Source organism: Diadema setosum, chromosome 4, assembly GCF_964275005.1.
Source record: "Diadema setosum chromosome 4, eeDiaSeto1, whole genome shotgun sequence".
Lineage (NCBI taxonomy): Eukaryota > Metazoa > Echinodermata > Echinoidea > Diadematoida > Diadematidae > Diadema > Diadema setosum.
In genome coordinates, this window is record NC_092688.1 from 11715945 (window position 1) to 11781659 (window position 65715).

The 65715-nt window shown below is 37.5% G+C and overlaps 3 protein-coding genes across 3 annotated transcripts; 2 read left to right on the forward strand and 1 right to left on the reverse strand.

Annotated features, from left to right (window-relative positions):
* The first annotated feature begins 7219 nt into the window (after nucleotides 1-7219).
* Nucleotides 7220-27044, forward strand: LOC140227612 (uncharacterized). Its single transcript, XM_072308029.1, has 9 exons — nucleotides 7220-7571; nucleotides 10965-11012; nucleotides 15044-15255; nucleotides 16410-16499; nucleotides 17908-18058; nucleotides 19039-19221; nucleotides 24380-24694; nucleotides 25344-25546; nucleotides 26743-27044. Exons 1-9 carry the CDS (start codon nucleotides 7220-7222, stop codon nucleotides 27004-27006), a joined length of 1818 nt encoding a protein of 605 aa, XP_072164130.1. The 3' UTR covers nucleotides 27007-27044.
* Nucleotides 27045-31499: 4455 nt separating this feature from the next.
* LOC140226868 (uncharacterized) lies at nucleotides 31500-41834 on the forward strand. Its single transcript, XM_072307298.1, has 11 exons — nucleotides 31500-31615; nucleotides 32388-32586; nucleotides 33478-33659; nucleotides 34564-34677; nucleotides 35280-35426; nucleotides 36337-36530; nucleotides 36921-37050; nucleotides 37885-37985; nucleotides 38738-38952; nucleotides 39683-39924; nucleotides 40572-41834. Exons 2-11 carry the CDS (start codon nucleotides 32394-32396, stop codon nucleotides 41064-41066), a joined length of 2013 nt encoding a protein of 670 aa, XP_072163399.1. The 5' UTR covers nucleotides 31500-31615; nucleotides 32388-32393; the 3' UTR covers nucleotides 41067-41834.
* Nucleotides 41835-47097: 5263 nt separating this feature from the next.
* LOC140227557 (serine/threonine-protein phosphatase 4 catalytic subunit) lies at nucleotides 47098-60746 on the reverse strand. Its single transcript, XM_072307969.1, has 9 exons — nucleotides 60667-60746; nucleotides 58554-58625; nucleotides 57950-58052; nucleotides 57136-57237; nucleotides 52336-52509; nucleotides 51610-51736; nucleotides 50809-50998; nucleotides 49818-49896; nucleotides 47098-47899 (listed from the first exon to the last, which is right to left on the reverse strand). Exons 1-9 carry the CDS (start codon nucleotides 60690-60692, stop codon nucleotides 47849-47851), a joined length of 924 nt encoding a protein of 307 aa, XP_072164070.1. The 5' UTR covers nucleotides 60693-60746; the 3' UTR covers nucleotides 47098-47848.
* Between the last annotated feature and the right edge of the window lie 4969 nt (nucleotides 60747-65715).

A 65715-nucleotide genomic window follows, 5' to 3' on the forward strand; every position in this document is an offset into this window, starting at 1 on the left:
AACACAAAAACGAACAAACAAACAAACGTGGTCTTTTGGTCTGGTGCGGCAATACAATAGAGAACAGACCGATTTACTAACATAATTATTCAAATTTATGGATTTTTTCCGTCCTGGCGTTTATAGCCACAGGCTTTTTTTTTATTAACCTGTACATCATAAACACTTTTCGGTGCTTATAATCCAGTTTACATGCATAAGTTGTTGCTACGTCGGGCAAACATAGGGCAAGCTTTCAGATTGGCAAGAAGAATCAATGCCAGCAAGACATGCATAGAATGTAAATATGTTAGCATTTGGTTAGTAAACCGGTCTATTGTTTGTATATTTATCCAACAGTGTCTAAGGGAACTCAAAAAGGGGACAAGACATATCATCAGGTTGTCCTTCTGTACGTCCGATGACCTTAGTCTTAGTTGCCTAGAAGGTCATGTGAAAGTATTTGTAACTTTCAATCGTATTTTCTAAGTAATAATTTGATTATCTTGTATTCGGGTTCAAGTTTGGAATTGCTAGTATAATCTTTGTGAATTTCGTGAGAATTAGGCGGGCAAATCTCGTTGCAGAGTTTCCTGGGTTGAGGTAATAACCGCGTTCCTGCCATTCAACTTGTCAAGACATCACATTGTCGCTGCTTCGAAAACAGTGCATGTTTCTTTGTAAAGTGGGTATTTCATTGGCTTGGAGACGAAGCGGCGACCTGGTGGCGACTCGAGTTTCGCTGGTCGCAGAGTAGTCGCGGAGACGCCCCGCCCCCGCGACGTGTGCCAGACCCAGAGACTATAGCCTGTTGGCCTCAGGTGAGTCGCGAGAATGTCGAACATTTTCTATCTTTCGGAAATTTTTCCAGTCTCCAGTTGGTAGAAGTTTCAGCGACGTCTCCTTAGTCGTGGCTAAGTCGCCGAGGTCTCCGAGACATTCCCGCGACTTTACAAGGAGACCAATTGGAGATCTTGCGTAAAGCCGTCCTCGCGACTGAGAAGACGTCTTGGAGACGTCTTGGAGACGTCGAGGCGACGTCTCCGCGAATAAGTTGTACTTTGTTTGGAGATGACTCTGAAGTAGCCAAGCAGTCGCCTTCTTGGTGAGAGCACATATTAGTCTTCAGAGTCGCATGAGTCGCTGCAGTCGCGACGAAGTCTCCTTTAGTGAGATATATGGGCCCATAAGAGAATTTTCACTATTTTACCTTCAACATCAACATCCTCTTTTCTTACAGCATAAATGGCGTGATAACTATAATATAGGGATGATAATAGAACATCCCTCCTCCCACCCCCACTCTGGTGTCGGAAGGACCACACGCGTGATTCCTGCGGTATAAAGTGGTATTTTCGCGAGAAGGAAATCTGGCCCGAGTATTGATTAAAAATGAATGAATAATTAAAAAGAGGGGTAATTGACTTTTCACTCCATGGCAACCATTTATCAAAGTCTATATCACTTGTTTACATGTGCTGGCGCCCCTTTCTAAGTACACCCTAAGCAAAACACTGTTGGACAATCTTGAAGCGTGAGTTGTAAGCACTTGTTCTACTTCGAACCGTTCTGTATATAATCCCAGCATGCACCGCCAGGCACACTCATTAACATACCGTACTTTTATTTTTATTTTTTTTTTAAATGGACGTCGGCCTACTGGCGGATACGTAAGCACTGAGTAGGATTTGAACCTGTGTATGGAATTTCTCATTTTAAGAGTTCCTATAACCACAGTGTTCCAAATTTAAAGGACTTATTATGCAATGCAGATGCATATCAACTTGTATTGATTTATGATATGCCCTGATCATCCTTTATAATGGTACAAGAATATATCGATCTATCCCTAGGCCTGTATATCTCACAATTTGTTTGATAATTTTCTTAGATTACTTGGATCCACCCCCAGAATAAACAAGCAACAACACCAAATCAAGATTCTGTAGATGACCTCATCTGCCAATCACTGTTACTTGAATTTTTTTTTTTTTTGATTAACAGAAGACATTGAAATGCACCTTGAGATGGCACCTGTCAATTGAGATTATAAATCTGTAGACTAAACTCCGCGTGATAAAAACATGTCCTCAAAAACAATGGCACAATGCCGTTTTAGCGGGACTTACTAGTCATGCGTTCATGCATTTCATCTCGGCATGTCGCACAAAAGAAAATTGAATAATTGTGTAAATATTGCCACCATTGTAGGAGAGGTCGCGGGGAGTTATACGCAAACACGTGTTATACGTGCTGTGGCAATGTCTGAATGCATGTGTCTAACAATGTCTGGAAAATTACAGAAATAATCAAAAGACAGCGATTTAGCAAGACATGAACACCCATCAACTATCAAGGTTTGCCTCCAAAGTAGCTATTCTGACAAGGCGTCGTTTCCGAAAACAAACATTGAAACGAACCCTGCTCAGTCTAGCGGAAGGTGATTTGTTCATCATTTTTCTTGAACAGTGATTGGCAGATTATGTCATTAATACGAAATCTCGATTTGGAAGGTTCTTTGCAGACGCGTGTAAAGTAATCTGAAGAACAAAAAGTAAAAGAAAATATTACAAAATATCATATGATACATATCTACAAAGTCGATATTCATTCGGCCAAAAATGTTGAGGGTATCATTATTTAACACAAAATACGTCAATTATGCATCGCTTTTATTGTACAGGTCCTTTAAAGGGAAATGAAACCCAAAGATACTAGTATGTTGAGTGAATGCAGCAATATTAGTAGAACACATCAATGAAAGTTTGAGGAAAATCGGACATCAGAAATCAAGAGTAATCAATTTTTAAAAATTCTGATAGCGTTACCGCTGGATCAGAAGCCTATCACAGACTGAGAGGATCATGACATCACAGTGATCCTGTGCACTACGATATAAAGAAAATATCATGAAGAAAATTCCTCAAAATATCATTTCATATGAAAAGTACACATTTCCTGGACTTGTTACTGACACTAATGTCAAGGGTATTAATATTCTCACTGCTTTCTGAAAGAGGTAAGTCTATAGTGCTCTTTCATTATGCTAGAAAAGTGAAAGTACGTTGAATTTTCTCTATTATTTCATTCAATACGTAGTGTACATGTAGTGATGTCATGAGAATATAGTAGTCTTCAAATCTAGCGGGCTCGTCACCAAAATTTCAAGGATTCATACTTCTGAAAGGATTGTCCGATTTTCCTCAAGCTTTCAGTGATGTTCTCTACTTATATTCCTGTATTCACTCAACATTTATTTTGGGGTTTCATTCTCTTTTAATGATAAATCTTGATGCACTCATTGCCAACATTTCATTTATGACAGCCAAATCAATGTCGCAGCGACTTTTGACTGCTGTTTTTCAACATTTCTGAAAGGTTTATGTGCCCATTTTCTTCTACCACATGGGTGGAAAATGAACGAAACCGACTTCAGACACAAGAAAATGGATCTACAATAACTGTCAGCAGCACTGAACTTCTTTAATGTTGTATGCTTCCAACAGTCCAAGATTGGAATTTATACAGCAAAGAGGTCTGACAGAGAGCACTGAGAACCCAAAATAAGTTGAATTGACTCCCAAAATGCACACCTAATGTTCTTTGCGAATAAGCCAGTTTACAGTTAGCTCTTGAGTACATTGGTACCGAAATTAATGACATTTCTTTTTTTTTCTCAGTTGGTTGGGCGCTTCACTCGTTTTGAAAGTGGCATACCGCGAAAAGCTTGCCTAACGTAATGATTTTGTGGAAATCACGTTCAGAAAAAGAATGAACTTGCGTATTCATGTGGCCAGAATGATCTGTCAAGTGACACTTCAGCAGGCATCCATTTTATTTTGCCAAATACAGTCAAACCTGTCTATAGCGGCCACCCAAGGGAGACGAGAAAGGTGGCCGTTATAGACAGGTGGTCGCTATAGGCAGGTTCGTTAACATGCCTTTTTCTCTGGGAGGAAATGTCTTTAATGGCCTTATACGGCAGGTGGCCGTCTCCACACGGAACTGACCGCCACTTCATGTTCTATCAGACGGACAACGTTTTTGCCATCTACCAGATTGGACGGCTTGATTACACAACATTCAGAACTTATTGTGAGCCATAATTAAGATAGCAAAACAGTCACTCCCGTCTGAGCCATCTGTCAATCACGGTAAATGCTTCATTGTATCATTTGTCTCTTCCTTCTTGTCTCTTGAGTATTCTTTTTGCTTTTTTTTATAGTTTTCAGACGCGTGACGGTCTTACGTGAGATGATCGATCCTTTCGTTTCTTATTGGATGAAACCCTTGAGCATTCATGCAATCAGCCAAAGTGTCATTATTTTCAATGTTCATGATATGAGACAGGATAACAAAAGCAATGGTTTACAATTCATCAAGTTCTTTTGTCTTTCAAGGAAGAGAAGGAAGGTAGGTCTTTCAATATTCGAATCCTAATCGCGACCATGCCCCTATTGTTCACCACGCCCACATAAGTGGTAGTCTAAAATCTGGTGCTCGCATTTTATTCTATTTTCAGTCTTCCTTCTACCATGTCTACCTTGCAGTTTTCCGCTCTCTCCGATAAATTTACATTCATGAAAAACTAGATATCATTGAGACGTATAAGTTCAAGAATATTTACACTTCAATACTGACTGTCGTCGTGCGGTCTTTAATAACCTTGCTATCCATAACCCGTTGAAACGTAATATTATACGAATACATTTCAGCAGTTGGAAGATACGGTGAGTTCTTGTCGGGTCGAAACCTTGAAAAAAGACTAGATGTTTATCGGCGTAAAATGTTATAAAACGCGACAGCAGACGACCAACAGCTCACAGAGACGCGCTTCTCTTCAGGCTCGTAGGAGGTGGATGCCCAGTGTCCTCGCCTAGATCTTCCCTGCCGCTAAAGATTGGCTTCTCCATCCGATACTTCGTCTTCTCCGCTGATCAAACTTTCTGACGAAAGGCCAGCAACAAACCTACAATAGGTAATTCTAATTTCTAATTTCAAAACAATGGCAACATCTATATAAGTTCTTTCCTTTGTCACAATCGTCTGCGTCACAGTGTATCCGATTCATGTTGTGCGAAATTTTTTAGGTGATCCGAATACTAATATCCTCTCGAATCACACTCTGTATCTGTACTGATTCTTTCTTTATTTATTTAATCTTCTTTATTTCTTTCTCCTCAAGTCTTGTGCAGAGGTTAACTAATAAATTCCTCCGACTATCAATTTCAACTGACACCATATGTGTATCATGTCCCAAAGACGACAGATCTAATTCATTTTTGTTTTTGTTTTGTTTTATTCTGTTGTTGTTTTTTTGTTTTTGTTTACTCTGTAGGTATCATTTTATGTTTTTGTAATGGGGCTATGCACTCCTGGTCTTGAATAAATGCGAAGAGTTTGAATGCAATAACTGATAAACGTTGCTTTCACATTTTTTTTTTTAAGTAACATGAAGATCATCATCAAACAGAGAATAAGTGAAATCTTCTCAGTGATTCTGCACTTGTTCCATATCAAAAAAGTATATATTGTTTGAAGATATTTTTAAAAAATCACATATATCTTCATTTTCATTTTCTTTGTTTTCTCAGCAGCTTTATGTCAAATACTTCAAATTGATATAAAATGGATATTACCGATTTTCCATTTAACTCTTCTTAGAATGTGTTTTCGTGTTTGAGCATTCCATCCTTATCCTCAACCTAATGATGCATTTCGATTCTGTTGACTGCTTTACTAAAATATTGTTTCAAAGTGTAATATGATCTGTCATTTCGAAAGTCTGATTTTGTTATTTCGGAAATCTCCGAATGCAGGGACATTTTACATTTTGTTAGCTATATTTTATACTGTACTACCAGTAAGAATGCTGGCCACCAATTCACGGTTATGATAGAGTCGACTTGTGGAGCAGATATCATAAAGTTGGTAACCATGAGAGATTATAGGCAAACTTATTTCTTACATTTTTAAAAACTCTGAGAATTTTGGGGAAGTGAAATATGTTGCCAAAAACAATTGTTTTTGAAGCGTGAACATGTTCCTTCTGTCAATATTTTAGAATATAAACATAATAAAAATAATTTAGACGCGTTTCTCTTTGGAATCTGGCTCCATCTTGATTTGTCCAACCAAGAGTAGCTCCTTGGTCCAACTTCAATGTAATATTTTTGCGTTGCGTTGAAATGTAAGATTATAGTTGTCAGTAGCCCGATCTTGTCGACTTCTTCACCTTAACGTCACACTTCTTAAGGGTATGAAAAGAGTCACTTGGTAAATGTTCCAAATAAGTCGAAAATGTTCAAATGTTTCAAAATGTTTTCCGACGAAATTGACAGGCGATGGAAGCAAACGAACTTTGCTTTTTAAATCAGAACATAGTGTCTAAAATAACGTTCACCAAAGTCACTCTGTATTATTCTTAGCAAATATCTGCGACTTTTTTTCGGGGTCATAATGTGACGAGTCACTTCACACGATTACTCTCTAAAAACTGCAAATAGAGTTTTCAGCAATAAGCGTTAAATTATCAAAGAGAATATAGTTATTGATTTGAACATTCTTTTAATCTACACGTAAGATATCCTTCATAGACTGACAAATTAATTGTCATTTAATCATGTTCAAATGAACTAGTGTTTATGGAATGCGCGTTTTACCTTATGGATGATAATAATGAAAGCATTTCTGACGAACTGAAAAAAAATATAGATATATATACAGTATATGAAACAAAAAATATATGAGCAATACTATAGTGGAGTGGCAGATTTGCTTTATCCGTAGTTCATTTATTTCATTAAATCGTCTAAATTCGTCATATTTATTCACTTTATTTCAAATCCCTGTCTTCTCGTCTTGCTATGTTAACCCGGTACGATTACTTGCAATGCATTGCAATCTGAATCTCTCTTGTACTTCGCTCATTATCATAATGTTCAAGGTAATAGTCCATTCGGCAGCCAGTCACAATACTAGTGAAAATGTGATCAAAATCTGATGAATATGTGAAGGACAGTTCAGAAGTTGTGAATTTTCGGAAATCTTTTGTAAAACTTCTTGGGTTTATTTTATCATTTTGTTAAACATTTTTAATGATATGTGTTGATAAGACTTTACTGTTTCTTGATTATCAGCCTGACTTTTACAGGTCCAAAACTTCCCTTTAAGCACAACTCTTTTTATATAAATGCATAACGCAGTTCTGCAGCCATCAATAGGTGAACGAGCAACCAAGATGGTAAGACTCCTGCTAAAGTTATTGGCAGTCTTCGTGCTGACTGTCTCGGCCACGGCCCTCACCACTCCCCATGGGCTCAATTACCTGGGCGTGGGTTATGACATCCTAAAGGGCAATCCGGAGGGAGGAGACCTTGCCACGGGAGGTGTCGACCCGGGCCTTTACATTTCCCATCGCGTCTTCAAACTCACCTACGACAGCGGCAAGAAGTCGAGTGACGGACTCTACGACATCCCGGACGAAGCCATATTCATTCATCGAAGCAGCGCCGCCAGATCCACGTCGAAAAAGACGTTCAGCGGGACCGCCAGCTACGTGGATAAACTCTCCACGCAGGTATCACTCTCCGGTAAGTTTTCAGTTTGTTTTATATTTCCATCTGTACAAAAATCAGGGTACAAATGAAATCATTTCTAGAAAATCAATCATTTTCCCATCATAATGTGAACAAGAGCAGAAACGGACAGAAACTTTTAATGACTGGCAGTGTAATATTTGTTTATTTAAGCAGATGCCTTTTTATATTGATTGTGAAAGTGCTGCAGATGTTGATTTACATGAGGTCTAGAGGTCATATGACACAAAGAAATTTGCCTACTATAAACTCAAGATGTACGAGGTAACGGTCTAAGAATTGCACATTTAAATGCCAATAGTCTTTTAAAACGTATAGATGAAGTTAGAGCGTTTGTGACGTCAAACGATACACATTTACTCGCTCTAAATGAAACTAAAATTGATTTATTTATTTTTTATCATGAACTCAATATAGAAAATTATCACTGGTGCGAAAAGATAGAACTCGTCAAGGTGGAGGAGTTGCGATATGTTCATAAGTCGATTCATTTTGAGAACCTTATACATGAAAGTTTGAACGAGTTAGAGAAGTGATTGCAGTAAAGGTTTATTTGAAGCGTTCAAAGGCAATGGTGTTCACTACTTGGTACCGATCCCCCTCTCCCCCTCTTGTAATATCGGTGTCTTTGATCTATATGAAAATGTCCTTAGTTATGTAGACAGTTTAGGTTGTGATACAGTCCTGGTAGGAGATAAACTGTGATTTACTGTCCCAGCCTTTGTCTGGTATCACCAAAAGGTATATTGATCTTAATAATACGTACGCGTTGTCACAGATAAATTGCACTGAACCGACCCGGATAACTAATCTTTCCGCTACTTTGGTTGATCACATTGTAACTAATAATCCCCAAAAGGTGAAGAGCTTTGATGTAATTCAAAATGGAATGAGTGATCATTCGATTAGTACTATGATTTGGAAGTCTGATATTTTATTTTCTTCAAGAACTATAAATTTCAGAAGCCGGAAAAATTTAAACATTAATGACTTCAGAATTGATATTCACAACCAACCGTGGGGAAAGATTAGAGAATCTGAGTCTATCGACGAGGCTGTTGAATTATGGCACTACGGCAGAATTTGTTTTTAAATGTTATCGAAAAACATATGCCTGAACGGTGTAAAAAAGTAAAAGATACTTTTTCACCTTGGATGACTTCTGATATTTACAGACTTATGAAGAAGAGAGATAAAGCTAAAAAGAAAGCATATAAATGTAAAGATGAAAATATGATGAAAGAGTATCGAAAGTTACGAAATAAAGTTACAGCGGAAGTTCGGAAAGCAAAGAAAAAATATTATGTTGATAAATTCTCCCAAAATAGTAAAAATTCCAGATCTATTTGGAGTTTGTTGAAATCGATTATACCAAATAAGAAATCTGATAGCTCAGTCCACGTGAATTCTGATAATTTTATTGAAAAGTTGAAACTGCTGATCAATTTAATGAATTTTTCGCCACAGTGGAAAGTACTTGATGCACCTTTTATTCACAATGAAGCTAGCTCTGTTAATGATGTGGTTGAAATTACTTTAGTTAAGATAGTGAAGTTTGTAAAATTATTCGTAATTTGAAAGAGGTTAAATCCATTGGATTTGATAAGATATCTGTTTATATGCTGAAATTATGCGCTTTTGAAATAACACATAGCATTGCTGATTTGATTAATCTGTCTCTGCTAAGTGGTAAGTTTCCCAAGCCATGGAAAAGGGCAAACATCATTCCAATTCATAAAAATGGGCATTATCCCTCAAATTATCGACCTATTTCAATTTTGTCATGTGTTTCAAAAATTCTCGAACGAGTTGTTCAAAAACAGATGTTAGCTTACTTGCACAAAAACAATATTCTGACGTCCGTGCAATCTGGTTTTAGACCACAACACTCAACTATTACTACCCTTATGAAAGTCACGGATGACTGGCTCCATGCAATTGATGGAAATGAATATACTAGAGCTGTTTTTGTCGACCTCAGAAAAGCTTTCGACACAGTGAACTGTGATATACTAATGAAGAAGCTAAAGGAAATAGGCATTGATGGTACCCCCGGAGCTTGGCTGAGAAGTTATTTGACGGACAGAGTCTGCCAAACAGTGGTCAACTCCAAACTTTCCTCCGAATCTGATATAACGTGCGGGGTCCCTCAAGGGTCCTTTCTAGGACCACTGCTCTTTATAATCTATAAATCAACGATTTGGTACAATATGTCAAAGTATGTAAAGTGCAACTATATGCAGATGATACCGTTTTATATTTTTCTCATTCTTCAGTATCCCACATTGAACTTGCTCTTAATATGGACTTAGAAAATGTGTATAACTGGATGTGTCAAAATAAGTTAAGTGTGAACTGTCAGAAAACTGTATGCATGTTAATTGGAAGCAACCGCATGATATCCAAACCAAATGTTTTACGAGTCTCGTTACACAACCCCCCTCTGAATCAAGTACGTGTTTTTAAATACTTAGGTCTGTGGTGTGACGAAAATTTAAATTGGAAATATCATATTGAAAGTATGCTGATAAATATTGGAAAGATGGTAGGTTTTCTCGGGAGACTAAGACACTCTGTAAGTGAATCGATTATGAAATTAATTTATAAGTCATTGATTCTTCCTCACTTTGATTATGAAGACATTATATGGGTCATCGTTTAAGAAACACCTAGATAAGTTACAAAAATTACAGAATAGGGCCGGCCGGGCAAACGATCAGATGGACAAAAAGCACTCAGTTTACAATGTGCTTTTATTCTTTATTTTTACCTCATCAGTTTTCAAATGCTCTGACTGTACATAGATAGAGTTTGGATGTACAAAGCACATTCTATTGACATATTGTTTTTCGAATCATCCGCGTTTTTAATTTCCGCCTTTCAGTATCACAGATTGAATTTAATTGAATCTGTTATATTTGTTTATTTATATATTCTTAGAATGATCTCAGTGGTGGATTTGTATCATGTCAAATGATGAGTTTTACTGCAAAACGAGCCAGGCACCTTTTTTAGACGTTTCAAAGAAAGTCCATCATCAGATGGACCCTCCTGAAAAACAGTAAACCATGATGGCAATATTTACTGAGTGAGGCTTATCCAGCCGCTTTCAACATTGTATTATTTTTATATTTGTATATGTTTGATTGATTGTGACGGGAATAAATAAACAAACAACAAACAAGATGGAGCGAAATCAAACTTTTTCAGCAATATTCTAGAAATTATGATTAAGATATCCCATATTTTTTATCATTTTCTTTGTTTTTTTTTTTAAGCAGCTTTAATCACAAGAATGGGATTAACTAGTTTTGAGATAAACCTCTTCAAATGTAAGCAGGGTAAAGTTAGTGATTTCTATTGTCACTCGTTTCCATTCTTTTGCAGTCGAGAGTGAAATTTTCTTCGCCGATGTCAAGTTTGCTGCCAGTCATCGTAAGTATGCGATATTTAGCAACTGATAGATAGCAAATTATCTAACAATATCGATGACTGCGATACTTATAGCGCTGATGCAGCACCCTCCCACTGAAATATAACTAAATAAATATAAATATTCAGCAACTAATAGATAGCAAATTATCTAACAATATCGATGACTGCGATACTTATAGCGCTGATGCAGCACACTCCCACTGAAATATAACTATAAAACTAAAAAAAAAAAAAAAATATCTAACCTACAGTGTATCACAAAACCAAACAAAAAGCACTTAAAGACTCAAAATAGTTGAAACATAATTTGTCTTGGGTTTTTCATATTTTCTGAAAAAGTAATTCTTCTTCAATATTCTAAGGTTTGGGATCATAAAACGAATGTGAAATTGTGTTTCTAGCAGTATTCTTGGAAAACTTGTTTTGCATAAGAGTGTAATCATGAATTGCATAAGAGTGAGTACTCGTTTTATGTTCTGTTTCCCAAGGATTATATCAAATTGTCTCGTTGCATTATTACTATAATTATCACGACTCACGAGGGGACTGCATTCTACAAGCTTGGCTTTTTAGCAGTCCCCTCCATTTCCGACCTTTCTTTGTTATGATCAGTCACATTTTGTCCATGTATTTCTTCAACTAGTATGTTTATTGATTCATGTAAACAAATGACGTGTATCTGAATTTCACTTGGAAATGTGAAAGTTACATTGTACTTAATTTGTTTATATGAAATTATCATGCTTTGGCCGAAAATGAAATAAAAATGAAATGAAATGAAATCATGGTAATGAGGTATGTTTTACAGACCTCTTTTCATTTCTTATCAATCCTTTCACAATCTTCACTGTCAACTCTAACAATTTTTGAAAGGATGATGCTTCGAAATTTGGTTAGTTTACTATTAGTTTATGATTAGTTCTTTATCAAAAAAAAAAAAAAAATCACACACCCGTCACATGGACGGCCGGCCTGAAGATGCCTATGAGTGATAGTAACACAATATATATATATATATATATATATATATATATATATATATCATGCAATACATACAGACAATAAGAAATAATTTAACACAACAAAAGAGAGAATATGATGGGCTAAATTATACATGAAAAGTCATTCAGTTACGGGAATATAATAAATTATTACGGCACGTTAAACTAAAGTTGGCAAAAGTGGCTACTTGACAGCACAGTGAATCTGATGACATTAAATAAAGGAATTTTTGGTCAATAGGCAACTGAGGAAAAGTAGGATCTCTTTCTGATATAATACTGAATTTATTGTGATCTGAAATCATCATATGAAGAACAAATCATAAAGTAATGAAACTCATCTTCTACATCACCGGAATTACAAATAATTCAAAATCTTTCATCGTATATATGGGACATTTTTGTAACGTCCGGTTTTAAGGGCAATAGGGGCACAACCACTTCTGAACAGAGCTAATGCTCACCTATTAGATCTATTCTGACACTGAATAATATATTTAGAGGTGTTCAAAGAGTGTTTGAAATTACGATAAGTTCTGAGTTTGTTTCTGGATGGGGGAACCCTTCTTCTATCATCAAACGTGAGCATTTCCACTTATTTTCAACAAATGATTTACATGCTATGGATACGAAGCTCACAGAATTTTGTGTACTAACAAGCTCAGCTGACGTTTCAACATGCATACATAACAATTTTGCAAATTGGAGTTATTGTTTGACCTTATAACACAAATTTTTAACACCATTATTTGTCAGGGATTTAGACCACAAGAAAATTTTCCAGGGTAATGGTCAGGTCACACCAAAGCCTCTTGCATAATACTGATAGAAGATGGGGGATCCCAACCCATATCACCCATAACTGCATCATTAGAGGTATATTTCCCCATTCCAAGAAAGAAACGACATGATCTATTAAAAAAAAAAAAAAAAAAAAAAAGCCTATTAATGGCTGAATATTCATCTAAGCCCCAAATACCGCTTGCATATTGCAATTTTTTTTTTTGGTAGGTCATAAACAGAGAACCACCAATCAATTCAAATTTACTAATAACCACTCCGAGGGCTGTAGTAACGGATTGAGCCAATATTTTGGTGCCTTTTTGTAAAAACCACAATCCAAGATACTTATACAAGTCAACAGTATCAAGCTTTTGACCATTACAATAAAATATAGATGTGGTTTTTGCTTTGACTTTCATCCTGAAGTGCACAATTTGGTTTTTAAAAGTAATAGATTCGATCCTCCACTTTTGATATAACTAATTGATATTCAAGTGATGTTCATAAAAATGCAATAGTTGTCTTAGCCCTATATAGCAAAGCCACCGTACACGGCATGTCAATGGAAAGGAGATCTCAGTTCTTAAGGTGATTTGGCAGCCACTGTGGTTTTCTTACACTCCTGGACGTATGATATATTTTTTTTTTTTAAGAGACAGATAGCGAAATTTGTGGCCCCAACAGTTTGCTGAAATTTTTATTGAACGAGTAATGAAATTTATACTAAGTGTTTCAAAAAACATTTCCCACTTTTGATCATTGATAGTTCAACAACTATTTATCCGATAAAACTGTCATTGATATGAGTAATAGCTGAATAGTGTACAATTTTGTTGGAGGTAATTTGAATGTGAAAGCATAAATCAGTTTCATTAAATCTAGATTGATTTTGAAGTAAGGTTCCAGATTCGGGTCAAATATTAACCCTCTGTACAAAAACTGAACTTTGCACAGGAACCAATGATGTGTATGTGAGTGTGTGCTGACAGTGGCCCTTAACAATGGACATGCCTGAACCACCTGTTGACTAGGCGTCAGTCTCGCGCTCCCAGGCACATGAATGCTTAATCAATGATTCATGTGGATTTCCCTGGGCACTGCTAGTCTGAATTCATGCACGGCAAAGGGTAAAATATATGCACATGGAAAAGGTAAGCACATGTTTCCATGTGCTTGCAAACACCTCATTTCATTCCAGCTGGCAATCATTTTGAAATTTTGCTTCACATTTCACTAAATTTGGGAGATAAATAAGCATAGATTATCTAAAGTTCCTCACTTCAATACAACTATCTACTAATTAAATAGTCTGACAATTTTTTCGCTTTTTCGATAAAAAGAGATCATTTTTGGTAAAGAGTTCAGCAGCATTTTATCATTGGGGCGATTTGTTTCACAGTAGATTAATTTAAGGCTCCATATACACAAGTGTATACTCTAATTGATTTTCTTTGCTTCCTGTCACCATGTTTACGAAAGAACAGAAGGTAATCATTGTAATTTCGTTTTTCAGAAGTAATAGGGAGAGCACTGTCACGACTCAACGACAGTATCGGCAGGCTTGACTTTGACTTTACACAGACACTGCCAGAGGCTGAATAAAGACCAGTTGTGATAGTGGAATTTCTCATGAATAAATAATGAAGCATTCAAACCCTGGCCATTGTTCAGGACCATTGTCAAGGTGTTAACCACACATGACCCCTGTGCAAAGTGAAATTTTGTACAGAGGGTTGAAAATAGAGCAGAATCTGGAACCTAACTGTGAAATTAATCATTGATTTCATGAAACTGATTTATGCTTTCATATTTAAACCACCTTCAACCAAATTGTACACTATTCAGCTATCACTCTTATCAATGACAATGTTATCTGATAGATAGTTTTTGAATTCTTAAGAATTAAAAGTGGGAAATGTTTTTTTTTTTTGGAAACACCTAGTACATATATATATATATATATATATATATATATATATATATATATATAATGATACCGTGTACCGGGATAGATATACGGATATAAAAGACGAGAAAGTAAACAATACATTCGAAGCAACAAAGACTGTGATTGTAATTGTTGTCATGTTCACTTCAATCAGTATTAACAACAACCAAAAAAAAAAAACTGTAACCAAAACAAAAGTTCCCAAACTTGATATTTCGTACAATCAAAACGATGCCCTTTTACTATATAAGTACACTTTGTACTACACACCTCCCCCTATACACTCAAATTACCTTCAGAGTACGAGCAAGTGAAGGAAAGCACGACGGAATCAGGGTATGTCTACTCTTCTGAGGAGACCGTGGAAAACCTCGGCCGCGCCCGCCTAGTCACCGAGCTCGCTGAAAACCAGAACTACCCTTTGACGCAAGAGTTTGTCATTACCGTTTGCAACCTCCCAGCTGAGTACGAGGAAAGAGTCTACATGAACTTTCTCAGCGACTGGGGAACGGTGGGACAACTTTGTCCAGTCATAATTATACTAGTTCACATTCAAACAAATCAAATCGTGCAAAGTATTTCAGACGTGTAACTTCGTATGTACAATAATTCACCTGGTGTACGTGCTCAAGTTGAAATCATTTGTATTAAAATTTTTCGCGTGTGTTTGAGCTATTCCCTGATGTGCTTCTTTAAGTTGGTTGGAGAGGCCCAAGGGCCATGGTGACTTTGATTGCTTTTTTCCAACCTGGCAACTTAGGGAAGCGCACCAAGGAAAGCCTAGCATCTTGTACCCTCGTATGTCGCTAGTTTTGTTTGTTTGTCTGCTAACCCTGGTAGTCTTGCAAATACCAAATGAATAATGAAAAAGTATAGTAATAGTAATAATAATCAAATGCTATTAATGCTAACATCACTATTATTATTGTTGTTGTTATTATTATTATTTATATTATTATCATTATTACTTGAATTTGTAGTAACTGATTACAATTGAGTGGGAGTATACTGAACTCCAATTTTGTTTTCTTTTGTTTGATTTGTCTGCATGGTTCTTTTTTTGCCTTTCACTCTGGTAAACCATTAACACAAACAATTCAATTAAATCAAAACAGCCAGATACAGTATGTGTACATGCATGTAAATAAAGAAATTGTACAAAATAATGAATTACGATAGACAAAAATACACGCAAGCGAGTATAATGACGATTGAATAAAGGAAATTAGCATGCTAATTTTCAATGCGAAGTAATAAATTTATATGAATACGAAAAATGAATGAATTGATACCAGTAAGTAGGTGAGAGAAATCCTTTTACAAGGAGAAAATATAGGTACATGCATGACATGTGTACTTGGTAGATAATGTCCAGTTCGCACTTAATTGGTATATAGAGTTATAGACCAAGTATTGAATGTTTGATTCAGAAACAGTAAAATTTTCTTGATGTTGGAAATTTGGTTGGAAGTAAAAACAGTGCAACCTCATAGAGCCTCTAAAAAAAAAAAAAAAAAAAAAAAAAAAAGTAACTATGTGCTGATATGAATAGATGCTTCCTCAACTCAGATTTGTTTTCGATTTTTTTTTTTTTTTTTTGGGGGGGGGGGAATAAAATATAGAGATTTCCGCTAATTTCCTAATTACTGACACCAATCTTTCCAGCACATTGTCGAGCAGGTCGACCTGGGCACGCGCGATGTGAAAACCTACCGTGAGACTCGGTCGAAGTTTGTATCGGACATAGCAACCAGTGTAAGTTGTCAATATTAAATAAATGGATGAATCAGTCAGTTTGGAGTTAACGCATTAATGTGCTTATTGGTACAAACGACCTTTTTTTTTCTCAGTTGTTTTGCTCGTTTCCAAAGCGAAATAATGCAAAATTTGTGGAATTCATAAATCCCGTTCGAACAAAGAATGAACGTGAGTGACCTGGGGCCTGTTTCCATAAAATTTGTCATCAGTGACAAGTTGTCATAGATGTGACAAGCTACTGAAATCCTTGCAGCTGATTGGCTGAGAGCAAATTTGTCATAGAAATGTGGCAGTTGTCACTGATGACAAGTTTTATGAAACGGGCCCCTGGTGACCAGAAGGGTCAGTCATACCCTGGGAAGCATCCATTTTTTTTTCGCATTGACTGTATTAAGAATTCATTGGTATTCTGTTGTTAGTTTGACCCAAATACCAGGCTTTATGTCAGGTTGATGTACGCATATATAGCAAGCAAAATGGAATTTCGATATATGGCTTGTTCTTTGTTACATTTCTTAATGATATAAATTTCGCCAAATTGTTTAAATGATTACAAAGATATTTTATCATTACGAAATCGAAAAGGGAAAAAAATAAGGTGTATAGCGTTTGAGGGCTGAAACAGTATTGTAGGTTCCAAATGTCATTTGAATTAGATTCAATTTGTCTGTCATTAACAATAATTATTTCCATCCAACGTAAGACTGAAACAAAATAAAATGCATACCTTTCACATATCATATTGTTTTATCAATTTGTATGGAATACATAGACCCTGCAGACTTCATCGCTAAAGTCCTGAACAACGATTAACTTTTTTTAATCATCCATTGAACTTTTACATTGCCGTCTTTCTTTGTCTGTATTAGCTATCTTCTCGAATCTGCAACTTTTAACTTTTGCCACAAATGCCACAACGTTCTGTCACAAGCATGACAAGTGCAGAAGTTATATCCTAGCATGTCGATTTTATGGCCCTCCATTTTGAACAAATGCATTCAGTCGAACCAGTTGTAATGATGCAAAAAGTACTTCCGAAACGTCTTTCCATGACCTAGACATCAGTTTCATTGGGGGAAAAATGTGAGTGTGAAATGACACAGTTATCTATTTTCCGTCATTTCCAGGGATGTATATCCTGATGGATGTCACGTATATTCAAAAGGGTCGAACTTCCCATTTCTTCTGAAAGCATTATATTTCTTAATTTCTACGATATAGGGGAATATTTTCTTTCTTTCATCATATCCGATCGACTTCTCTCCCCCCTCCCGTTCTCTCTTTGATTGCTGTCACATCTCTGCATGTCTGACTCTCTTTTTAACAGCGTTGTTCACCTCTACCCCCGTAATCTGTAATAGTTTAATGTTTCTCGTTTTCATTATATACTTTGGAAAATCTACAGCACGCCGCCGAAATGCAGGTAGATGCAACTTATAAGGTGACGAGTGTATCCCTTTCAGGGAGCGTGGACTCGTATCTGCAGGAGGCTGCATCAGACGAGCATTTGGGCGAAGAGTTTTCCAGCTTCACGATTGGCAGTGCAGACCTCAAAGGTAAAAACGACAACAACATTACTTGTTATCATATAGTGATTAGCATGTTTCCTTTCAAAGTTCGCCTCTTTTAGCTGCCAGTAATTAACTTTCATTTTTCCCTCCTTTTTACAGCTCACCTCATGTCTTTGTTCTATTAATTCGTGCACTATGTAGCATATAATATAATGATATTCCTCTGCAAAGTCCCTGGTTCAAAATTCCTATGTTAAGCGCTAGTTTCTTGTTTATTTCAAGCCACGTTTATGTGTCAGACACATCAGGGGGCATTTCATGAAGCATTTTGTCTGACAAAGTTGTCGGACAACTTTGCTCTCAGCCAATCGGATGCAAGGATTTCAGTAGCTCGTGACAGTTGGTCAGAAAAATATCCGACCAAAACGCCACATGAAATGCCCCTAGGTTTCGAATAATTGTCTGTCTGTCCGTCGGTGCACAATGTCCTTAATATATGTAGTATTAAAAAGACACAAACACGCACTCTCACTCGATCACCTTTGTACCTGCCTTATAATTCTCAGTGATCTAAGAATAGCTCCTTTTAAACTAAGTTATGGCCAAAAACAAAATGCCAAGTGTTATCATAATTTGATAGGAAAAGGTCTGGTTTAAAAAAAAAAAAAGAGGAAATGGTCAAGCAAACAATAAGTTGGATGGAATCGACAGGTCAAATGTCACCTGAAAGGAATAGTGTACTACCCTTCAAAATGTCGACGCTAGTTATAACTTCTAAGAACAAAAATGACATCATAAAACATCGCGATGATTTTCGGTACAATTTCAAGGAAAACAAACAATCAAATATATTACAATAATATATAAACCTACATGAATGAAAATAATTGTACTATTTCTTCCCCCCCCCCCCCCCGTTACGTGGCATCGCCGTCTCCACACTGCAATGTGTCATTATTTTGTAAATACTTTGGTCTGAATGAGATAATGGAACTTGAACTTGAACATTGTTACGTCACCTACAGAACCCATCGGCTATAGTTTGATGGGAATGAACGAGATAATGGAGGACTTCTATTGGTCACTGGACTCGGATTATGTGGCCCAAGGACTCTGTGTTGAAGGCTGGCCCAGAGCCGCCATTCGAGCCAATGTAATTACAGCTATGACCAACTACCCCGCATATAACGATGTGATAGCAAGCAGGGGTGAGTTATTCTCCCGGACATCTTGCTCTCAAAAGTATAATTCGTCATTCTTCCTTTTTTATAACTGGTTCATTACATTACATTATTCGTTACTTATCATGCTCGCCCTGTTGTGTATTTGTTTGTAGTATCTGATTTATTATTTTTTTTTTATTGTATTGTATATTTATATGTATTGTTATCTGTGCACAGACATGTTGAAAAACAGCCATAGGCTGATTCTTGCTGCCGTGCTTAAATAAATGGAATGGAATGAAATGAAATGGTTGGGGCCCATTTCGAAGCACTGAGAGCATAATAGTGGTTTCAAAATACATATCGCACGTAACTCTGTCTCACCAATTCTATACAGGGTGCAGAAGATGAAATTTTGTTTTCAGCCCGCAAAAAAAAAAAAAAAAATATTTCAATTTTAATCTAAATTTCAATTTATTTCTAATCTATTTTTTTCGTATTTATCCATTTAAAGAAATGCATGAAATATAGAAAAATATGATTATACATATTCGAGCTTGGGGATTTATGTATATATATATATATATATGTATGTATGTTGTCTTTCTGTCCTTCTTTCTCTGTCTTCTTCCTTGTGTTTGTCCTCTCACACCTATTTTCCTTTTCAGAATTCTATGTTTACGTGTATTTGCCTACTCGCTGTACGATCCGCGAAACCGGAATTGTTTGTGCTTCACCTACATGTATGTCAAAATATCTCATACTTCAACCCCGGCAGTTGATATACTTTCATTCTAGATTTTATGCTCCTCCTTATGGCTAGTCAACTCAATGCAGCGTTTGATTCTCTTAATGATGATGAACTCTATGATTTGTTTAGACGCTCCCCTACAGAATTAAGTCGGATAAATTCACGTTCATCTGTTGTTTTTGATAACTTCATTGCCGATAATGTTAATTTGTCTTCGAAAGATTTATATGATGATTTCGATTTTGAATATGATTCCTCTCATATTTTTTCAAAGTATGTTACAGTTGATCAATTCACAGATCTTGTCAAAAGTTTTTCAGAAAGTACATTTTCTTTGTTACATTTGAACATTAGGAGTATAAATAAGCATTTTGATGATTTACAGATATTATTAGGTAACCAAATGAAGAAACAAATTTCTGTAATAGGTTTAACTGAAACATGGTTATCTTCTGATATTAATTTACCATATGCATTAAATGGATATGAGTTAATCGTTAATAATAGAGTGAATAGGACGGGCGGTGGGGTTGCTTTTTATTTATCACAGAAATTTGAGTTTACTGTTTGTGATAAATTAGAAATAATAGATGATAGTATAGAGTCTTTGTTTGTGGAAATTTCCATTCCGCAAAGTAAAAACATTATTGTTGGTATTGTTTATAGACCCCCAAGTTCTAATCCTAAAGATTTTTTGGGTTGTATTATAAATTTATTAAAAAATCCCCTTTTGGTTCATAAAAATATTTTTATAATGGGTGATTTTAATATTGATTTGATTAAAACTGATGATAATACGTCACAAGAATTTTTTGAAATATTTTTGTCAGCCTCATTTTTGCCATTGATTTCGAAACCCACACGCGTTACAAATCATTCCGCCACCCTTCTTGATAATATTTTCACTAATGTTTTGCAAATGTTAAACTCTTCTATAATTCTATCCGATATGTCCGATCATTTCCCTATTATAGCATGTTTTGATCTCGGGTATTCGGTTAATAAGTTTGGTTTTTCTCCAACCAGACGAAGAGCTACACCAGAAAATTTGGCTAGCCTTGGTGCTAGCTTAGATAGGGCTGATTGGTCTAGTGTTTATGATAGTGATATCATTTAATAATATGATAGTGATATCATTTAATAGTTCATTTAATATATCATTTAATAATTTTTCAGGGATAATTGATAATCATTTACCTAAATTAAAAGATAAGTTAGTTGATTATAAAACATCTCCCAGATTTCCATGGATATCAAAATCTCTTCTTCGTTCAATTAACAGGAAAAATAGGTTATATCATAAATTCAAAATGAAAAAAACTGAGAAGTCAAAAGAAAAATACACTTCCTATAGAAATACTTTAACCAAGATTATACGGTTGGAAAAGAGGAAATATTATATGTTTCAGTTAGAAAAATATAGACATGATATGAAGAATACATGGAAGATTTTGAACCAGGCCATGAATATATCAAAAAAGAAATCAAATATTACAAAAATAAGATATGATAACAAAATATATGAAGATTCAAGTGAAATAGCTAATATATTTAATTCTTATTTTTCAATGATTGGGGAGAATTTGGCAAAAAGGGTACCACAGTCAAATACGCATTTTTCAACATTTTTAGGTCAATCCAACTCAAGTTCTACTTTTTTTTGTTCCAATTACGAAATATGAAATTATTGATATTGTTACTGCAATGAATGACAAGCGAAGTGCTGGTTACGATGACATAAGTAATTTTATCTTAAAGGGAATTATATTTTCAATCGCTGATCCACTTTCACATATTTTTAATAGATCTATGTCATGTGGTGTTTTTCCTGATTTTATGAAAATAGCTAAGGTTTTCCCTTTATTCAAAAAAGGAGATGGTTCTGATATGAGTAATTACAGGCCCATTTCTTTGCTTTCATCTTTATCTAAAATTTTGGAAAAATTGATATTTAAAAGAACGATTAATTTTTTAACTTTTCATAATGTTTTTACAAATTCTCAATTTGGGTTTCGTCAGAAACACAGTACCATTCATGCCCTTTTGAAGTTTATCGATCACGCAGCGCATACTATTGATAATCATTTATTTATTTATTTATTTATTCTCCACTCATGGGACGGATAGCCCTGGTCAGCTAAGAGCTGTTTTTCACATTCTCATTCTCATCTTATTGGTATATTCCTGGACTTCTCCAAGGCCTTCGATACAATAAATCATGAAATTTTACTTCACAAGTTGTCTCATTATGGAATAAGGGGGAAGGCCTTGGAGTGGTTCAGGAGCTACCTGCAAAACCGCAAACAATACGTATCTCTGAATGGGAACGTTTCAAGTCTCGAATTCATTAAGTGTGGCGTCCCACAGGGTAGCTTATTAGGACCTTTACTTTTTATCATTTATATTAATGATTTTTGCAGATCATCCGACGTGTTGTCATTTATACTTTTTGCTGATGATTCAAATATTTTCTTTTCACATCAAAATCCAGATAAACTCGTGCACATTGTTAATTCCGAATTGAAAAAAGTGACGCAGTGGATAAGAGCTAATAAATTTTCTCTTAATCTTTTGAAAACTAAATATATGTTATTTAGCAATTCTATAGAAGCCTTACGTAAAGAGATTATTTTTGATGAGACCCTATTAGAACGCGTATCTCATATAAAATTCCTTGGGATTACAGTAGACGATAAATTATCATGGAGGCCACATATTATTAACATTAGTACAATAATTTCACGTAATATTGGTATCATTAATAGACTTAAGTTTCATATTCCATTGTCTTCTTTGCTGACGTTGTATTTCTCTTTAATTTTACCTTATCTTAATTACGGTCTTTTAGCATGGGGTAGTGCTCATCAAACTTTATTAGATAGACTACTGTTATTACAAAAAAGGGCACTTCGTGTTATTTGTGGCGTCCCGCCACGTTCCCATACAGATCCATTATTCACTAAATATAAGATTTTAAAAATTAAAGATTTGTATTTTTTTCAACTTGGACAGTTTATGTTTAATTTCAACGCAAATGCACTTCCCTGTATATTCAATTCCATGTTTACAAGGAATCAGTTTTTCCATAATTATCCCACCAGGCAATCTTCTGACTTTCATTTACCCCTTCTGAGAACATTATTGGCTCAGAATACATTTATATGCACAGGCCCTAGATTCTGGAATTCATTAAGTTGCGAAATGAAAAATTCTCCTTCTTTGTATTCTTTTAAGCGGAAGTTGAAATCCTTTCTGTTAAACCCTCTCTGATTTTTCGCTTTTATTAACCAAGTCCCAACAACCACAGGGTTCATCATCCAACCATCAATCAACTAATCTCTGAATTTATTATAATGAAATAGCCATCATAATCTCTGCACGGCTGTATGCAGCCACCAGCTGTTTGAAGCACCTCTTCAATTCCCTCTTCAATTTCCTCTTTCGTTTCCCTCTTTCGTTTCCTTGATCAGCGTGTAGGCATTCTCTTTCTTCTTTCCTTCCTTCCTTCCTTCCTTTTTTCCATCTATTTTGTCGAGTCGTGTCATGTTGCTGTGTGTCTCCTATTTTGTTCCGTCTTGTCTTAAATTATACTTGTGCTAAGCATATGCAAATAAGTATTTCATTAGATTTTTCTTGAGGGGTTCACAATCTACAAGCTTGCTTTTTAGTGGACCTCTCAGTTCTTTTTTTTTCCAACTGAAACATAACCTTGTATTTTTTTTTTTTTGCGTATACATGCATGTAACTTTATTATTGTATCATTTGATATCATTTGCAAGATGTATGTACACGATTGTGATATGATTCCTAATTTATACTGTGTTATGTTCTGTTGGAAAAAGGAGAAGAATATAATAATATGAAATGAAATATTAAAAAAATATTAATATTGATGATATAGAGACCGGTCGGTAACTCAGTCAACAACAGACTTTACAAGAGGCATCGTCTTTTATTTTATTTTTTTTTTGGGGGGGGGGGGAGGGGGGGGGAGGGGGGGTCAAATACTAGGCTTTAGTGAACTCTGTATTTGCTGTATCCAGTGTCATTAGTACTCACAAAAGTTGCAGACCAGACATTAATCTCTTATAAACTCAGACACGATCATTCCGTAAATTATACCAATGTGCCTACCATTCCACCTGTTTCATAACTCTGAAATGAGAAGAACTTTTCACCCCCTTTCGCTGAATTTCTCGTACTTTCGATTCCAGTGACGATAAAATTGCAGCACATTAAAATCAGTAAAATCATGATATGAAAGGCCGTTTTGGGGAAACGTATAGCGAGTCCGATGGGCCATGTTCAGTAGCTAGGCCATTCGATCGTGACTTTGGTGATTACCAGGAAGAGCTAAAGAGTCAGTAAGAGACAGTTACCCATGTCTTCACTAATACAAAAGCTCTCGATTATCATTCCTCATGTATGAACTGATTAATTTAAATGTTATAGATGACCCAATCAAAGTACCGTTGGCATGGCCAAAGGGAACGTACGCACTTCCGGGTAGGGACATCAGCGGCCTGGAGAACTGTCCTTCGACGGACCACCTCACTTTTGCATTCGGAAAAAGGTTCCAAAACACGGAGGATAGTGGGAGCAACATGTGTAGCCCCTCGCTCAGGGAACATATGACTAACCGAGTAACATCCAACACCATCGAGCACCCGTTCTGTGTTAAGGAGGTCAGCGAAATCGAGGCCGATACAGTTTGGGAATTCGGAAAGGGCAGCTACTGTATATATAAGAAAGGCGACTGTCCGGAAGGTGCGTGAGCATGACGTCACAGTCTTGAAGTTAATCAGTTGAGAAGAAAAATCTGTAAAAAGCCAGTAAACTGCATTAATTAGTTTACTTGATATTACCTTGGGTCTTTTGCTTTTTAATCCGACTTTCATGTTGTTAAAGCCACTAAAATTTACCATTTGCAGATGAACCCCCCCCCCCTCTTTAATGCTTCAAAGTACTTCTTAAATGTAAGTTTGGGATAGAAACAACCAATGTAAAATTCCATTCAGTACAATTTACGTTAAGCATTGGTGAATATCTAAAATATGAACAAAAGTCATATTAAAATCGTTTCTAGAATAAACCGTCGACATTATGGTTTGTTGAGTTAAACATTCAAAAAAAAACATTAAAATCATATTGTCTAAGCAGCCGCACATTGTTCTTTTTAACTTAATTTTGTCGTTCCTGTGTTTGTGTTTACATAATAGATCATAGATAGATAGATTTAAAAATTGTAATATATATATATACAGTATACATATATAGGTATATGTACACATATTCATGTATGTTATAACGACACTAATGCAGCCTCTATAGCATTTGGTCATCCCCGCCCACTTCTGACGAGAGTTCTAAGCCATTTTTAGCCTACTGTGCTAAAAAAAATTTCTTTAATTTACAGGTTTTAGTTTCTCCTACATCAAGTTTGATGACGACGATACGAATAATGGCAACACTCGAACGGGGACTCTCCCCGACGGAGACTTCGACCATAACTCTTCGTTTTATTACTGCTGCCGAAAAGATGGAGACGTCAAACAACCCATCGTTCTGCCCGTCGACAAACCTTTCTACCTGTTGGCTAATACCGCAAATTGTCAGAAGGTATATACGTCATGATTACGTCATCATGGATGTATCCATGTACACGCATGTTTGGGGGATTTACATCATTATTATTATTTTAGTATTGTTTGGGTCTGTTTTGGAATTTTTGCGAGAAGGCTGCGTAATTATATTCGATTCAGCTAGCTTCACACCAAAAGGTTATAGTCCCACAAATTTACCCATCCACCCCCGCACACACACACACACACACACACACAAACATCATTGAAGCACCATATGATAGCGTTTCATATGGAAAATAAAAGGTGTCAGTTTCTATACAAAGCAACCAGCGGCATACATATTGTGAAAATACAGCAATGATTGATCGTCATAGATAGAAATAAAATAAGTCATATCTATACATATTACATGTTGTAGTATTGATTATGACATTATGTAGTACGTGCATAATTTAAATCTATAATTTCAACATATTTGAACAAGATAACAAGATCAGAATGTGAATGCTGTGTACATCAAGGTAATGCACAATCAAAGTTAATAAATATAAAATCACATTTCATAGCTAAAAAATAACAAAGTTTGAAGAAGAATTTCATAGCACGCAGATTAGATATCAATATTCTTCATTTCTTTGTCTATTTCTGGTTGTTTAATTCTTGAAGGGACTGTACAGTACTGGTTGAGGTGGGGCTTCATGTTTTGAACATTCCTAAGTGAGATAGTGAAAAGCCTCTTATGAAATATGAAAGAGCATGTCATTTTTAGAAGGATTCATCGTTTATTTGATGAAAATTGGTTTTCATATGGCTGAGATATCCAAAAAAGTGCTAATAATAAAAGGCGACATGCCACAACTTTATTAGGATCTCTTTGTTTCACCTTGTTTTTGGATATCTCAGCCATTTTAAAACCGATTTTCATCGAATAAACTTTTGATACCCCTTAGAACTGCATGCTTTTTGACATCTCATAGAGTGGTTTCTGAATATCTCGTAAAACGTTAAAAGCTAAATCCTCACCTCGACCAGAACTGTACACACCCTTTAATTTCTCTAAAGACTATTTTTTTTTTATTTCTCTAATGACTATTTTTTTTTATTTCTCTAAATTCAAATGTAAATAGATATTTTTTTATAGTTTTCTCATTCTACCTTTACTCTATGATGCATGAGAATCCACTTGTTACTCATATTTGGTCTAATTATAAATTTTCGTGTTTCATCTAGGTGCTCGGTATGAATGCCACAGCAGAATTCATCGCCGTGAATACAGAGAACTACGACAACTGGGACAGTGTAGCTGGCCTTCATCCGTACCCAGGTATAGTTTCCGTTGGCGAGTACAACATCAACATCACGTACTGCTACTACGAACCCGCCCCTTATGTCGAAGCCAAGCAAGTAGAGACTGAACTCAGGCACATCGGTGACATGAGGTACGACGGGCGAGACTTGGCTGCCTTGCGCCTTCTGAAGGCGCTTGGAATGTAAAATGGCGCTTGGTTATTAAATGGATGGTAAAGCATTGGTTAAGGTGAGAATTCAGCTTTTATCTTTATGGGAGATATTTAGAAACCACTTTATAAAATGTTAAGAAGCTTACAATTCCAAGAGGAATTCAAAGTATTATTTGATGAAAATCGGTTTTGAAAATGGCTGTGATATCCAAAATCAAAGTAAAACAAAGCGATCCTAATAAAAGATGGGTCTCACCTTTTAGTAGGATTGCTTTGTGTTGAATATTATTTAGCCATGTCAAAATCAATATTCATCAAATTGACTTTGAATTCATTCGAGAGGGATGCTCTTTCATATTTCATAAGAGGTTTCTCATAAAAAAACGTTAGAACCTTAACCCCATCTCAACCAAAACTGTACCATCCCTTTAACCAAGGTTGTCTAGAAACACAAACAAACCAGATATTAGCGAGCTTTAGATCTACGACGCGAACGCCGATACAACGCCAATAAGACCAAAAAATGGTGTTCTGCACATGCGCGAGACAGCTGTTTCTTTATTTTTCAACTCGGGAGGCTGCGTCGTCTTAACGTCCCCGTCGCAGATCTAAAGTTCCCTATATTGACACTGATTGACGCGCATGGACACGGATATAAACTACGACAATTAAGATCAAAGCAGACATCTACATAAGCACACACATACACAGAGAGATAGAGAAAAAACACACACACACACACACAAAATTTATTTTTTTCCCCATTGGTATTTAGTCATTTTCCATTCGAATAATAATCTACAAGGCATTGATTATAGAATTGAACAAATATACCTTGATGAAAGTGATTATGTTCTTGCTGTGTAAAACTTTTTTTTCCAGACAGTGGAAATACTATTGATAAAATAAACACCTAGCAAAGAGTAACAATAGCATATACACACATTCACACACAAGCGCACATACACACCCGTCAGATTATGAGTATGTTGTCAGCTAATGTCAATTATCAATATTTCTGTATGTGGATGTGGCTGTAAAATTATAAACTCTGAACTTATAACAACCAGTTTTGAATGGACTTGATTTTAAAATGTGAGTGTTATAGGACCTATCAATAATTGAGTCGGCTTAACCCTATGTGTGTGCTTTGAGGGTCGGTTATAGCGATGTGTATACTTTCCAACGCCCTATAATCAACGTCTATTAATTCGGTGACACTTCAGTTTCATAATTTTGGTGATGCGTATACTGTTTTCTTTATATTGTATTCATAGGTTGATTGACCAATTCTGGATAGCGTTGGTATCATGGTGAAATTTTGAATCGTTTTGCTCTGACGAGTTATCTATATACCTGCGAATGGGACACAAAATGTATTTTATATCAAACAATGTCGAAGGTAGTTCGGATTCTGACCGATTTTTATCGGATTGTATTCTCTTAAAAGATTCACATCAGCACACATATTAAGATATGACTTTGGATCTAGTTTGGTGATGCGTATGTACACGTCAAAGTGTTGTTATTCTCTTTTATTCCTGCAAAGGTTAATCGGTTCTTGTATAACGTACTGGTTGTTCTCATGGTGAAATTTTAAATTGTTTTGTTGTGGTAACCTTTTTGTGGTAGACTTTTGTTTTGTGGTAAACTTTTATGTGGCTGTGATTTGGAAATAAAATCTATACTCTCTATCCAACAATGTTCGAAAATAGTCAAGATATTAACCAATTCTTATCTGAGTGCATGCTGTATTAAGCTCAACATCATGACACGCCCAAGCTTGGATACAATACATGTGGAATACACAACACGCTCTAAATTTCATTTCATTTCATTTCATTTCATTTCATTTCATTTCGTTTCATTCATTTCATTTCATTTCATTTCTGTATTTGTCCAAATTATGTATAAAAATGTGGCATGGAAAATTGGTTTTGTCACACTTTCATCATAAACACATATTGACGACAGATAAACAACAAATTACATTACATATGACATCGAATGAACGCTCAAACAAATGGAACAAAACATTCCATCAAAACAAACTATCATCGTAAAATGGTGAACGTGCAATATATATACATTTATACATATATAACGAAGAATGAAGAAATAAACTAGTAATGCATTATTTCGCCAAAATAATTATTAATAACTTGTTTAATCTGTAATTTATTTGATAATTATTTTTGGTGAAATGATGCATTACTAGTTTATTTCTTGATACTTCGTTATATTGGAGCGAATATACGTGAATTCTCAACATATATATGTATATATATATTATATATACATATATATATATACTGTATATATATATATATTATGATATAAATATATATATATATATATATATATATATATATATACAGAAAACTATATAAAGAATCAACTACTTCAAAAAATGTATATAACCACAAATTCTAAAACACATTTCATTAAAAGATACTTATTCAAATTAACTACGCCAACATCATAATCCGTAAATTATAACACATATTGCACATGATTGCTCGCACCCCCCCCCCCCCACAACTAAAACCTGCTTTCTTTCACTGGTGCCCGATGTGTACAATCAACAACTATTGCACATTATCATAAAAACCCTCTGCACATATTGAAGTATATCAAGCAACATGTCTTTCTCCGATGTCCTGTGCAGAGCCTTTTCCCAAGAATTTGAGCGCCCTGGGGAAAAAAAAAATATCCGCAAACATACCAACCAACAAACAAACAAACAAACAGAAAACTGTATTACGAGTATATGTGAACGCGTTATGGAGTAAGTTGCCAGGATGGACTATAAAATTATGCAAACAGATGCCGTGCGTTGGCAATATCGAACAACGTGAGATGGTTACTGTTTATATGTTTATATGGTTACAGCTCGTTATTCCGAAAGTTCGTTATTCCGAAGGCTCTTCAGTCCGAAGATTCGTTATTCCGAAGGTTCTCTTTTCCGAATTTCATTTTCGGATGAACAAATCTTCGGAATAACGAACCTTCGGAATAACGCCACAAATTTTCGGATTAACGAACCCTTTTTCATTTTCGGATTAACGAACCTCTAGGTATAGGGAATTTGTGTGTTTCGGATTAACGAACCTTCGGAATAACGAACAGCACCCGTTTATATACCCACTTCGATGTGTTGCACCTGAATAAAGTTTCCTCGTACAGAAATGCATGGTGTATAATATAGGATATATAGCATATATATGATTATTTGCAGTCAGAAAAGGTGAATTGGTGTCTAAAGTAATCCAGCCTTCATGTATCAACAGGAATGAGGCATACTTTTCATAATGACAGGAGCGCTTAGTCGAAAAAACTCTCTCCACCCAGTTTATACACGTAAAAATGAAAATTCAATCCTTTGTAATTACATCGTACATGGGATGCATTGTACCATCACTTTCAAATCACAATGTAATTGTAATTGGACCCATTTTCCCTCACACACTGAGTAGGAGAATATATGAAAATAATGATATCCATTTTAATTCTATCAATTTCGTCCCTTACAATATTTACATGAATAGCACTATAGCTAAAAGGACAAGTAGGTTATAAATCCCAATGTCCATATTTAAGCCATCGTAACGGGATGATCGAGGGGTGGTTCAGTCAGTATATGCTTAATCAAAATGATGAGTTGATTCATGCACAGACATAGCAATAGAACCTGACTCATTACATTACCCACTGATTCATCCTATCTTTTAATTTTAGAAGCCCTCCAGTTATGGATCACAGTATATACCGATCAGCAGAAGTTATACACAGTGTCTGAAAACATAGGTCTATATCGGGCCTACGTTTCAGAGATCCAGTGGTATAGAGGCCCTATATAAATAATCGCAATAGACAAGGGATTTCCGAATAGAAATTGCACAAAGATTGAAGAAATTATTAATGAAAATCCAAATTGCTCAATTGGACACATTCTGACTCTAAGATCTGACTTCTACATGAAACATATAGCCCTACCATGCATTAGTTTAGAATCTTTAGATTGCCCATTTCTAAAGGTATCGGCCTCAGCATAAAAGCCCAGGGGCCCGTTGCATAAAAGTTACAATTATGGTAACTTTGCCATTCCAATGGTAACTACCATGGTAACAATACTCAACAGACAATCAATATCAAGAATTCCATGGAAGTTACCATTGGATGGCAAAGTTACGATAATTATTGTATCTTTTATGCACGGGCCCCAGATCAACATCAAAGGCACAACACATCTGCAGAATCTTTGTTTGTTTGTTTGTTTTTGGTGTTGTTTGTTGTTTGTTTGCTGTTTGTTTGTTTGTGTGTGTGTGTGTGTGTGTGTGTGTGTGTGTGTGTGTGTGTGTGTGTGTGTGTGTGTGTGTGTGTGTGTGTGTGTGTGTATTTTGCCTCCCTAGAAAACCGGCTACCGGGTACTGTTTGAACTCGGTGATGCAAACTTTTACACGAACCTCATCCGCCGCCGCACACTGTACTGATGACCGGCGGACCGGAGATCGACACATGCGCATACTCCAAGTAATCAGCCTTTCGAATATTGTTGCGTCGTCTTCAAAAATTGGTCATGGTTATTTCACTACACTAGTTGGCTGGCAACCTGGATTTCTAGCATCATATCAACACCTTCGGTATGTGTCGTAGATATAAGATAGAGTAATAGTAGTCAGGCTGGGAATTGTGAGGCAGCAAAGTTTTATCACGATTGTGATGGTAAAAGGTCACATCATTTGACGGCACAGTCTTAGTTCAGTCCCATGCGTTTTGTTTTGTGTTGTTCAGAGATTGAGCTGTTGACCAATTGGTTATCAACCGTGGCCGTGTTTACACGTAATACCCCCCCCCCCCCCCCTCGCCCAGAGTCCATGATATAGTCTGATAGTAGAAATCCATATCCAGGATTTTAGCAGTGACAGTATTGCTATTTAGAGCCGCATCTGGAATATTCAATGAGGTTCACAATGGTCCAACCCCTTCTTCAAGTTTGCTGTGCCGCACCACACACTACCTGTGGCTGTGGTGGTGGTGGTGGTAGTACTTAGTAGTAGTGGTACTGGTAGTGTGGGGGGGGGGGGTGATTGTTGTTGGCTAGTTTTGTTTTGTTTTTCTTTATAACCCAAGACTTTCTCAAGAACCTCAAGAGATATTTGATGATATTTTTATTCACAATCATATTGATATGCATTTGAAGGGGAGTGCTATTGTTTATGAATGCAATCATATCAACAAATTTAAGGAGTGACTAAAATAACCAATTGATATGATCCAGATCTTAGTAAATATTAATACAAATAATTGCCACTTTGTATATCATGTATATCTTAAGCAATCTTTGATTGAACTCATCACTTTGTGAAGCACATAAAAGTGTGTGTTTGTGCTTCTTATTTCTTTCTGAAACAGATCTAAATGACAGTAACCTTTCAGGGTATGGAGGAGACCAAGCAAGGAAAACAAATACCTTGGTTTGATGTCCAGCTCACACCCAACTTCGGCTACGTTGGCACACAGGAAGCAGCCAAAGCTCTCCGGGAGTTCTTTGAGCTGCAGAAAGCCCTGCGATTCACTGCACTCCGCACGTCTGCAAACTTTGGAAAGACTGGTCAGTAAACATCTCTCTATGAATTAATTGGATAGTGCAGATATGGGCTTGAGGACTTTTCATTCAGGCAGTAGGCCTAATGTGAAATATGTGAGTGAGCCTGAAACAGACTGCGAATGTCGAATGCAGTAAAACAGTAATCAGCAGAAAAATGTGGAAAAGTTTTACAAAAGTTGAAACATTTGAAGACAAATACCCAGTATATTCAGGCAAGTGTCAGTGGGAAATGCATATAGTAGCAAAATTGGCCTGTCCTCAAAGGGTTGATGAACTGTCCTACAGGTTGCATTTATGTTCACCATGTCTTCATAGATTTAAATTGTAGCAATTTTATCATCATTGTTCTACAATAACTCTTTGCTTCAAAATCATTTTGAAGCAGAAATAGTTACTTGGCTGTCAGGACTTGATAAAATATGATGCAAGTCATCACCCAGTTTTTGTGAAGTCATGGATGTTAAAACCACTAATAAGCAGTCCCTTTTATACTTATCATATGTAAAAAAAAAAAAAGAAAAAGAAAAAAAAAATGCAGGTACAGAGAAATACAAAATGTACCTATACATATGATTCGATTATAGTGAATCTATGGCACCAGATTAACAGAGAGAGATAGGCCTGTAATGTTTTTTTTCTCTGCATAAACAACTTAATTCCAAGTTGCATCAACTGATGGACTTACTGCTGCTGCTAGCATTAAGTTACTTGTAGTCTATGTTTTGTTTATTGTTTCATCCATTATGCATGGACCATACATGTTTGTACAGATTCTCAGTGCATTTTGTGATAAATTGATATTTTGAATAGATGTGTTCATAAGCCATTTGTTCTAATTGTCAATATATTTTTAGTCTCCTTTCCTATTCATTTTCCTTTTTTTTTTTTGTTTAGATACATTAAAGCAGAAGAAAAAATTGAAATGGGCTGACATTGAGTCGGTTGCCGGGACGGCCATACCATTTGATGGCGTCCCGTTTCTCATCCTGGACAAAAACACCTACGAGTGTGAGTACGGCAAGGACCACAAGCTCAAGCAGAGAGCCCAGCGAAAGTCCTCACACAATAATGATCAGGTATATTGCTTTGTATTTGGGGTCGTTCATTGTTTGTTACCTCCAACAAGGGAGGAGGTTATTTTTCTTTGGTGTTTGTTTGTTTGTTTGTTTGTCCAAGTGTAAAATAACTCAAAAAGTCATGAACAGATTCAGATGAAACTTACAGGAAAGGTTGAGAATGACATAGGTAACAGATGATTAAATTTTAGTACTGATCTGGCAATTTTGTTGATTTTATGGAGGATTTTTGATATTTTGGCAGGTAGGGACAAGAACTTGGGAGTTCAAGCTGCACATATTTAAAGTTTTCCTATGCATACTAAAGTGCATGCTCTAGTTTCTGTTAAGGGGAGGCGCACTGTACAACTGGAAGTTTATGAAGTAACAAAGGCTTCTACAGTGTATTGGGAGTTTGGGTGACTTTCAGCGTGTATACGTATGGGTGGAAGTCACTGATCTCTATGGAAGAACAAGATCAGTGGTGGAAATGAGCTGCTTGACAGAGGTCTGCACTCTCAGACTGCTTCTCTAGTTTTGTTTTGTTTTTGTTTTTGTTTTGTTTTTTTCATGAAATGGGTAATCAAATGTCGTTCAGAACATGATATGATAAAATGATTGCATTAGATGGCAAATATTACTTTCTGTCCAGTGCAGTGTGAATAAGGTCTGTGTGAATTTCTTTGATATTATATGTTACTGAAGAAAGGGTCGTCCATTACCAAAACCTTTTCTTTTCTATATCATGACAATGAATGTAGCAATATGCAGTGATTATAAGGTGAAATACTCTGCAAGATATGACTAGGTGCATCTAGTGGGGCCAAACATCTAAATTCATCAGAGTGATGAATATGTTCTGAAGTGTGTGAATTACTCTATGCCATGTCAATGTTACATCACAGCTAGTTTGTTATTCTGCCAGGACGATGCCGTCAGTAGCTCCAGACGGAAAACCAGCGAATCAGACAAACACAAGAAGAGAAATTGCCCCGCCAAAATCCGTATGAAGGAAGTTATGAAGTTTCCAGATTTCAAGGTGGGCATTTTTTTACTGTTGATCACACAGCAATGGGTCAGTTTTTTTGTTTACAACAACAACAACAACTGCAACAAAAACAACAATAACGACAACAACTGCAACAACAAAGAAGAAGAAGCAAAATAACTCACAGTGGAAGCCGGAAGCCACTAAACTCTGATTCTGTTCTCGTGTGGTCTTAATCTGTACCAAGCACATTTGATACTTTCAGCTTTCAGATTGTTTGATATGTTAGAGAATATCAAAAGTGGTCAAAGAGGGAATTTGTTCAAATCCATTATGCAGTAACAAGTTGTGATGGATGAGGAAAGGAGAGGAGCTAATTTAACATCGATCTAAAGAAGATGCAATAATTCATGTAAAATGATTATATATAGGATTTTGAAATGTTTTATGAAAGTGTGGATGGGCTGGGATCAGCATGGCTGCAGTTTACCAATTTAGATATGATAACATGGTGCTTTCAAATTGTTATGCTGTTGATAAAGCACCCTAGCCCTCCATCCTCTATCCATCCTCTACTCATAGCAGGTATTTAATTTGGTTGATTTTTAAGGATGTATTCCCATGAAGCAAATTTATTGTATGTCCCATTCTAGCTGGACTTTGACAGCCGCTACCAGAGGAACAAGGTGACGGAAAACCTCAACATCGCCATGGAGAAAGGTCAGGTGGTGGGCGAGAGGCGGATCTACATCTCCTTCCCAAGAGACGATGAGCACAAGGGTCATGACCTCAGAAGCCAGGTCAGTGTCCAAGAGCAATTTTACCGTATACCGTAAGACCAGAAACATTCTCGCTATAAAATTCTCGCAGACTGGAGCTGACAGCCATCCTCGTTGCATGAAACTTCCGTGAATCGCCACGTGCATTAGTGTAAACAAAACCTTTTCTTGTGCATTTTACTTTTTGTGAAGCTTGGCTCGTCACCAGATTCACAAAATTTTCATGCAAGCAAAAATTCTGGTTCTTACAGTCAGTGTCTAAAGCAAGCACATTGTCAAAAGTCATAAATCAGCAAAATACAGGTCTCTAAATTGACAAGAAAGAAGAAAAGCATATTTCCTGTGAATGATATGATATTTCCAATAAGCTACATCATAGATTGTGGTTGTGGTGCCAATGCATGTGATCATCCCTCATCACAATTTCTGTGTCAGTTGCAACTGCACGAAATCATATCATTGTTATTCACTGTCAACATAATGCCACAAAGTCCTGTGAAATTGTGAAGCTTTTCTTCATGTACTGTAATAGGAGGAAATGTTGCCGTGCATTTTAAGTTTGCGAATTTCACGAGTGCCAAAATTTGCGAAATTAAAATGCATGCGAAAGTTCTTCCCTACACAATATGCATTGGATGCATTGGCAATTTGCGAACATTTTATGCTGCAAGAAAGCCGTCAGCTCCAATTAGCTAAATTTTCATGCCGCAAATATATCGTCTTTTACAGAATGCTTAATCTAACATGCTGCATCCACATACTTCTTGGCTTTGTTACAGAATGTTAGCATGATTTGGTATGTAATATAGACAAATTGCTTTGAGATTACAATTTCATTTTATCAATGTACTAGTAAACATACTGCACAATTTTTGTTTCTTCTGTTATGTTTTTCATTTTGTGTGTGTGTTTTTTTCCCCCTTGCTTTCAGGTCTGTGTAACTGGTCAGCATGTAGATGAAAGAATCATCAACTTGATTGACCAGCTGATAGCCGAGAGAGCCGAGAGGACTGTGGAGGAGGTCAGTCAAGAGGTCAGCTCTTTCGTGGAGGACGTTCTGTCTAAGGACGGCCTTGCATCAGACTCGCCGTCCTTCAGACTTTCCCCAGGTGATGGTGATATAAGGTATGTTCATCTGCTGGTTTGAATTTACATGCCTTTTCAAAGAATCTGTATTTTGTTAAATGTGAATCGTAATTGCACTACTTAAATCATAATTGCACTACTTCTTAGACAAAATTTCTGCTGGTTTCAGACAGGCAGTTTATATGTTTTATGAGGATGGAGGGATGGATCTTGAGAGGATATCTTCAATCAGTAACTGTTCTGCAACCTTTTCGTTATATTCAAAGCACCCAAGAAATATGCTATTGTATTATTTTGTGGTGGAGGTATTATTAAGATACCAAACTGTTGAGCATAGTTACCTGCATGAATGAAGGAAATATGTGATGTGATAGAAAAGACAGTGTTCCTCCCCTTCTCATGTTTCTTTTATCGTGGGTCTCATTAAAGCTACCATATGGAAGCAGCAATCATCATCCACACATATTCCAAACTCAGTCCCGAGGAGCTTCCGGAGCTTGTGACGAGGCTCAGGATGAAAAGTGGAGACCAGATCTATTTCAGGAGACAGTCCATTCGGGTATGGCACAGATAGTGAAACTAACATCAGAAAAGCAAAGACTTGAGATTCTTTTTGTGTGATGAAATCTCAAAGTCCCAGCCTCATAGATCTTACTTTCCATTGCAAATAGCACTAGCAGTTGGTGATGCAATAATGAGCAGTTAGAAACAGATTCAGTGTTTTATGTTTCTTATGATAAAATAACATATCCATTTAAATGGGTACACGGCAGAAAATGTGTCATTGGTCTTAATTAGAGAACTATCATGTCACTGTCCTTGTACATTCCTTTTTCAATCACGTTCTTGCGTTACTGTACCATGCATACCGTATTAATATGTTATTACCTTTTTCCTTGTTACATTGTTTTATCTCATATAGAGGCTGTAGTCATAAATGAGTACAACTCTTTGCTAAGTCTGACAGGTCATGACTACAGTCCTCTATGAAGTAAAACAATATAACAAGCAAAAAGGTTTTATCATGTACTGTAAAAGTGGAAATTTTCGTGCATTTCGCGCAACCAGAGAATAGCACGAAAATAAAAGCACGCAAATATTTTTGCTCGCCATATGTTCCTGTACTTGATGTCTTGATTCTGTGGAATTAAAAACACACGAAACTCTTCTTACCCGGCCGAGCGCGAAAAATAAGTCGCGCGAAAATATCCACTTTTAGGGTATAATACATGGTATAGTAACAGCAGAACAGGATTAATTTAACAAGGAACATAACAGTCTATACAATGATATGACAGTTCTCTGTCAATAGCCATACATTGACACCAGAATCCAAGTCATTGGGAGGAACCGTAGTACTGAAGTTTTGTTGCTTCAATGTAAATTCACACAGGAGAGACTTCTACTGGTACATCAGACAGCGGAACAGCAGCAAATTGTGAGGAACTCCTCCAATGCAACATGCTTCCTTGATTCAACGTGCACAACAACTCTGTGAGTCTTAATAATAAAGGCTATCACCCTCTAAGAGGGCTTGGCTAGCATTGAAGTGCAGTTTTACACTATTTACATTGTACAAGTTGCCATTGATGAATGATGCGACATCAGATGAACCAAAATGTAGAAGTTTCATCAGTATTGGACACAAAATAAAAACTGTATGGAAATATCCCTGTCTCTCTTGTTACTTCTAAGAACTTATATTTGTTGCAGCCACACAAACAAGATGATAATTAGAAAAGGCAATGATGTGATCACCTCACAACATCTATTGGTTGGGACACAAAATTATCATTGTCAGATCAAAGTACATTAATCATGTTCATGGTCTGTGCCTGAAATATGGGTGTTGGGATAAGCTTCATTTTGTAGCTTGAATGGCGTGAAATATTTTAGTAATTTTTGTACATGGCACCTTTTTTTCCACACCATTTCGCTGAAGTGTTTTACAGCATATCGTTACCCAAATCACCAGAATCAAACTTGCTCCTACAATACATGCCAATTCATACCCGTAATAGCAATGAGATAACCAACATTTTTCATAGTATACATCCCTTCACCTGAGTAGGGATAAGAATGGTGACTTGCTCAGGGTTGCAAGCACTATGGCAGGGCTTGAACCCTTGACTTCCATTGAGAAAGGTCGTTGCACAATCCACTAGACCACAATATACTTATGAATGCATACATACCTTTCTGTTGTTGTTGCCATATTACTGAATATCTTTTGCATCCACCGACAGCCAATCCTTGCCGCTGCTTCTCCTTTCCGTGCGTACCGAGGGAGGGCGCCACCACCGCCGCATCGTGGCTTCCGCCATCCTGCAGGAAGCGAGCAGGGAGGCGATGAGGGAAGCCCTGCGGGTCGTGTGGTCGTGGAACCCATCTTGGTCACCGTCGGCTTTCGCGACGGAGTTTGAGAACAAGGACATGGGTGCAGCGGAAAGCGTCTTCTCAGGTTAGCGAGTGCAGTGGATCTCCTCTTACTGGAGATATGACTTATGCATGACTTTAGTGTATGATACGTCCGTAACCTCTCCCCATGAATTTCTGACTTTGTGCAGTGAACGCCACTGTTGCTTCATTGCAGCGTAAGCAAAAATAGACATTTCAAGAACAATATGGTAAAACCAGAAATTTTCATGTGCATGCATGAAACTTGTTCGAATTTTGCGAGGAACCAGTATTTGCGAAAGTAAAATGCAAGCAAAAGGTTTTGTGTACACAATGCATTGAACGACAGCGTCAGTTTCCAAAGTTTCATGCCGTGAATGATTCTTGTTTTACAGTAACTCGCACACAAGAGGCAGTATTACATTCAACCTCAGTGTGTACCTACATAATTATATCATGAACATGTGAGACTTTGACTATCACCTTTTTCATCTTGTTTTCACGTTTTCATTATGTAATATCAATTTTCCCTGTATCTCTCTCATAACCATATTTTCCCTGGCCTTGTATGTCGTATAACCTTCCACAGATGATAAGATGGCCGATGAACTAATTTGCGTGATTTTTTTTTTTTTTTTTTTTTTTTGGGGGGGGGGATTTTTTGCTTTGTGTGTGTGTTTACGTGTGGGTTTGTATGTCTTTGAATTTTTGTCAATATTGATAAGTACATCCCTGCTCATACTTGTAAGTACATCCCTAAGTCATTGTGTTTGTTAACATGATTTATGTGGTAGGTGTCCCCATCCACCTCTGCGACTACCACCGGTCCTCAGAGTGGAGGCGATGGCTCCGAGACCCGACCCACGTCGTGGAGGGATCCGCCGACTGTCTCCTGGCGCTGCTGGAGGGCGTGGCCAATGCCAGGAGCAAGGAGGAATACTGTCGTCTCCTGCAGATGCTGCGGGACAGCGACTTCTGGCAGGGAAACCCCAAACTCAGGGCCTGGTTCGGGGGCAGGTGGCTTCCCCACTACACAGTAAGGAAACTGACCAGACACTGACAGAGAAAACAACTGTGTAACTGCAAAAATTTAATTTGGTAATTTGATCTTGGACCGCAAGACTAGATTTAGGGGATAGGTTATAAGCTTTTGTTCGATGTAAACTTCACCAGGATTTGGTGAAGACGCCTCTCAGGTTTTTTTTGTCTTTCCAAGTAGCCTTTAGAATATCCAAGAAATGTGATGTATTTGAAATTGTATTTATCGATTGGGTGCCGTATTTTCTTCTTTGTTTCTTTTTGATTTTGTAGTGTCTTGTAATTGTTCCATTCATTACCATTTCATCCCATATAAAAAGGGGATATTATTCTCTATTATGATCTTGTTGCTTCCCCTCAAGAAGTAGTGAGTATAGATTAGAGTATGACATAGATTATGTTTTTATGGGGATTGATACATTTCTCCATTCTATTTGTACAGTTGTTTGTCATTAGTGGATTTAATAGTATTTCAAATATGCAGATCATGATATAATCACCAGGAGCAGAAAATCTTGTGACCATCATGTGAATATGAGGGATATTGTGCCACAGGAGTTCTTACATGGAATATTGCCCCCAGAACATGTTTTGAATACATGGGCTATATTTGAGTCTTAAACATTTCCTCCTTGTTTTACGTAGAAATGGGCACAAGCATTTCTATCCCGCACCCCATCAAAGCCTGCCCCCCTGCCTGGGGGCGAGGATGCAGAAGGGTCCCTGGAATCAGACTCCGGCTCCCTTGGGGGAGATACCAGCCACGCCCTGGTCCACTGCCTCCGCACCCAGTGCCTGGACTCTCTGCGACGGCTCACCGACTTGGCCCAGCGACTCGACGACCAGGATGACTTGGGCCGCCTCTACCAGTGCCTCCATCAGGCGGAGCAGCAGTATGATGCTACACAGCGCCCTCGTGTGGCGGATGATGCCGCGGACAATGACGTTGATAGGGTGGAGGAGGAGGAGGTGGAGGAAGGGGAAGAGGAGAGCGAAGAGCTGCAAATCAAGCGACAGAGACTTGAGGAGGCAGGACAGATTTTGGTCAACAGGGATGCGGTTGTCCTGGATACGGCTAGCGGAGATACCATTGAAATCCTGTGCAGTGATGTGACTTCTGAACATGTCAAAGCTTTATGACCTTCAGTCCACACAAGAAGTGTTGTTGGCACATACGCGACCTTAAACCACCCCATTTCATGAAGGAACTCCCGACCCTTTCTTCACTGATTGGCATATCTACTGGAGTGCTTTCTTACCTGTATTTATTTCAAGCTAGGGAAGAATTATCCAAATGTCAATGAAAAAGCAAAAGTTTCAGCTATTAGCAAGTGCCTGGGCATGTATCAGGGCAATTACCCACTGAGGGCCCCAGGGGGCTAAATATTGGTTAGTGATAAGGTTAAAAAACCCCAAAGATTAGGTTTGGGGTTAGGTTTAGGGTTAGAGTTTGGGTTAGGTTAGGTTTAGGTTCAGAATTTAGTATTGGGGTCATTGAAAGGGTCTGGGGTAATTGCCCTAGACCTGCCTGGGCATACCTAGGGCATACCTGCCAACTTTTCATGACCAAAAATAGTAATCAATTTTTTGAGAGACATTGCGAGGGAGCGGAGTGACTGAGCAGGGGGAGGGTGTGGGAGGGGAGTTTCCCCCCTCCCGCGGTAGGAACTTTTTTGTATTTTTGATGTGTAGGAACCCCCTTTTCCTTTACTTTAAAATGCAGTTTTCCCCACTTCTTTGATCCAAAACAGAGGCCTTAGAGGCCTACATTTCCCAAATTGGTAGAGGTAAGAAAGTTCACGTTTGAGCAATTTTGATATGGCAAAATCCTAAGCACCATCTCATGTGCAATATTTACCTACTATGTACAGGGCTTGTACAGTGTCTTGTTACTACTCTCATGTGGTGATAGAGAATAAACAATAAATAGAAAATGTGATTGAATTAAAGAAAAAAAAAACACCTATTTGTCTCTAGATGTACGTTTTGGTGTCAAAATTTTCTTCAAACTTACTCTTGGTGTGTATAATAAGAGAATAAGAGTACAGCTGTAATATGTTTTTGACAGTCCTCCTCAGAGAAGAAGTTCTGTCTGTGCCGAAATATTTTTAAGAAATGAAAATTAGCCAAATTTTGTGTACACAAAAGAAATGGAGAGCTGCCTAACACCTAGGTCACACTCAGTTGCTCATTTGTTTTACTCTCTAAACTTTGACAGTTCATCACTTCTTTTTCTTCTTTTTTCTTGTGAGCCTGATTTTTTTTTTCTGCAAAATGTTCGCTTGCCTTCAGCTCTGATTTTCTGGTTTTCACACAAAGCAATATGTCAGAGTTGAATTTCCCTTAAATATCCAGTCTCAGCAGAATGTGTAGACACAGACACACGCATGAAAACACACTTCCATACACCAGTACACATATGACTGTATACTGTATAAGCTGTTATTTTTGCGTACAGATATTTTCGCGAATGAGGAGGTTACGAACATTTTCGCGAGATGTCATTTTTTGAGACTATCATATGTACACTAATGCCTGTCAGTTTGAGATATTTTCGTGTGTTTTTGAATTCATGGTCCAAATTCATGAAAATTAAACCCTCCCAAAAATAACAGCTTGTACAGTATCAAAGGAAGGCTCTTCTTCCCTTGTCAGTTCCAATTATGTGAAATATGATACATAACCAATTGTCACATCTTTGAGGACTTCTCCCATGTTTAGGCCTGCATTGAATGAAAGGCAAATTCTGTTTCAAAAGGTAATTTTGTCAAAAGGTTAAATCCACAACCGCATACCAGGGAGATGGAATAAGAAATACGTGTACATACTTTCGCTTTTCATGAAGTTTAAGTTGGTGGTATCCCTGCATTTGTATTACACAATGCCATTGATTGCATGAGAACCAAAAGGACTGCAAAATATGACAAAGTACACACTGTATTTGGTCAATACCTATCGGGAAACGTGCTACTTCTGAGGTAGCATATTTTCCTCTAAGACTTTTGTCTTGTAATCTGCCCTTGGTTACCATATATCAAAATATCACACACACACACACACACACACACACACAAACACACACGGACACACAGATACACAAAACCAACAACACAGAACCAATAACAAATAGGTCAAAATACCATTATGTAATGGAGGGAAAAAAAAAAAAAACCCAAGCCCCAAATAACAACATTTCAAAGCACAACCGTGTCTGGAAGAAATTAGTACCATCCGGTTTTAATAAAATTCAAGTGGGCTTTCAATACTATACAGATAATTTACATGAGAGCAGCGGGACCCGAATGAAGTTCGGGAACGTGCGTGAACCTAACGGGTGACATGGGTCCCCACTCGAAAAACTACCTACCTACTATTTATTTACAGCATATGTAATCAAAAGGCAAGTAACGCTCTGCCCAGATATTTTCTCAACCTGCCGACGATAACATTTGACAGGTGAAGATTTGCTGCGAGAAAAAATTGGGCGCTTGCATTTTGCATGAGTACTTCACATCATTTCTGGCATTTCTTCGATCTTTTTTTTTCTTTTTTTTCTTTTTGAAGGGGGAGGGGAATAAGCATGTGCGCTTCCTCGATAACAAACACAGATTTCCTTGAAGAAAATGCCTTCAAATAATCAAGAATCAAAATGAGACAAATAAAGTTTGGGAAAAAAAAAAAGAAATAGCTTGACAGTCCAGTGTTGATAAAAGAAACATATCACAAAATTATACTTAGCATTACTTCAATGTCAATATATTAGGCCACCTTCATTTCATTTTCGAGCTGAATCACGTCATGCTCCAAGACAAGAAAGCATGACGCATTAAATAAATTTGCAATGTAAGCATTCAGATGTGACCATTCATGACACCCATGTGAACTGCATGCTTATTGAACTGCTGCATGGTTTTGAGATACAATCCACCAACAAAGATACACAGACTCCATGCCACACATGCACTAACACATTTCTTTGTACAAGGTAATACTGAAACAAATAGATCCAAATCCAAGCATTCATAAATTAACACGGGATGTTATGAAAGGAGACGGGACACTCTTCCATCCCGCTCAGAGCATGCACTTGACCGATTTTTCTCTGCAGTTCTGAACATGATTTAGCAGCACATCTGAAAGTGAGCCACACATCTCTGACAACTCGGAGCTAGAAAAACACTAAGTCCAGCATTTATTGACCTCAAGGTCGTATGTCCGATCACAGCAGGAGCACTCCCCCATACACCCTCCTATAGTGAAAGAGACTGCTTTTATCACACGATGCACAATGACCTCATAAGACGACGTTTCTGCGCCCATACAGATAATGGATGTATTTCTCAAATGCCCTGCACTCTGCTGTCTGCATGTCATACACAAGTAGAGAGATGTTTTGACCACTAAGTACTCAAGTTCTGCTTTCATTTACTCAACATTTTGCTTCAAAAAATATGTGCTTCTGCTGACGGGTTAGATGGTTTGGGGCAATGGCGAAGGGACATACCGGATGCATGTCTGCATGCTGGGCATGAGTGCCTACACCTCCCTGCCTGTGTGGACATATAACTTGTTGAGGACAACGTACAAAAATAAATAGCAGTAAAAGCAGCAGACTGAGAGGGCGATCATACATGAAGACTGTTCTCCCTTTTTTGTTTCTAACCTGCAGAAATAGCATGCATTGAAAGCATATTGTTGTTGTTTTTTCACACCAAAAGAAATCTCAGGCACCACTCTACCTGTTATGCAGCAACACAACACTTGTTATACGTTTGTTTGTTTTGTTTTTTTCTTTCCATTCATGCCGAAACTCACAGAGTAGAGAACATTCCAAATAGACTGCCCAAAAGATATATTCCATAGTCATGCATATCTCTGTCTGTCTGGCAACCATTTGGCTACACATAAACCCCTGTAATCCAGTCCATTCATGCCATTATTGTTGACTCTTCCCTCCTTTTCAGTGAACCTCCATTGCCACAGCACAGTGCACATAGAGCCAGAGTTGTTGAACCTAAAACTTTCAATACCCAAGACCTTCAGCAAATGAAGCCCACTCAGATTAAAAACGGCGCACAGCCAGTACACATAAAATGTTTCTTTTCCCCCGCCGGATACTTCTATTCCTTCCATCCATACAGGTTAAAATATGCGAGACGTCCACGAGACACTGCTCAATGCAAACGTTGGCAACACCTTCCGAGCGTTGGTTTGTGATAATGCAAAGAGAACACACAAAAAAGGCATCAATACAGGATTCCCTGCCAATATGATCCAGGAACGCATGTTCTACTGTCCATTTTCCTGGAAATCTTGTCACGTGACGAGTAAAAAGAAATGTAACTATACGCCTTCTTGCTGCGGTCTCTCTAGCAAATTCTTCTCATCCAGTTCTTCTTGCACAAGGACACTGACATTTTCACAGCGGGCACTTACAAGAGTTAATCATGCCACATTGGCCAAAAAATGTCCAAAAGTTACACTTTCCAGGCTGGTACTCTTACTATTTCACACATAAGAAAATTGGGGGTGATCATGCAGTAGTCATAGAACTGTCACATGCATCAACTCATTACATTGTATTTCCTTCATCATTGTACAACTTGTAAATTTCACGCATATTTCAAGAATTCCTCAGTATAATCATGTGGTTGGTGAGTTACAATGGTTACATAGAGGAAAAAGTGGGAAGGGAGTGTAGGGAATGATGAGCAGATTGGATAGAAATGCACACTACAATCTATTTCATTGCTAGAACATTTCAGTGTCTTCCATTTAAGTGTACAGAATCAAAGTACAATATTCTCCCTTGTAAAAGTGCATGTACATAGTCATTCATCATGCCTTATGGTATAATTCTCACTGAAAGCAACAAAAAAAAAAAAAAAAAAAAAAAAAAAATGGAGACCACCCTATGTATAAGACAAGGGCCAACATTAAAGGAACAATGTGGTACAACTTTGAACTATCAGCCAGCTGAGGTATGTAACTTTTCTCTCGTCATGGGTTCAATAACCTTGGAGTCTGGTTTTGGCATGAACAGGTTTGATGAATTTCTCAATGTTGTCACTTACACCATGGGAAATTATGTTATTTGTTGCATTCAAACATGTCAACAATCAATCCCCGCAATAACATTCCATTCTTAACAACAACAAAATATAACGCTTGGGCATCTGGGGTATCGGGATAAAAAAAAAAAACATTGCCCCCTCATGTGACAATGGAACAGGCATGACCACAAAATTGTGAACCAGTCGAGATGTGTGGAAAATAGAAACACTAATGTAGTAATTGCAAAATCATTTTAACTTTCTTTTACTTAAATAATTATCATCATGATTATATCATGTGCTTGCACACCTCTCAAAAATTAAATTGTTTGAGAGTTTGTTTGTTTTGATTACCTAAGTGTGCATGTGTGTATGGGGACAAATTAACAGGAAACAAACTAGATTGCCTGTCATGCCCCCCAGTCATCTGGGTATCTTTTCTTCAGGTGACTACCAACAAAACATTTGCATTGGCAATAACATTATTTTGCTGTAAAATATAGAATATGATACCAAATATAAGTGAACGACCTCAAACAGGATGAGCTTGAAAGGGGGGGGGGGGGGAGCAAGCTAAAATCACAACCAAAGACATGCCCTGTGAAATTTCAGGCAGAGACATATTCAAGACCTTGTGCTCATATGGCAATTGTCGGGGTACTTGAGACAATGATTTACAACATCTGCAAACTAAGCATCAATTAATCCACTGGGATATTCCCCCTGAATTTCCCAGAAAACTTAACTGGAGAAGTAATGGGCTGGAAATGGTTGACGGGAGAACAGAATAAATCTCTCCTATTGATTTTAGGTTAACTACGTCACACTTCTTGCATGTCCTGTAAATTTTCCAAATGACGCATGTCACAAATCACCGTCATTGCTGCTGAAAGAATATAATCACATGGTTTACCGTTTCATGGCAAATGACTACCGATTGGATTAAACATCACACATAACGACTACCTCATGTCAAATGGTTAAGTCATTAGAATGCTATGGAAATCATTTATGCCGATGAAACCATACCAATATCCAAAATTTACGCAAGTAGCTAGTAGATCAGAGTGTTTTTCTTTCGCTCATATCATTCCTGACGATGATGGTAATGTGTATGTTGCTCAAACATGGACGATAACTTGCTATCCGTGCATCATGCAGCAGTTGCCGAGACTTGTGAAATCCTAAAGTATATACACAGCAAGTGAGAATGATGATGGGCGAAGTGCATGGAACTATCTACTAATGAGGAGAGTGGTAATTATACCTTTTTCCTATTTGGCACACAGAGCACTATTATGCACAATATCAAGGAGAACAGATATGCATGGTGTTCTCCCATACCATTGCTTTTTAAGTGTGGTTTACCAGGTCAGTTTTTGTTGTAGTTGTTTTTTTTTTCATGGCCCTTTGTTGCTAAACATTACTCCCACCCTACTCCACAATACATTGCAAAAACACTGGCATTGCTTCAAAATTTCATTGCAAGTGATTTTGAAAAAAAGTACATAAACACAGGCCCACAAATTGAGCCAAGCTCATTCACATGCTGGCCTTTACCACAATCAACTGACCCTTGGCAAAAAAAAAAAAAAAAAATCAAAAGCCAACAAAACAAAGAAGGACAAAATTATAAATGTACAGATAAAATAAATAGCTAAGGTGTTTTGTTGTAAAAAAAAAAAAATAAAAAAAAAAAAATAAAAGAGAACAGTGAGGGTGCTGAAGTATTCTGCGCCTGCATCACAGGCCCGGACGCCTCTGTGTCCGGAAGGAGTTGGAAAAATAGCGAGATCTGGTTGTAAAAAGATAAAACTCCTGGTATTGGTATAAAATCTCTCGGGGACCGGTGAGAGCCTCCGGGCGGTGTCACAGGAAGTAGTCGGGTTGGGGTTTTTTGGCGGGGATTCCACGTACCTCCTGGACATTGAGAAAGTAGGAGGGGGGAAGGAACAATACTTCAAATATCGAGACAGATTTCTCGGGATTTCTCTCCCGGACAGATTTCGGGAGAGTTCAAGTACAATACTTATATAAAAAATGAGAGCATAAAAGCATGTAAGACACAGACACACACATACACACAAAGTTTTCCAAAGTTTCTAACAGTATGCATATCACACACACAAGTTCTCAAAAGTTTGTAATAGTATGCAAATTACACACACAAGTTCTCAAAAGTTTGTAACAGTATGCATATAAAAAGCTCTAAACCTTCAAACATGCATACATGTATATGCAACATCGTATGTGACTGTTCATCACAAAACCAACTAACAGGTTTCACACCCAGATTTCACAGGATGACCCAATATAGGTGAAATGGGCCAACTTAGTCAATCTTTAGTTTTTAGATTTTGTGAAAGAGCAATTTTTTCTACAGTTTTCCAATGTTTGGGATCATAAAATGACAGAGAAACTGTGATTTTTGCAGTTTTTCTACAACATTTTAATGTACAGTAGTGTGATTACACATGTTCTAATGGCCCCTTTTCATTTCTTAAAAACCCTTTACACACCCTTCACTTTCAACTATGAAGAACTTTTTAATGGATATACTACTGCTTTGAAAGTTAGAATCAGTAATAAATAGCATGTACTGATAGAGTGTCCAAAATAACAGCTTAATCTGATAATCCCTTCAATATGGCTACTATGGAGTTTTACATCCTCTTTTTTGTGCCATTAATTGCATGGACTACAGCTTTGTGACGATTAAGCATTTGAATAGATCCTAAATTTCAAAGTTTCTTCTCTCACTATATAACAGTTTTCTAGAGTGTGTGCTTTCTTTCTATTATTCAGATGGGTTAGGAAACTCCACTTGTAGTTAAAGGTTAAGAGTCTGCTCTTTCAGAATCTACCCTTAACCCTAAAAAGACTGGGGGGGCCTAAAAGGCCCCCCCTCGACATTTCGCGCGATTACTCTGCAACACACAATGCTCTCGCCGCGATGCTCTATGACTTTTTTCTTTCGAGTTTCCCGCACATTTTGACACCAAATTTGTGACGCCCGGGGTACGGTTCTGAAGTTACATAACTTTTTGTACATGCACATGAGGCCGAAAATGGCTCAAAAATGTGATTTTGTGTACAAAGTCAATGCAAATTGAGTTTTTTCACATGGTTCATATAAATATGCTTATTTTTACTCTCAATGGCTAAAATTAATTTGTTTTAGGAGTATTATGCTTCAAAAAGTGTCTGCCTTAAATTTTTTTAAAAAAACAACAAAAACAAATGGTCCAAAAAAAACAAAGAAATACATAAGAAATTCATAAAACAATAAAATAAATAAGAAATTAATTTTGATACCGAATTTTTTTTCAAGTAAATTTGCTAAGAATGCCACAAAGAATAATTAGACCAAAAATGAGCACTTTTGGAGCTTTATTTACTGATTTAGATCAAAGAGTCTGATTTCTCGCGTAAATTAGCATAATTAATCAAAATAAAATTAAAGAAGACTATTTTGTAAAATTCAAATATACGATCTTGTAGATTACATTGCACACTACCATTGTGCAAATTTCCGCGGCGATCGCGCGATCCACGGCCGAGATCTTAAGGGGGGGCCCTTTAGGCCCCCCCCCCCCAGTCTTTCGAGCTACCAAAATAGCCCAGTCTTTTTAGGGTTAACTAAAAATCCATGACTGGCACTGTTTTTTGGTTTTGTAATGCAGGGTCATACATGCTTACACAATGCTCAGCAGCCTGTACAACTTCAATCACTCTCTTCTTTTTTTTCCCCACTTTTTTATTTGTACTTTTTTTTGTTCTTTTAAACTAATTTCTAAAACAAACCATGGTGTCACTTGACAGAAGAGAACAGCTTTACCTGGGGAGCAGCTTCAAATATCGTAAAGTCCCTTTGTAGATGCTCGTCCAATTCCAAAATGGCAGCGACGTTGCCGCACCTGGATGGAAAATAAATTTGTTGCAAAAATGCAGTCAAATCTCTCTCAGTACTCATTCAAGGAGATTACATCATTTCCTTTCACTAAAAACAAGGATCACAGTATACACAAACTGACTGACAAATTCATATCCTTCAATTCTCAAGTGACTATGTGCAAGCCAACCATGACTAACTGATTGGTTTAAAAAAAAAAATAATAATTGCTAAATGAGTGAAGTTAAAGTCTGTCTTCTTGTAACAGCAAACAAACCCATCCTTCAAGATTTCTCCTCCTGTTACTTAATGTTTCATCTGGTTCCATACTGCCCTGAGAGCCCCCCCGCGACTAATTTTTCACGCTCAGCTGGGTAAGAAGAGTTTCGCATGTCTTTAATTCCGCAGAGTCAAGACCTCAACTACTGGAACATGGCAAGCAAAAATATTCGCATGCTTTTATTTTCGCGCTAGTTTCTGGTTGCGCGAAATGCGCGAAAATTTCAAGACCGCAAAAATTTCCACTTTTACAGTACACTTCAAAGACCCAGTAGCATGGGGAGAGGCAGGTGGTCCGATTGAATAGATTTTCATTTGCCGCCCTCCAGGTTTGGTACATTTGAAAACCACAAGTAGTGCATGTCCGCTAGAATAGAACTGCCCTTCATCAAATATGTGCATTGAAGCATATGCTCATAGTAAATGTTACACTTTCGTCGAAATTCATTAGCTTGCATTTGTAACTACATAAAGATCAGTGATAAAGCTGTGCACAATTTGCTACAGGGATTTCTGAATATATCAGCGTCGAGCCAGCCTTCACATCGCATGGCATCCCCATGCTCTCTGATCTTAAACGCAAAATCCGAGTATCATGTGCTGTTGGAAACAAAAACAAACAAACAAAAGACAGTAAGAGTGGCCGAATGCGACTGACCGGTAGCAGTAGTTGGGCGCTGACCAGACGGTCAGCACCGTCTCGTTGAAGTGCCACTTGTAGCCCTCGATGACCAGCTGGTGGGCCCGGCAGATCATGTCGATGTTGTTGGCCGCGTTGAACTGGCTCACCACGTCGTTGCCGAAGAGGTAGCCAGCCCCCCGGGGACTCACGCCCCAGCCCTGTGTGTCTGGGGAGCACACAGCAGCAGAAAAATTAAACTTCATATTGGTATCACACTTGAGGTGGTGCTCATATCTAGACAAGCTGTCATCATTCTTAAAATACACTGCATCTTGTGAAAATCAACGACAGAATATTTGGACGATTCGAGTAGAACCACCCAAAAACATTGACATTTTCTGCAAACTCGGGTGATCACTCCTATCAATCTTCTTTTGTGGGAACAACTCTGTTGGTATTACAACCTTAAATCATCAGAATACAACATTACATTTCATTGTGTGTGTATAACAGTTCATAAAAAAATAACTTTTGCAGGTTCTTTTCTACAAATATAATGACAGTTTGAGAATTTAACAATGAGCTGGTTTCACCACCACCCATCCAAGCAGGGTGCTAGACACTTATTTGCCTGGAGCAACCAAGACTCGCCGTCAGACATATTAAATGAATGAATACTTGCCTGTCGAGGTTATGGGGGGGGGGGGGGGTGACAAAATGCAAATTTGTGCAAGTTGGAGAAATACTTTTTGTCATACCCTGCATTAATGGCTTAGGCTAACTCGTCAATCTATAAATAATGCCTTGACTTGCCAAGGCCTCAAAAAGTTCTCTCACCTTCTGGATCTGACCATAGCAGGTCACACATGGGTCCATCGTGGGGCACCTCTTGCTTCCTGTCAATCATCCTGATCTGGTCTAATGTCGTTATCGATGGTGACAAGCCGCCGTGGACGCAGAAGATCTGCAGAAAGAAATCACAACAATACATTCCATCTCACTTTATACATTATATCATTTAATCCCATCATGCACATGGGAATGCATGAGCAAAGGTATGATTTGTCTTCAAAAAATTCCCAGAGTCTAAGACTTCCATAAAGTTTGCAATTGAGGACTAAAATTTTACTAAAATACTTACAGATAAAACCAAGATTCCAGAAAGTAAAATCGTTTTTATCTGCACTCTCTTCATATTCACAAAGTCATTAACTTATACTCTATCAGAACTCTATTCTGGAGTGAGAAGGCATTAAAAGTTCATTTTAAAAATGTCCAAAAGTTGTTGTTTCTCGAAAATCATCACACGAAATGTAATAACATGTTGGGTATCTCTGTAACTGTTTTTGTTCCTCAATATTTCTCTACATCTAAAGCATAGGAATTTCAACCAGGTACTTGTTTTTCCATCATCCCTACACTCAAGCGTGTTACGATTCAAGATATTAGTGTTTAATCAATTAATGCTACCTACAAACCCTCTCCCTTGAATAATATTCCACAGTACAATACCAAACCCTCTGGAAGGCACTTTGAAAGAGGGGTAGGGGGTGACCGACTTGCCTTGCCATCGATGATTGCTGATAAGCTGAGGTAATCGAAGATTTCAGTGCAGTATCTCCAGACGGTGATGGAGCCGTACTTCCTGAGACACTCGTCGTAGAACCCATACACCTGCGTGATCTGTCTGCTCTCGTGGTTCCCCCGAATTAACGTGATTCTGTCTGGATACCGTACCTGTTCACGAGACCAACCACACACGTTCCACATGACACTGTGCACATAGAACTTGCTTACAAAAGTCAGACATGAACTTCAATACCTTTGATGACATAGCAATTGCAAGGAGGCCAAGAACCTTGAGTACATACAACATTATATACCTCATATATAGAATCCTCTCATCTGATTGGTTAAAAGGGGAGTCATGAAAATAGCTGTGCCCCATTGTTGATCAAAATGATGTCATGATTTACTGTGCCCGGGGCACAGTTGATTAACTGTGCCCTGTAACATGTTAAATAGGTTTGGAGACAGTCGCAACCCCGTACACACAGATCGCTCATATGTACGCACCAATGATACGACCGTCGCGCATTCGATCAGCGTGCTGTAAAAGAGACTAGCGGTCAATGTGCCCTGTAAATAGGTTTGGAGACAGTCGCAACCCCGTACACTGTGTACACATAGATGATCACTTTATGCACGCACCAATGATACGACCGCGCCACCGCGCTGTCGATCAGCATTGATTACGAGTGCTGTAAAAGAGACTAGAATCTATATTTTCGGTATCCGTATTTCGGAATCTATATTTTCGGTATATAAAACAGATAATGACTGCTTGATATTCGGGGCACAATTAAAAATTATGTAGGCCCTCGGTGATGTGAAAACCATAACCATGCCCTCAGCTTCGCTTCAGGCATAGTTACGGTTTTCACATCACCTTGGGCCCATAATTTTAACTGTGCCCCTCATAGCAGTCATTATTTGTATACTCTTTACTTTATACAAAGATGCAGGTACATATCGTCGCTGGGGTGACAAGACCTTGTATCTGAAATTTTGGTGAAAATGACTTTTTTGAATCAATGTTTAAATAATGGTTTAAGTGATGTCCTGTCCAAATCCCAACTGTCCTACTCCAAAAATGAAGCTACCACAGCGTGTCAAAGGAAAGGCTTTCCCATTCGCTATAGTGCATTGGCCACCATATTTTTTGGCTCTCCTGAACATTTGACATTTCGTAGATACGAGGTCTCGTCGCCCTAGCGAAGATATGTATAAAAGTACAAGCAAACATGCATTCATTTGTTGGCTTTCTACTGCTTTTATGATTGACATGGAAGAATTTTAGTTTTAAGATAGCACAGAGAGTCTCTTTCTATTTTTCATGGGAAGTAAAGACCAAATCTTAGTCTGGGGGTTAAGAGGGTCATGTCCAACTGAATTTGCAGTGTAAAATGTTTCTAGTGTTCACATGGTTTACTGCAAGCCCCAAACAAAACTTCTTTTATTTTTAATTCTTTTTTAAGAAAATCAATTCTTCTGGCGTTTATCAGTATATCACAATCAGTATACATCAAACAGACAGGGGCTGTGCTGTATTCCTCTTTTTTTTTTTTTGACTGTGTGTAATTTGTGCTTCTTGGACCATATGCAGCAAACTGTAAATGCCATGGACACATTTACAATGTACAATGAGAAAGACAGAAGCATCTTTCACAATTGACAGTATACTTTGTCAGGAAAATTTCATTAAGTAGACAAAATGACTACAATATTCAGATAGCATGAGAAATTCTATGAGGTTTTGTTTGCTGGCAGTCCGCTTGTTTGTTTGTTTATCCTTTTTTAATACAACTATTTCAAGACATGAACTCATTTCCAGGTCAAACAAGCTGCAGTAACAGGAAAAACAAGGCATGTCTATTGATAGATCTCGATAAAATATTAATGGACACTAAAATAAGATTATTCATATAGATATAATTGTTGAAATACACTAAGGAAATGAAAGATTTTGTTTCTATGTACCGGTACACTTTATTCTTATTTGAAATGCACATTTTATCTATCTAGCTCCCGACAGCCTGCTTTAAAGTACAAAAGAACATACTACAAAACAACAACAATTTGGCGCACTGCCAAAGAGTTCTACATTACACTGGCATTCATGTCGGTTACTCAACAGTTACAAGGTTGCCCTTTGGCTTTACTATTATGTGTGTGCAAATATTTGCAACAATAATTTGAACGTTCCACTGACATATCATGACATATCATTTGAGTCATTCACACATGCACAAACATAAATACTGAGGGCATAACAACTACAAGACATACTGTTGCATAGCAAAAAAAAAAAAAATAAATAAATAATACAGGATACTCACACACACACACACACACACACACAACACACTTTGAAGGCAGAACCATATTTTGTTTCAAAGCTGGAGAATTGCATATAATGTGTATAATGCTAAATCAAGTTATCCATTGGATGTAAGACAAGCGCCTTTCTCTATATTGCATAAACATATTGTCTCATTTTGGATGAGCAAAAAAAAAAAGAAGAAAGAAACATATGCAACTGTGAAAGAAAAAAAAAAACACTAACTCTAGCTCTGTTAAAGGGGATGGCTAGTAACTGATCAGTGGGAATCAGTGGGAATGCTGGGGGATGATTGTTCCAATCCTTGTGGGATTCATTTAAGAGTACATTATATATTGTGTGAAAATTATTTGCTTCAGAATGGTCTCATATTCAAGCAATGTGCAGTTTAAGGCCCCGTCACTGTACAGGCATGCTAACTTGGAAACATTTAACTGCACATTACTTGAATATGAGACCATTCTGAAGCAAATAATTTTCACACAACAAGATACATAATGTACTCTTATATGAATCCCATAAGAATCGGAACAATCATCCCCCAGCATTCCCACTGATTCCCACTGATCAGTTACTAGCCATCCCCTTTAAGCTACGCAAATGTTACTGAAGATGTCAGCATAGAGATTTCCCTTCTTCCCAAGCATGTTGAGGTCAAATTCCAACAGAATGACACAGAGCTATGGTAAAAGGTTACAGATGAAGGTAGATTTAAGGACAAGTATACAAAGCACATAAATCCAAATGGTAGTTCCTTTCAGATTTGGTCATTTGGAAGCAGAACTTTGTGGTACACCACATCTAAAAGTATCATCTTGCAGAAACCTTTGATATGATAAGTAGACATTTCCTGAAACCCTTAATGTTTTATGGTGATAATCAGCCCAAATATAAATGAAAAAAGCCAAGGCTCATCACAATTGTGGGTTTTTGTTTGTTTTGTTTTAATGCGGGGGGGGGGGGGGGGGGGGGAAGGGGAGGGGCTGGCTGTAGACCTTTCTGATTTTATACAGCAGCTATACTCACTCAGTTAAGAGACAAGCAAAACATCTGTGCCGCAACTCTTCACGTTTTGTACATGAAAGCTTACCTGGGAGAGCCCATGCTAAAATCCCACAAAGTATTCCAGGAAAAACCACTCTTGCTTGTTCTGGTGCCAAGCCTACAAAAACAGACTCTTTCTGGCTTTATCCACTTTTTTTTTTTTTTTTTTTGACAAAGCATTATTGCTTTCTTTTCTTGTCTTAGCTTCCTGCATTTTTTGTTTTGTTTTGTTGTTGTTGTTTTTTTCATGACAAAATCTATAGCTATGGCCAAAAACAGGCAGGCAGAATTTTGTTTTGATTGGCACTCTTAGGCATTTTGTGACTGAAATACAAGACTTCCTTGAAGAGTACAAGGAAGAATTTTCATCCAACAATGCCTCTGGATAACATAAATGTCATCTCATTGTTCTTTATCTTGATCTAACAACACAGCAACAAACAGTGCCTAACATTAATTCAGAGTGACCTTCAAACTAGGCCCTACATGTTCATTGACATTGGCTTAATATTCTTAAAATTAAGAGCTATGTCATGAACTTGACACTGTTTGCTTTACACACCGCACTGTCACACAGTCCCATTCCTATATCAAATGCAATCATCATTTTACAGTACACTATCATATAAACAGGCACAATGCCAGCAAATTTGTACTGTTTTCATGTCTGGTTGCCTGCACAACTGGTAACATATCCATAAACTGAAATTTACCGGTACAGCTTTAGACACTGAAATCATTGCTACCCACAACAGATGATCTTTTTCTTTTGATAATTACTTCAGTGGCGACATATTCCTCATACTGCAATAAGCATGTCCACAAAAAGGGTTTTTCTGTGTGTCCATACACCAATAAATTCTATAGATGCCTACAGCAGGGCTGCACACTAACCCAATTCCTCTACTGGTCTGGCTTGTCTGTCAGACCAGTAGTTACCCAGTTTTTCAATTTTTTACTGCTCCATTCCTGAAAAAGTTACTGGTCCAACAGTGATTTTTTACTAGTCTGGACGATTGGACCAGTGCCAATGTGCAGCGTTGCCTACAGCTGTACATGTAAAGTGACCACAACACCACACTCACTTAGGTTTGGGTCCAAAGTAAGTGTTCTGAGCTTTTCACACAGAAAAACACAGAACATTTGTGAACATTCGGTTCACAATCAAATGTGTTTCACAAAGCTGTAACTCAAATCGCACTTAATCTATGGATGGCCATCGCTGTCCATATCATTTACGAAAATCCCCCTGAATTACAAATGGTACCTATTGGCAGGCACAGGCCAAACCAAGGGACACGAAAGGCCACACATAAACCAATTCCCACTGAAGTCAAGCTTAGTCTTTGTGGAAAAAACATCCCAGGAAATGTCAGTGATGCATAAAGACTTAAATATTTCAAATCTTGCCGACTCACTTTGAGTGCTAGTAGTAGGAGAAATGTCTCGACGCTGTAGAAGCCCCTGTCCACAAAATCGCCCATAAAGAGGTAGTTTGTGTCGGGCACATCACCTCCAACCTGCATAAGACATATGAGATGAGACAAGAAATTTCAAGAAAAGTTGCAACAGCATATGTGCCACTGGCTCACCATTAGTCAGTCATGTCCAGAAATACATTGTCATGTCTATTTGCTTGCAAAGAAAGGGATTGCATAAGGTCTGATATGAATTCATACAACATATGAGAGCCAAGCTCCCTTGCAAATTATAAAGATCTAGCGCTTCACCTGCAGATTTCGCATGAGGGAAAAGTTGATTCAAGTGAAGATTCAACAAGTTACTTACTATTCTCTGATGGCATGAGGGTGAGGGGATTGAAATGTTCCTCAGTACCCACCTCACATCCATCCACACACATAAACACACACACACACACACACACACAAACACAAACTCAAAAACAAATAAACAAATAAACAAACAAACACATCAACACAAAACAGAACGTCAATCCATATATCATGCCCCTTCCTCATGCTTTTATAAAGCTCATCAAAATGACTTCCACATTAACTGTCAATCATTTGATACAGTAAACTAACAGTACAGATGTGCAATGAATTGATAATGTGATCCCAAAGTCCTGCTTTACACTGTTTTGTGAGCAAATGAATCGTTCAAGTCTGGAAGGTAATGATAATAAACTGGAGTGAATAAGAAGAGCAGATGTGTACAGAGAAACCTTTCGCCAAGAAAAAGACAAATGTGGTGGGGTCCAGGACTGCCTACCTTGAAGAGTTCTTTGAGGTCATAAAACTGACCATGGATGTCCCCACATACTGTGACTGGTGCGTCCACTCTCTGAACATTGCTCTCCTCCACAAGAATTTCCCTGTCAGAGATTAAAGATTACATGATATGATCAGTTAATGAATAGCAATACATGGGGGGGGGGGGGGGCAGGGGAAGAAATCATCAAGTACACAAACTTTCAATCAAATACCTCAAAATGACATCAATGGATATAAACTTCATCTCAAATGGTAGTCAAACAACAAAACAGGAGATACTACAGCAAGAATCCACCTATTTTGTTACGAAATCAGTCATTTCACTAACGAACGAAATGCTAACATTTCATTGACGAAATGACTGATTTCGAAACGAAATACCTAGGCCCTACGACACTTGGTGCACCATACAAAACTACAGTTTTTGTCCATGGTTTAAACCATGAACAAAGATTGTACCACCTTTGTGAATTCGAGCCTACAAATTACTGTTTGAACTCTGAAGATATATTGAAGTACAGATCCCCCAAAAACGCCATCATGCTTTGTGAGAGAAAACGGCAAGCCTTCAGAAGGGTATAGATGTCTGTGTGTGAGCTCACCTCGCCTTTGCACATAATGCTTTGACTTCACTCTCCTTGATGATTTCACAATTTCTAAGCTGTTCTATTTGCCTGTTGGTTGAAAGAAAAAGAGAACAGACACAATAACAGTGATTGTTTCAACACAAGTTTGGCAGTTGATTCTATGTCAAGGACAATGCCTCGCCACCAGTCACCATCAGTGATCACAAACTTATAGCACACAACATACAATGTACACATAAACATGAACAACATAACATTCTAATAATTTTTACCTGTACATGTAATTACCAGACCTATCATTGAATAGTAGCCTAATAGCAATACCTTGGGCCGTTGAAACAATAAAAACATGCATGAATTTTAATACATTATATATTCTTGTTTCAACACATGTACGACTACAACATTCAACTGACAGTCTATTGTTCAATAAAAACATTAAAAAAAACTCAAACATTCAACTGACAGTGATACAGATGATTATATTTACCGGGCAATGTTTAAGAGCCTATAAATGGGGCTGTTTGATAGCCCCATATGGGTCATGGAACCAAACAATGATTCCTTTTTGCTCAGTATTTACTTTAGACAAATGAAGGCAAAAAGGAAAAAAAAAATGCTGAGACAAGACTAATAGGTGTCATTGTCTATCTCTCCTTGTGATCTGAAGAGGAGCATTAAAACAAAGAGGGAAAATATGAAGGACACTCTAACATGTTCAAAGTACTTCTGTAGTACTTTGGAACAAGGCTATAACTATTGAAACTGATAAGCCATTACATCATACTCTACAAATAGTGACAAGTTCATTGAGAAGTGCACTTTGACTTGTTTATGTGTACACACTTGTCATACATTACTCAGAGACCATGCACATTAACACAACTTTGCAGCATGGTTTTTTACACACTACTGTGCATGTGTAGTTTCTGCTTGCCAACAATACCACACAACAAGTAAAGCCTGTTAATGTTGAGCCCTTTGCAACACAAACAATGGACATTATGACATCCTTTACAAAATACACAGTGAACTTCAAAATGAATTTGAGATGTAACAAAATAACTTACACTAAAGATGTAATCCAAATAACATAAACATGTTACTTTCACTGCAATAGGGAAGTCTTTGATTGGAATCTATATAATTGTATTACACATGGCGGAAGGGCCTATGATAGAAATGTGCTTGACGTTTAGCAATCAAATTTTGATGAAGTAATAAAAAAAATGCCCTGATTATCCAGAATTGTAGAATCTCTTTTTGAGGGATCATCCCAAATTAATTTAATTTTCTTTCATAGCAATCCTTGAAAGAAGGGGCAACATTTTGTTTTTTATTCATTTATTTTTACTACAGCTGGGACAAAAACAAATAAACCAAAAGCAACAAAAAAGTTTGGTCATTAAATTAGCAAGCCCTTTGATCACAGAGTCAGCTGTAAGCAATCTCATTTTGCCCTTTTATATCCCCATAAATGCCACGGCAACAATGACGCTAATTTTTTTTTTCACATTCCTGATATTCATGTAAACTCTTAAAATTTGGGAAATTTGTGGAAAGGTGAATGCATGAAGTGTCTGTATGTACTGCTTTTTGAAAATCACAATTGTAAATATCATTCACCTAACAATAACTGATCAATGTTTTATATTACACTTCAATTAATTTTGAATGTACACTGACTTACAGTGTACTTGGGGAATATTTATCTGTTATGCCTGTTTGGACAAATGCAATGAATGTTTGGTTGCCAGCAATAAACCAGTTTACTCACATGATATTCAAATTTGATGCATGCCTTTCTGACAATGGTTCTTGACAACCTGAAAGCTTGCGTGAGGTTTGCTCAATGTAGCAACAACAATATACATACAGTATGCAAACTGGATTCCACATATTTAAGAATGTTTCTGAGGTGTAGCTTCATAGAATATGTACATGTAGCTTGTTACTACATCAGGATGGAAAAAGAAACATCCACACATTTTACATGTCAGTAAACCAGTCAGTCTACTGACGTGTTTGCTCCAGGTCGTTTGGCTCGGCTTAGCTTTGCGAGTGCTGGGCACCACCATTAGAGTGCTTTTCTCTGGGCACCACCATCAGAGTGCTTTTCTTTACATACCTATCTAAATCACTACAGTCTGTCATCTTGGGATTCCTTCACGAACTGCACCTCCACTCAATCCGTTTCCGGGGTTTACTGTCACAGAAAAAACACAAAGAAGCTGGCTTTTATAAATACAGTGTACATCGACTTCCAGCTACACGTATGCCAACTCAAAATGAGAAAGTTCAACTTCTACAAATACACTGTACAATATGATATACACATCCTTTTGTCATACATTGTATCTCTTCCACCACAGCACATGTACACATTGTACTTGTATGTACCCACTTACAAGAATGGTCTAAACATATACTTTAGCCCTTAGTCTTGTCCAGTCCATGGGAAAACTGGGGTATGGAATGAACAATGCCGGTTGGGTTATACCAGATACACTTTCAGATTTGTCCATTCAGTGCTGTAGGAAAAACACAAGAAAAACTCAACCCCAAGCTATCCAATACATTCATCAACATTGGCAATGAAATACTCTATCTATAGCATGACTGTGATTTTTTTTTTTTTTTTTTTTTGCAAAAGAGAAAACCAAGAAATAATGGCCTCCATGGAATTTATTGTGTATACAACACTGTAAATTCCATGCATGCCTTTCATCTATTTGAGCTTTTCAGTGGTGTGTGTGCATTCAATGTGTATTGCTACTGTTTTGATAATAATAAAGAACTGGACACTACATGCATGCACACTAGGTTGTACTTTACCATATCCAGGATTACCAGTTAAAGTTAAAGATAGAATGAAAGAGAGGGCCTAAAATAAATCTACTGTATGATCTAGTGAAGCCACAGTTGTAATTTGCACACGAAAGGGCCTGAACTTTGTTTGATGCCACAAGGGCCTGAATTCAGGCTTTTTGCCTGAAAACTGGTATCCCTGTGTATCACACATGCATGCATGATGGTTGCAACTCTGCACATGAAGGGGCCAGTAATTTATCACTCCAGTTTCACTGACCGCATCAAGTGGTGTGTCACTACAAAGTGTCAACCCAGCAGAAGTTTGCACAAAGGTTGTCTTTGTGTTGAGTCGTTAGGATATTTTGAGATGAAAATAATCTGGTAAATCTGGTAAAGACAAAGTCAATACCCAGCATCTTTTAAGGGACTTGGTGAAAGACAGTCTTTTACAAGATACACAAAGTATACATTGTAACTGTATGTTCCTTTCTCACACTACCCAGAAATATATTCATTCGAAACTGATTCAACTACAAACTGTACTTCAGTTTTCCCCTACCCTATATTTATTTATCACTTTTGAGTCTTTTTTTTTAATACAGTGCATTGCAACAACATTCTCTGCTTCAAACTGATTTGACAATTCATCATTAAATCTGTGTAGTAAGGCGTTAAGAGATTATGAAAACAATGTATGACAATGCATGAGTTCTGCTTCTACATGAACAACCCCTACTACAAGTATACTGTACAGACTACAGTGTCATTTTCTACTTTACGAAGCATAGGTCATCTCGATAGGTATTACACATGCATCACAGTTGTTAATACTAATGTTAGTCATACTATCTGCAGTGCTACAGACACAGCTAGCACTGATACTGTGTAGATGTGATGCCATCACAACTGGACTCCTGCCAAGAATGCTCCAAATGTCACAACATGTTGAAGTTTACAGTTCACAGAGTGTCGAGCGTGAGAGCACTCATGTGAAAGTTTTTATCTCCATCCACACCAGGTTGAGATGTTCTATAGCTGTGTAAACATGAATGGAACTCAGTGGAAGTCTAAGTAGATTACAGCCTACATACATGTACATGTAGATGTACTAGTACAGCTACGTGTTAACACAGTTCAGCCATGAACTGCTCCACATTTTTGCAGTCTGTTCAATTAGTGTTTAACTTATAGTCACTAGGGTCTACAGTACACTTCTCAAACTTCTTTAACCCAACAAGGCCCACTTTGTTTAAAATTGTCCATGTCTCCTGCCTGCACTGTTTTTATTTATTCATTTTTTAAAGACGCCCAGATTACGCTTAGGCCTAGGTAGATCTACACTTAACGTTTAATAGAGTTACTGCATACTGGAATACTGCAGAGTTGTAGGTCAAATACAAATGCTATAAATTTCATTCTTGGCCAACATTGCCGATCGCAGTCCACGGCTTGTTGAGAAGCAATGCCAATGGACTACAGCTGGATCAAATGTAGACAGAAAGATCCATCTGTCCGGAGGAGTCTTTTATTTTTTGACGTTATCGCTCTCCTCCGTAGACATCCGTGAAGCCAGACGCAGTCTCCGCGGAACATTTCCCCGACGACCAGATACAGACCGATCTTTCGGTCAAGATCAAATGCTACTAACAGTTAGAATTTGTTTGCCATTCACGATCCCAGTCTTTTGTACACAACAAAACATGAACTAGATAATATATCTACATGTACAGTTGTATGATGATTGTCTACAAGAACTGACTAAATTATTGCATATGATAAGAAGTCCAATTTATGAGAACTTGCTGTGAAGTGAGTGTTGAGTGTTAAACCATTCATTCACACCGTGGCGTCAACAACACTGTTCAAAGACGTCGACCAATTGTTTGGTTATCGATATTTTCCGATACATATGTCAGGAGTATGTAGCTGAGAAGGAACAATATTTTTCTGTGATAATTTACACTTCCACCAGACGGAAATTAAACCTGATTCCAGCTAATCCAGGGTCGTTCTTAGAGCTCAATTTGACTGCTCAAACCGGACTTCGAATGACTTCGATTTCTACCTCTTCTTGCTGAACAGATTAACACGTCAGTGCCAGTGCAGTGCCAGTGGGGCGGTTTCACTCATGTTTTTGACAGAAAAAGGCTACAGTCCATACAATTCAAGTCAGTTTTTGTATCATACCATCAAAAGCATGAGATGGGTTGCTCGTTTATTAATAGAATATGCCCATTAATTCTTCTAATCGCAAAATTATGATGACAATTACACCTACCTTCGAATACGAAGCACTGGCTGTTTGCTGACCCTCTTGGCGTTCTCACCACTATACGCTACGTATGTTACGTGCATGCATGCAGTGCGTGTATACATGCAGTGCTGCTAGTGATGTACGACGACTGTGCTTGCATAGGTTACGATGTACACCGAGAAGTGGACACACAGAACGGAGCTGTTCGTGAGGTTACGTACTCGTACGAATGCTCAGCCTGTGCTGGCACTGTTGTACACTACACATGCACTGAGCTGTGTGGGTACACAGACAACGAAAGTTGACTTCCCTGTGAACACGCGAACGGCACGTTGCAATTTTCCATAATCGAATCCGCCGCTGCGCAATAGGTCCTGTGTACGTTTGCATCACAAGAGCGCACGTCAACTGTGTCCAGCGAACACGCACATTGAATGCATAGGAAATATGATTTCAGTACAGAATATGAAGAGTACAATTTTGATAAGCGGTGAATGTCCCATTTTTTATATCTATATATTTCTGCAATTTCATGACAAACGTAATACATTGTATACAAATACATTTTTTTGTACAAATCATATGATTTTTAAAGAAGAATTTATAAACTTGATGAATAAAAAATATTGACAATTATCTAATACAAATTACACGGTAGATAAAGAAAAATGATTTAGATATACAATGGGACCAATTGCAGAAAAAAAGGTTGTATATCCTTCAAGGGGGTATTAAGCAAGACAGGGCCTGTCCACGGCCTGTCACTATATAAATTCCCATCCCTATACGACCCGTGGAGAAGATTGTATTGGAGGTGGGAGGAGGAGAGAATATTATATAGTTTCTTTTTTCTTCGTCTTACCTTTCTGTCTGAAATTTATATTACTTTTCTTATCGTTTTGTCCATTCTTTCTTCCTTCCTGTCTTTCTAGTATCCGTCTGAATTGACTGGATGAATGGCCAATACATGATGGATGATGGCTTTTATTGGGGTATATACAAATGCAAAGCAATCTCAGCGTTGAAATAATGCGTACAACGCCATCCCCTAATAAGCAGTGAATTTAAGGCGGCATTATGGATGATTAATGTTTTATAAAGTCCTCCAGACAACACTACATGCTCGCCTGAGCGACATGCATAACACGTTCACCTTGCGCGGAGTTGTTTCTGGAAGGCCTGTGAGAACAGACATAACAAACCCAATCGCGGGTAATGAAACACGGTCCTGTCAGAGGATGTTTGGCGTCCACATTCCAGATTGCATACTTGGGATATTCCTCTGGCAGATGCAGGATGGCCCATCCTACGCCACGGAAAGGGGCGATAAGAGAATGGTTGTACGGCGAGGGTTGAGTGATGGTGGAGAGGGCTGTGGAAGGGTCTAGAGATTGGGGATCATTATACCTGCGATGGCCACTAGCCTACATTGTACTAGGCTATACATACCAGCGACCTGGTTGTTTGTTTGTTTATTTATCCACCATTTCACATTAAAAAAATGCACAGAACAATACATAAGTTAGAAAAAAAATGCTAAATGGATGGATTGCACATTTCTAAACTAACTTGCTTTGTTTCATTCCTTTTCGTTTCATTCAATTTACGTTTTAGTTCTGTTTTTATATATATATATATATATATATATATATATATATATATATATATATATATATATGTATATAAAATTATATATATATATACTGTAAAAGTGGAAATTTTCGCGGTGTTGAAATTTTCGCGCATTTCGCGCAACCAGAAACTAGCGCGAAAATAAAAACACGCGAATAATTTTGCTTGCCGTACGTTCCTGTGCGTGATGTCTTGATTCCGCGGAATTAGAAACACGCGAAACTCTTCTGACCCGGCCTAGCGCGAAAAATTAGTCACGCGAAAATATCCACTTTTACAGAGTATATATATATATATTAAGTTTATGTTTAACCACCATGTTGCCAAAAAGCTTATCTTTTGGTGGCCTGATCGGGCAACTAAAGATTCACAATGGGTTATATGTTTCCCTTTATTTCGGCTACAGCAAAATTTGATTTTAGTGGCCCGACATTGCAACCCGGAGAAGAAATTTGGTATTGAGGCCATTCAAATACACAC

Coding starts and splice junctions, on each gene's coding strand:
- LOC140226868 (XM_072307298.1), top strand. CDS start 32,394: ATGACAGTAACCTTTCAGGGTATGGAGGAGACCAAGCAAGGAAAACAA. Junction 33,660..34,563: donor CCTCACACAATAATGATCAG/GTATATTGCTTT, acceptor TTATTCTGCCAG/GACGATGCCGTCAGTAGCTC. Junction 34,678..35,279: donor TGAAGTTTCCAGATTTCAAG/GTGGGCATTTTT, acceptor GTCCCATTCTAG/CTGGACTTTGACAGCCGCTA.
- LOC140227557 (XM_072307969.1), bottom strand. CDS start 60,692: ATGACAGACTGTAGTGATTTAGATAG. Junction 50,999..51,609: donor GCTATGGTCAGATCCAGAAG/GTGAGAGAACTT, acceptor TGTGCTCCCCAG/ACACACAGGGCTGGGGCGTG. Junction 47,900..49,817: donor TATTTGAAGCTGCTCCCCAG/GTAAAGCTGTTC, acceptor CTCAATGTCCAG/GAGGTACGTGGAATCCCCGC.
- LOC140227612 (XM_072308029.1), top strand. CDS start 7,220: ATGGTAAGACTCCTGCTAAAGTTATTGGCAGTCTTCGTGCTGACTGTC. Junction 16,500..17,907: donor TATCGGACATAGCAACCAGT/GTAAGTTGTCAA, acceptor GAAAATCTACAG/CACGCCGCCGAAATGCAGGT. Junction 25,547..26,742: donor ATACCGCAAATTGTCAGAAG/GTATATACGTCA, acceptor TGTTTCATCTAG/GTGCTCGGTATGAATGCCAC.